This window comes from Cucumis sativus, chromosome 6, assembly GCF_000004075.3.
Source record: "Cucumis sativus cultivar 9930 chromosome 6, Cucumber_9930_V3, whole genome shotgun sequence".
Taxonomy (NCBI): Eukaryota; Viridiplantae; Streptophyta; class Magnoliopsida; order Cucurbitales; family Cucurbitaceae; genus Cucumis; species Cucumis sativus.
Genome location: NC_026660.2, coordinates 1,509,390 through 1,580,852, shown reverse-complemented (window position 1 = coordinate 1,580,852; position 71,463 = coordinate 1,509,390). Strand labels below are relative to the sequence as shown.

The window sequence follows — 71,463 nt, the reverse complement described above, 5'->3', positions numbered from 1 at the left end:
GTTTGGGTTTCTCCTTTGGTTAAGAGAAAGAGAAAGAAGTATGGTTGGAATTGCCTTTCTCAATTAAACTTCATCATTCAATTCCCCCATCCCATTTATGTTTTGTGGACCCTTTTTTTTCCATTTTGTTTTAATCAATGCTTATACTTAAATTATTTACCTCTTATAAATGACACATTTCTACTCACCTAACCACATTAAATTCATATTAATTCTACAAAGCCTATTCTACATCATCTACTCTAACTATGTCTACTAATATTGTTTATTCTTTATAAGGATCTGTCACATCTTATATCAACTCAAAAATTCTCTCCACACCCTTTCATTCCCACGAAGTCTTTCTTTCTTTTTCAATATCACAACAATTCAATTATTATCGAGTTTTCATTAGTAGAGCAATCAATTGGATTGTTAATTTTTAGTCACATTTAGTTAACACAATTTGCAAGTATAATTTGATGAGGTTGTTTACTCTTGTATTATTGTTTTGTTATCCTTATTAGTCTTGACTAAGGTTAATTAGAATGATTTTTGACATTTGAAGACAAAAATTGAAAGTGTATAAAAGTACATGAAAAAAGTGAGTGAGTTGAGGTAATTTTTAAACACAATTGATTCAATTATTTTCAGCTACACATTTAAAGATTTCGTTTATTGATTATGGATTTGAGTAGATCTCATATACAATATATTGATAAACAACACACTTTTTAAATTATCTCTGTTAAAAAAAAAAAAAACAAATATATGATCAACATAATTCAATTACTTAAAACATCACATAGTGCTTGGTTTTCATTTTATGGTAAATATATAAATTAATCAACTCTAGAGGGCAAAAAACTCTTTTATTGCCCAAACTAACTTTCTTCAAAATTGTAAAAATAAATTAAGGTTACTTTTGTTGAGTACAATAATGGGGAGAGAGATATGAATGTGTGCCATAATTAAAACTGTAACATAACAAATATACATCTCTCTCTCTATATATATATACATATACACACACTTTAAACTTAATAAATATATACCTAAGCCTAGCCTATGTTTGAAGTAGTCTATGGAAAAAAATGTATTTAATTCTTAGATTTGGCAGCAATTTAAATAAGATTAACATAATTTTTAATTACAAATGCACGTGGTTACTAACAACCTTAATTAGCCATTATAATGTCATCTTTTTCTTTAAGAAACTAATAAAATCAAATTAATTTAACTAATAAATATTAGTGAGTAAGATATAATATTGTTGGTTCACTTGATCTCAATTTGTTAGTTTATTTAATATGAAATGTTACTCAAATTAAATTGAAACAAGGATGAACCAGGACAATTATTAAATATTTGTACAAGTAGGAATTATGCCTTGTTGGTGAAGTAATTTGAGGATAATCATCAATGCCAACTTCTCAATCCCTTAAAAACACAACATTTATCTATAACGGTAAGACATATAAAGTGACTATAGGATAAAAATGTAGTAATCATATATTTAATTTAACGAGAAAAATGAGATAAAATATATCAAATGAAGTGGAGGTTAAAATCCTCACTCAAACATGTGTGGTAAAAGAAAAAAGTTTAACCTAAATTTTTCAAAAAAAAAAAAAAAAAAGTTGCAATTTATGCGGTTATTTATTATACATAACTCATAATTAAGCACTAATTGTATTAATTAGTGTATAATCCAGATTATTATTACTTAAAAAACGCTAAGAAAAAAACTGAAAACAATTAAAGAATATTTATGTGCAAATGGAAACAAAATGCAAAGCCTTGAAATCAGGTAATTCCATCTACGGTTATCGAGATCTCACCTTGCCCGCTAGCCGATGAATTTCCGGCGCCTCGATTACCCGCCTCGGTTACCGCCGATTCCGAAACGGATTGTTGTTCCAGCAGTGATTGACGACATGTCGGACATGATGAGTGGGAAGCTAACCAGGTATCGATACATCGAACGTGAAATCCGTGGTTACATTTCGGGAGTATTTTTATTTTCTCGCCGGCCATGAAATCTCCTAGGCAGATAGGGCAATCCGTTTCTCGGATCTCTAGGCCTGTTTCCGACCCATACACGGCGACCGGGATTTGGCGTAATGCGCTTTTCTTTAGCCCTGTAGCGGTGAGACGCGAGGCTGTGCCGCCGCCTGTTTCGAAGGCGAACCGTCGGCTGCAGCGGAGGGCGCACCGGACGATTGAGTTCAATCCTAGAGCGCAAATCAGTGCGCAGAGTAACGCGGCAAGAATTATCACCATGTTTGTATCGAAATTGGCTTCATTGTTATATGAATTTCGCGTTCTGCTTCCATTTGACGGTGGTGCCGTCGTGTCGGGGTCGAGGAGGAGGCGAGGGGGACGCGGACGGTGGTGATTGGACTCCATCCTCATAGGAGCTGCTAATTACTCCAAAGCAACAACAGGATTGGTTCTGTCAGGTAATTCACTTTTAGATCTTGAACCTGGTTGATGAAATTCTACAGTGAAACTTGATAATTCAGAACCCTATAATTCTTTGATGGCTGAATCGCTTCATAATAGAGACTTAAAGTAGGAAATTCATATCCACTCATGTACCAATAAAACCCTTGTGTTCTCTGTTCACACCTTCTAGCTCTCTCTTCTCAGGACCTCAATCAAAGCTCAATTGTAAAAAGGGGGGCTTTGTTTTGATTCTTCCTGATCTGCCTTCAACTAGAAAGGATGATGAATGATGATTCTTTGAGAGTTAAATCAAACAGCTTTTAGGATTCTAAGGAAGTTTCAAAGCATCTTACCAGTCACTCAAAAAACCAAAATACAAGAGCATGTCAAAGAACAGTATCCATGGCTGCAAAAGGCTTGGTTTCCCATGGAGAATCTTCTGAGAAGAACCAGGATAAAACATCAAAAGAACTGAAACTCTCTTAGCCTCACAAAACCCAAGTCTCCTCTTAGAAACCAAGAACTCCCAAGAAAGATTTTTCCTCTTGGCCAAACAAGAGAGGAAGAAGAAAATTATTGAGGGAAGGTGGGGGGGTATTTGAATAGAAGTAAAAGAGAGATTTGAGTAGAATTTAGAATATGGACAAGAAAATTAACATCAAAAGAATGGGTATATTATACATAAAGCCTAAAGAGGGAGGGATGGGGGTAGACAATAATTAGAAGGAAATTGGGGTTTTGCTTTATTAATTGAGATAAAAGGAACAGAGACAAAAACTACCCTGTAATGGTACCTGATCCCTGATTAATCTAAGATTAGACAACATAAATAAATGCTGATTCTGAGCACAAAATCTTTCTTACTCTTCCATTTTTTTCTTTTTTCATTTCCTTTCAACTTCAAAAGTTAAAGTAAGTTGTCACTTTGGTTTTGGACCAGCGGCAAATGTTCCAGCCAAAAGCTTTGTCTGTGTAAGATTTGATGTCCTAGGTTGATATGGTTTCAAGATTACAATGCCTTTCCTTCCCTCACATTAGTCACTAATGGGTTTCACTTACAAAGTAGATTCTATAATTTAATTTGGTTTCATTTCAAGTGTGTACTTTCAAATGGTCAAATTTAGTCATAGCTCTCCATAAATCTTAAATTTAGTTATGTGACTATGCCAACAAAACATGCTAATATAGACCAAATTTTTTATACTATGGTAGATTTGGCTTCACTTTCTTCAAATTAAAGGTTCTCAATAGGTAGAAGAATATTTGTTCTCAATAGATATGAGAATTCTAAAAGAAAAGAGGATGATGTAACTGATTTTTTTATAAGTTCATCATTACTTTATTAGAAAGTATATAACTTGTATATAATAGTTAAATTTGTGGTGCTAAGCAACTTTCTTTTGTGATGTGTTTATAATGAACAAAGTGGTATCAATTCTTGGGAGTGCTAATTTATGTGCGCATTATATATTTGACTTTGTTAGCTAGAGCTGTTAGAGCTGTACAAATTTGATTGTTATGTTATTTGTTCATGGACTTGTTAGAATTTTCCTAACGGAAACAAAAACAAACAAACAAATTGTATTGGTAGGACGAGCTTGGAGAGTCTTACACATTGATTCTCAACACTTATTTTATAACATTGTCTATCTTAATTCAACTGTTATACATTGGAGTGAAATTTTCCATAGAAGGGTAGTTTAGAATTTCCATAAATTTTAAGATTTTAAATCAATGGAAACACTTGTTCACTTTATTTTGCAGCAATTCTGTGAGATGCAATTTTAGATTGGAAGGATGAACTGAATCTCCTCTCTATATCTAAATTTGCATATAAAAACATGGTTTGAGATAATATCATTATAGGATAAAGTTTAGGATAAAAGGAATAATAATCACGTGTGTAATAACATTTTTTTAAATTACAAATATTGCGAAGTCTTATCCCTAATAAACTCTTATCTAAGATCAAAATTTTTAAAAAATGTTAATATTTTGAATCTAATCGCTATATTTTCTACCGTTTCTAAAACTACTATGCTAATGTATATAGTTGGAGTTTTATAATATAGAAGTATATAATATGATAATGATGACTTAATTGACAAAATTCAATTGATTGTTAATTGTCAAAGTGAGCTTAGTTAAGCAAGAATTGACATACCTTTCATTTCAAACGGTGAAAAGTTTGATTCTCCTTTTTCACAATTATTGTAAACTTATTTATGATTCGATTGGTTAAGATAATAATATTAAATATTGATTTTTCTAATGTAATTGAACTATAAAAGAATATTAAAATTTTGATTTTTTTTTTAAGAAAATAATTTCATTTAAAGTCGTTATCACTCCCCTCTAAACTTTATAAGAAATAAATGTAAAATAAAATAAATTTATTATGTGATAGTGACATACAAATTACTTTCTTAAAGTTGATTCCATAGCTTTTGAAACATTACAAATTGTCACAAGAGAGAGTTTAAAGAATGAGTAGCTTGTAAGGTTCATCAATTGCAAGGTTTTGGTAAACCTCTACTCCTTGAAATAAAAAATGAATAGATTTATGTAATTAATCAGATAAGGATAAAGAGGTCAAAAAGTTCAAACTTGCTTACTCAAAGTTACAAGTCTCAAATGTTCTAAAACTTAAAATTATTCGTTACAATTGAGTTTGATAATCTTTTCGGTTTTGAAATTTATGTTTACGAATATTTTATACTTTTAAAACTTAGATAATAATAATAATTTATTTATTTATTATTTAAAGTATTAAGAAATTTGATAATTAATTAGAGAGAAAAAAAAAAGTGTTGATAAGGAGAGATGTGAGAAAGGGAAGATGTTTGATGAAGGGGTGTGGGGCTTTGTTTGATGAAACTAAGCCAAATAGGCACATGGAGATCACGTGGCTGAGGGAAGCTCATTCTTTCTTTCTTTCTTTTCTTTTCATTTCATTTCATGGCTCCTTCCTAATTTCCCATTCATTATTTCAAAAGCACGATTTAAATCAATTCTCATTTAGCTTCTTAATATCTTGCTTCCATGTGAATATTTCAAAATTTTCCAATTTCCATCCATGTATTAAACTATAAAATTCAAATGATACTATTTGAATCCTCTTTTCTAATTTATCAAACTTACAATAATGTTTGAACCAATATTCACTTGGATTTTCCACCCACTTAAATCTCTAACTTGGTTTGACTAATTCCACTAAACTTCATCATTATGAATAAAATTATTTTTGCCAAACTTGAGTGGATTTGATTGGCTTTCTATGAGACTTGGATTTTACTTCGCTCATACTTCAATCCTTTGCTACCACTTGTCATCAACCTTATGTTCATTGCTACACATGGCTTATCTATAATCACACATACTCGTATTAGTATTTATATATAGAAACATTCATATTAGTATATAACCAATATTGTTCAATGTATTATATACTTTTTACTCTTTAATAACATAAGCTTTATTTTGGTAATTAAATGATATGTGGATTACGAATAATTTATTAGAGTATTATTTTTTGCAGTCCCATGCAATGACAGAGTATATGGAATTTTGGTTGGGGCCACAAATTTCACTCCTGAATTATATGCTTTATTCTACCTAGGACCATTTAGGATAAAAAATTACATTAAAAAAAAGAAAAAAAGAAGAAGAAGAAAAATTGAACACATTCAAACACAAAATAGTGTATTTTCATATTTTGTAGTAGGGAAAAAGAAAGTCAATTATCCTCATCTTTGAACATAATTGAGGGTAGGAATCTCTACGTTGCTTTAATTCTCTTTTTTACTTAACCCTATACTTATCCATAATTTTGATTCTCACTTCTCACTCAAAATTATACCTGACCCATTTTTTTTATCTTTTATGTATAATATTCTAACTAATTCTCTAAATTGAAAGAGCATCCATCTAATTAATCCTCACTTAGAAATAGCATGATTTTTTATAATTTTCAATTTATAATGGATTTTAAATGAGTTTTGTTGTTTGCTATCACATAAAAAGCAAATTCAAAATGATTTCAAATCTTGTTTTTTTTTTTAATTTAAAAGTTTAATTGGCTTAAATGGTTTGATTTCACGTCATTTCAAAAAGTAAATTACATAATTCATTTCATCATTTTCTAATTTTCAATTAACAAATTCTTACATAAAAGATAATATTAGTAAATTTTTAACTTTATTTTCCTTTTCAATTACCATCCCAACATCAAATTTTAAATACATCAATTCCAAATCTTTCTCATTTTAATTCAAACAAAGTAAATCATTTATGGGATTTCAAATCATAAGATTTAAAACTTTTTGGAATCCAAACTAACTGTAAGAAAAACATTCTACGATATTGTTCAATCATAAAGTTTTCAAGTGGAGAATTCTTCTAACTTCTTTTTTAAAATATTTAAATTCTTTATTCCTTATGTGTATAGTGGATGCAAGTGCTACATCAAAATAGGTGCATCTTTGATCTATTGATATGAGTACTTTAGTATGTTTTAATTTTAGTATGTTTTAATTTTAATAGATATGAATGTTAATAATTTTTTAAAAATTATAGAAATTATAAAATGTATATACAAGAATGTATGTAGAGATAAACAAGATCTAGGGAGATTAACAACCAAAGCAATTCAAATTATTGGTTTAGTTTAATATTTTAATATTAGAAAAATTATTTTAAAAAAGTCGACAAATTTTTGTAGTTTTATTAATATTACAACTAAAACTCAAAATTATCATAGATAATAAGAGTTATTTGAGCTAAATTGAGTTCATCCGCCAAATACCAAAGTTTGAAGCTATGATAAATCAACACGAATGTAAAGCGAACACGAATTTAAACTATTTTAAAAAAATGTGATTTTTTAAAAACATTTAAAGAGCCCTAAGGGATCTTCCTATTCAAATTAATATCATAAGTATTATTAATTGTTTTATCTAAAAAAACTATCGTTCATTACTACCTTTCATAGCTTTTTTTGTTTCAAACATTTCTACCCTAATTCAATATTCTCAAACTATCAATCTCATTAAAACATTTAATAGAGTCATTACTATTTAACATAACTTTATTCTATAAATTTTTAAGAGAATTCGAATATTTTAACTTTAAGAGTATGTAATAGTCGTACAAATATTATACCAATTGAATTAGTATAGTTACGACATTTTGTAAACTACCGGGGAGGTATTACATTTAAGGTGTGGATGTCACATCTTAAGCACATCTCTTTCATATAAAACGTTAGGCAAAAGAGATGAGTGAACCTAAATGTTGAGTGACATTTTGTCTTGTCGATTTTTTTTTTCTTTTTAAATTTTTGGTAATATATTTTCATATATATATAAATAATTGAAGAGAGAGAGAGATGGAGAGTTAGTAGTGAAAAGAGACAAAATAGATGAGGTGATAAAAAAAATAAAATGTTAAAAGAATAAAAAAGACCGAATAAGAATGAATTTGTTTAGGATAGAAAATAGAAAAGGGAGCATTAATTTGAGAAAGTGAATGGGAAAGAAAGGCATCTAAAATTGGTGAATTTTCTATTTTCGAAAAATTAAGACCAAATATTTACTATTTATTATTATATAATAAAGTTGGAATTGGTATGGATGTGGGTCCCTATAACCAACCTCTTACCTGCGGATCTGGGAAACTCTTTAACTCACAATAATTTCTATTCAATTTCATTTTACAAAAGCTTTCAAATCTAAAATTAAATCATAACTCTCAATTTCATGCATATAATCTTTTACAATTATACGTAAATAAAACTTAAAAAGGTTTATTAAAGGGGAGGAAAAATAAAACTTGTTTTGTTGGCTGTTCTGATGAGATGTCCCTAACAAACAAAGAGGGTTAAACGCTCATTTCCATCTTCATTCCCTTGATGAACTCTACATGGGCTGGGCTCTGTAGGCCCAGATTCACTTTTGAAATGTCTTGGGCTTCATATCCAAAAATGAGTTTATGAAAGAAAAGTAATTGCAAATGCTTGTAGCTGCTGCCATAGGCCCGCCCAACCAACCCTTCCTATTTTAAATTCTTTTATTTTTCATAAAAATAAATAAAGCTACCAATTTGGTTCTTCAACTTTCCACAATTTTTCTCACTAATTTGTTTTTGCTGTTGTAATTAACTTAGTTGACTTGATTAAAGATTTAAGTGACATAATGTCACAATTAAAATGTGCTAAGTGAACTACAATAGGGTTGTTGGAACTTTTTAGGGAATTACTCTCACTCATTCACCCCTAAACCCACCTTGTTAGCCTTTCCCCCTACAAACAAATTAATCACTATTACATTTATAAGTTAGTTTTGAAGTAATTTAAGTAGACAACAACATATTCCTTCTGTTTAAGAACTAAGAAGTAACCAAGGGGTAAAACAATAACTTAACACAATTTGTGTTACGAACATTCAACAACAAATTTAGTGATTTCTAGGATTTAGAGATGTCAATGACAAAAAGTTTCAAATCTTCTTTATTTTCTTTCATGTTTAGCTCTATTTAATCTTACAGTAGGTTTGTTTCTCTGTATTGTCAATGTAGAATTTTTTAATTAAATTTGAGTTTATAGTTATGTAATGTCTTCCACCGCTAAAGACTTTTATACCTTCACTAAGTTGTTACTTTCTTGAAAATTGAGAAACAAAAAGTGTTTTTAACGCTGAAATAATGTTGTTGTAAAGTAGAGTAATTACATTGTCACCAAAATTAGTATTGTAAACAAAAACTTAGATGCTAAAGTAAACTTAGCCCAATGGTACTTGATATGACGTTTTGATTGTTGAGATAAGAGGTTCTATCTGAATTGTACGATTGATATATTAAAAAAAAAAACCTAAAATTGATAGGGAAGGAGAAAGGTTTTGTAAGTAGGGGGAGGTTTTAGGGAAATTGGTCCTACAAATGTGAAGGCATAAATGCAAGCACATGGGATTGCCGTTGGCCTTCAACCGAGAGGGCTTTCCTTGTCTTTGTGGTTCCAATTTGAAGTGAATCAAATCTCACTCAACCCCTTCCTTCTTCCTCTTCCTCTTCCCAAATGGAATGGCCTCATATTCCTTTCATCCTAAGGCCACTTTCATCTCTCTCTTTTTTTCTCTCTTTCAAGTGGACTTTTCTTTTTGGATAAATGTTATTGTTTTTAGTTTTTAGTTTTCCTCACATGCCCTTTTTGTGGATATCTTTTTTCTTCCTACTTCCATCACTATGTTTTCCTCCATCCATCCACATTTAAGTTCCTATTCCTTTTTCTTTTCTTTTCTTTTGTGACAACATCATATATTTGGAACCTTTTTTAAAATAGTTCCAAATATTCATATATGGTTATGGAATCATCAAAGTTATGTAACAAACACTTTTTCCCAGGTTGTCAATCCAAAACTCATTATAAAAAAGTTAAAAGTTAAAAGTTAAAAGGTTTAGTTTACACACTACTCCCTTTATTTTCAAATCCAACACAAAGGGATTTCTCTTTATAGTTCTTTACTTTCTATATTCTTTTTAATTATGTCAAGAATTGTAGTAAGATCTAAAGTCCATGAACCAGCCTACATCCACAGGGCAATGAGAAAAGGATTAAGGGAGTAGACTTCTCAAAAGAACAAATTCAAAAAAAAATTATTGATGATTATATACTGATCAAAAAATAATTGAGTTAGTTCCAAATTGGCACATTATAAACTCAAGTGTCAAAAATGTCTTTCGCACCACGTCATCGTCACCTACAAACATAAACATACGTAGAGAACAGAACTATAAATAATTCATTTAACAATCCCAAAAAGGAGAGGATAAGATAATGTCTCAAATAAAAGACCCATAACCCTACTTATTTTGTGCTCTACCGAACTAGTAATTATTTGTACTAACTTAGGTATCAAATTGCAGTAGGCTTTAACATTATATGACACTAATATGAAAATCTCTTATACAAGTCAACTAAGAACATCTCACGACCTGAGAGTAAGGGCACATGAAATCAAGACCACCACCCACAACGAAGCCCAAAACTTGGACAAGATTTGATGCCTATGTATGCCCTTATAATAAGTTTTTAATTTGCTCATTTACCAATTAGCTATATATATATATAGTTGATATTTTTTTTGTTTTTTTTTTTTTGTCGTTTTGATATACTTTGTGTAAATGGGAAGAGTAGAAAAAAGAAATAATTCCAATTTAAAATAAAAGTAAATTGAAAGTTAGAGGTAGATAGATAGATGATTCAAAAGAAAAGGCTAATCATTTCTTAATAGCATCTCTAATTCCATACAGCTTTTGACAATGACAATAATGAATTTATGAGATAAGAAAAGCCAATATTTTTGACCCCATAAGCACATCACATGCAATATGTTTGCCCAAATCAAAGTATAATTTATCTAAGTTCATTTCACTTTAAAATATTATTATTTGATTTGTTTCTAATTTTTTGTTTTTTAATTGAAAAAAAGCAGTAAAAAAAAAAACTAAAACAAAAAGATACTTTGAAAAAAAGGTTGGTGTGTGTGTTTATCACATATATATTGTCTTCATGTCTCCCCCCACATTTATATTGCTATATACAATGATATGATATGATGAGTATTTATTTATTTATTTTTCATAAAAGAAATGATGAAAAATCATGCATGGCATGCATGCACCTTCTTCCATGCACAAACAGACACATTTTTAGAAGATTTTGCTCAATCAAATCATTTTCTTCTCACATGCATTTTGATTTCTTTCTTACACAAAATAAAAAACAATTCATTTCCCTTCTTCTCAAAATTAAATTTATTTATTCTCTTCATTCATGTATATATATTTATGCTACCTACCTTGGTTCTTTCTTTCTTTTATATGATCTATTCATTTCAATATGCCAAAATTGACTAACGTTATATAATTACATGTGAAGAATAAACACCGGACATATCCATCAAAAAATTAAATACTATGGTCTGAGAAAATGTTTTCAAACATATTGAAAAAGTAGTATATACTTACTTTACAAAAACAAAGTTTAATTAAATACAATTTTGATATTTTTGCTTGCTTCCTACACGTTTTAACCTTTAAGTTTCAAAATGTTGCGACGATTATATTGTTTAAATTTTGAGTTTAATTTATATGTTTGAAAACGTTACAATTAATTTACCTTTTTGGAATTTGAGACTTGATCAATTTTTTCTCTCGATTTCAAGGTTTTACGATTTTAACTTTGATTTTTCATTAAATGCTCACTTTTAATGTTTGGATGAAGTGAAAATTTTAAATTAGTTTTAATTTTGAAGAAAAATAATGAAACTTAATCTATTTTAATTATAACGTCTAATGAAATACATCAGGGACATTTTAATACGCAAATTTTAATGTAAATTAAAATAAAAATAAAAACTAGACCCAAACCTAACTTAGTTTAATTTTTTTTTTTTGTAGGAAGATGACAACGTTTAAATAATACTACCTTGACTAAATTTTATGAATGTTAATAGGTGTATAGTTGAAATCTAGGGACGTGTACCTTAAAAGAAGTTTACACAAATAAATTATGAACAAAAACCTATTTAAAGTCCAAACAATAGAATTGATGCAATAGAGAAATGAATTAAAAAAGAAAAGAAAACCAAATGAATAGATGATGATTCCGCCAAAATTGTGTGTTTAAACTAATTAATCTCAAATATTGTCGGTTAGAGCTTAATTTATATTTGAGCCATTATTTTAAACCAAAGATACTAAATGGCGGTTCAATTTCTTTCAACCCAAATAGATAAGAAAAAAAACCCTTTTCTTAAATTAATAATTTTTTTAAAAAAAAGTCTCTGAAATTAAAAAGGAAAGAGAAAAAAAAAAGATGTGGCAGGGGAAAACCTAGAAGAGAAAAAAGGTTTGGTGTTTTTATTTGTTTGTTCTTTTTTTTTTTAAATAAATAAAAAAGTGAATTGGTGATGACTGATGTTCATGGGGATATATATATATATATTATAAAAGAAAAAAGAAGTGAAAATAAAAGAAAAGTCGGTGTCTGACAAAAAATAAATAAATATTTGGATTTGTGTTAGAAATAGAGGCGCAAACATCGGCCCTTCCATGTGCTCCCTAACATGGTAGACCCCATTTTTCTTTTTTCTTTATTTTCATTTCAAAATCTCTCTTCATATTATAAATCCATACCAATCAAACTTCATTTTATATTTAATGCCATCTTTTGTTTCTATATCACTTTTTGAACTTCCCCTTCTAATATTTTGGATTGGATAATTGGATTATATATGGACGGTTTTGTTTTATAAATCAAACTCTCTCTCCATATATACATATAAATTAGTGTATTTCTTTTTGGTTTATTTATAAATTTATTGAGATTGAAATGGGTTGGAGTTATATGATAGAGAAATCAATTTATGAATATTAAGATTCCCATATCTTTTTCTTTTTTTTCCTTTTTGTTTGTTTGGATTTAATGGCTTCTTTTGAGACAATCTTGTTACTTACTTTTACTTCACAATCCCAACTTGTCTTCTCCCCCACCCTTTTATTTTCTTTTCCGACCTTCTCATTTTACTCTCCAAAATTTCTCTCTATTTCAAGGCCTCATAACTGATGCCGCTAGGCGCTAATCTATGCCTTATTTATTCATAACTCACTACTAACATAAATTAAACATTACCTTGGTTTTTACATATATATTTTTATAAAAGTAACAAATTAGTCTCTAAACTTTATGAAACAACAATTTAGTGATCATTCTATTTTCAAATTTTATAAAAATAAAAAGATAAATTTTATTAGATCTTAATATTCATTTCTAACAAATTTATTTGTGTTTTGAAATATGTGTAAATAAATTAATAAAATTGAGACTTGAGAGTAAGTACGGTTTTTTTAAAACTAGAAAGAAAGTCAAAAAAAATTATTTTGAAAATATGTGGCTAATCACCAAAAGTCAATTTATAAAATAGCGAACACTTTGAATGGGAGTCAAAATTGATGGATTTCATTAGGTTTTAGGTTCAATTGATTTGAGTGTTAGTGTAATTTTTGGGTTTAATTTTTCTTATTATGACCAAATATTTTAATTGTGAAAATTAAAATTAATATATGAAGTCAAAACATGATTAAACTCCATTATTCTTGAGAGTTGAACTAGTCTATTACAATATTAATTTCAACAATAAATAACATTTCAACTGATTTTTTGTCTTCTTAGTTATAATTAAGTTTTTCTTCTTAATTAACTAGTTCAACACTTTAATCGAGAGATACTCTTTTTCTCAATCTACCAAAATTTGTAAGAACGTTTAAATAATGAAAGGTAGATCCATCTTCAAATTTGGATCCAACAATAACAATTTTCTATTTCAACACTTTACTTTACAAATTAAATTAGTACTATTTGAATAATTTGTTTCTTACAAGTTGTGTGTTTCTTCATTTAATTAATTACTATTAATATAAATGTGTGCTTAAAAACTCATTTTTCATGTCTAAGTCTAACGTTACATATTAATCATAAACTACTAAATTTTAATTCATTGGCTTCCACGACAAACAAAACATGCAAAAATGTACAAATCTAGAGTTTCAATGTCTAAAATGGCTCAAACTTATTAGAATTATTAATTCAATATGCTATTTTAATGAGTACAAAAAAAGTCAAACAAAAAGGCTAAATGTAAAGAGAATATGAGAAAGTGAATACACATATGTCAATTGCATTGAACTCATGTTGACGAATTCTTCATTGGTTACTACTTAAAAGATGATATGATATTAAATTTTACTTTCATTCATAATCTGGCTTCAAATATTTTAGAGAAGTAAAAGTAATTATAAAATAATCGGTTAAATTTTTTTGTCAAAAGATTTATTTAGAATTCTTTTATATGAAAAGATGTTGTTGAAATTCAAATAATTGATTTGCCAATAATTTAGGAATATGGGTGTGTATGTAATGATGAATAATATGGGGAATATATATATACACACATATATGATTGTCCATTGTTTTTTAAAAATGATGAGACTACACTTTTATGAAGACATATTTTGACTCTGTTTTGATATATGAATTTGGATTGAAGATAGTGAAGGTATAGGATGAAAGATGAGTGATAAGAAATAAGGGTGTTGGACATACATTGACCTTGACTCACATCCAATGAAAAAGGGTGGTTAGAGAAAATTGAAGGGTAAAAATGAGATAATCAGGAGAGGGGAGGGATGAAAGAAAGAGGGTATGAAAATTGATTAATTAGATAAATTTGAGGGTTAAAAATGAAAGGTATGAAAGAGTAGTATATATTTAAGATAGAGGGAAAAGGAGAAGGGGATCAGGGCGGGAAAGGAGAGGAGAAGAGGGGTATAGGGTTACCCTTACCCCTAGAAATGTGAAAGTGAGGGGCGTTTGTTTGATATGGTAATATAGAAGAGAAGCGGAAATTCAGGTATATCCTAACGGCACAGATTCCTAACTACCGTTTACCAACGAACAAAATACCAGCCACGTGGAAATTACGTATTCCCTTTCCCCATCCAAATTTAAAGAAAAGAAAAAAGCATGTGCTGTATGGGCCCACCCGTGTTTAAAGAGTTGGTAGTCCATTTCATACGCCTCCCATGTGCCTTCTTCCCCCTTCTTCCCCCTTCTTCCCCCTCTCATTTTAATTCATCTATTGGGTTTTATTTTTATTGGATTTCTATGTTTTTAAATATTATATTTTTAGTCTTTTTAATACAAATTTCATTCAATATTTCACTTTTTTGTTCCTCACTTCTTGTTCATGTTTAGTATTTTAAATTAACCTCTAACTCACTCACTTAAATGATAACAACCCTGCTTTTTCAAATTAATTTCTATTGCCTTTCAATTTTAGGGACTAATTTTGTCAGTTTTTGCAATATATATTAACATTAGTGGTGAAACTGAGTATTTAATAAATAAAAAAATAGAGAGGTAATGAATTTTTGTGATTCTTAACAATTAAACTCTTTTACGTTTTTTTTTTTTTTTGAGAGAACGAAGTAAATTAAAAGATTCTCAAAACATATAACAAAACATATATTTTCTCCTTTTTATTTTATTTTACCCTTTGCTTTATTCTATTTTGCATTCCAATCTCCACCACAATTATAGCCAACTTGTACTTTTCTTCAACTGCTTTCTTTTCCCCTCTATTTAAATAACACCCTCTCTTCTATTTCTTCCCACTCCCCCACTACAAACCCTTCACTACAAAACTCTTAAACCTTCCTTCTCCCATGGCTCCTTCATCACTACTCTCTTCTCTTTCTGTTTTCTTCCTCATTTTCCTTCCTTCAATCTCTGCCGATTACGGCCACGCCACCTTCTACGGCGGTGGTGACGCTTCTGGCACAATGGGTAAACTAACTAATCAAACTATCCATCTTCCTTTCTTCACTTTCAACCATCAACTTCAGATTTTTAACCCTTCACTATTTTACGATTTCAATTCTTCCTTTCTCTTCCATTAACGTTTTACTCATTTGCTTTGGGTCATTTGTATTTTAAGATTACAAGAGATTGTAGATTCAAGTTGCTCCATTGTTACTTCCTCTCTAGTTAATATCCATTTTGTTTTTCTGGTCAATGGGTGATTTATGATCGTTTCTTTGGACTTCTGTCCTAATGACGAATTGGGTTTTTTCTTTTTATCAGGTGGAGCTTGTGGGTATGGGAATTTGTACAGTCAAGGATATGGAACGAACACGGCGGCGCTTAGTACTGCTCTCTTCAACAATGGTCTCAGCTGTGGCTCTTGCTATGAAATCACTTGCAACAGTGATCCTAAATGGTGTCTTCCCGGAAAAATCATCGTCACCGCCACTAATTTCTGTCCACCAAACTTTGCTCTGTCCAACGACAATGGCGGCTGGTGCAACCCTCCTCTTCAACACTTCGATTTGGCTGAGCCTGCCTTTCTCCAAATCGCTCAGTACCGTGCCGGAATCGTTCCCGTTTCTTTCCAAAGGTCAAATTAAAAACCAATTTCTTCGATTTATAACAGATAAAACCATCCACTTTTCTTTTCTTTTCTTTTTTTCTTGTCTCATCTCTGATTTTGATGAATTACAGAGTACCCTGTATGAAGAAGGGAGGAATAAGATTCACCATTAACGGACATTCATACTTCAACTTAGTTCTAATCACCAATGTGGGCGGCGCCGGAGACATCCATTCGGTGTCAATCAAAGGTTCGAAAACAGGGTGGCAAGCGATGTCAAGAAATTGGGGTCAGAATTGGCAGAGCAACAATTACTTGAATGGACAGAGCCTCTCTTTCCAAGTCACCACCAGCGACGGCCGTACCGTCACTAGCTACGACGCCGTTCCGGCGAACTGGCAGTTCGGTCAGACGTTCGAGGGAGGCCAATTCTAAAAAGAAGCTCAGAGAGGGTAAAACACAGGGTAGAGTAGGAAGATCTCCGGGCGCCCTCGTTTCGGTGGCCGGCTATGGCAGTGGTGGTTGACTCACACCCGCTAGGTCTTTGGGATTTAAAAAACCCAAAAAAAATATATATATATATAATAAATATATATTCATAAATATAAAATATATAGGAAAATATTGTGTGTAGAAGAAAAATGGTTACTGAAGAAGGAGTTTTCTATGTTTAGAAAGGAATTGTTGATTTAGTCCTCTCAATTTATTAGTATGAGGACGTTGCATTAATGTTTTCTGTTTTATATATATAATTTTTCCTTTTAATTGAAAAGCTTTATTTTTCTTAATATGTACATCTTATTTTTCTAGTACTTCTTTTAATTTTTTTGTTATGCCTATTATCTTTTTGGCACTCTTTTATCATTAGTGATACTTAATGAAAGTTTAATGTAATAAGTTATCTATAATCCATCTATTAACATAAAGCTTAAAACGAGACTTGTATTAAAAATAATAACACCCTTAGCTTCATTCCCTTTGTTCGTGAAAAAAAGTTTTAATGTTAAGAGTTATATAATCTTTTAACATAAGATGGCACTTTTGAATTTGTTTTATGAAAGGGTAATATTGTAAGTTCAAAAACAATTGAGTAATTTTAACATAAATAGCAAAGGTTTATGGATTTTTTTAGGTATGTTATTAATTGCAGTTTTTAAGTCAAGTATTAATTCTTTGGCTACTTTTTTTTTTCTTTCTTTCTTTCTTTCTGTAGAAATAAAATTTTAAAACGCAATCAATGCTAATTGTCATAGTTGCATGTCATCTACGTCGTGAAGTTCACTTGCTATACCCAAAAGTAAATTGTTACTATTTAATGACGATAAAGGCATTTGGATAGATAGATGGACCAACTTTGAAGGCAATTTATCATAAAAAACAGAAAAAAGAAATGGAGTTAGGAAGTTTGGTACTTCACGTTTAGAAGTAGAAGTTGTGATGGAAAGAATAGATGATGAAAAGGTAAAATAAAAAGAAATGCTTAGACTAACATACTCTAATAAATAAAACATAAATTACTTTTCTAAAAGTAAGTCGTCTGCATTGCATTTCTTGAATTAAGGGAAAAAATGGAAATTAAAAAGAAGAAGAAGAAGAAGAAGTGAGAAGTGGATGGACAATAGATAATGAGATGATATGGAAGAGTACAATGATTCAATAAACTATGTTTTGGTTGGATGTGAAAACTCATATGACCATCAAAATATAAAATGGGACACCCATTTGCTTTAATTTTAACTTTTTCCCACATTTGTAACTCTTATAATCATAGTTTGTTTGTCTATATGTGTGTGTAGCATTTTACACAAACAGTATACCAAATATAATTTTGCATATAGAACAACATACCAAATATAAATTATTTGTTCATGCCAGTATTTAGGTTGTTTTGATGTTATGGTTAATTGAATACTGCAAATAATGTGAATTTAGCTTTAAATACGTATTGCAGTTAATGTGAAGTTATCCCCTTTCATCAAATTTGACCCTTATAATTTCATGAAACAATTTAACCCTCTGGTTTCGCAAATTACAATTTAGGTCAAATTTACCAATCAATTATAATAGATTTCAATCAAAAATGATAATGGTAATGGTAAACATAATAATAAGTGATAAAAATTCATAATTTTTATACACAATTAGAGTATCTGGGTAAGGGTGAAATTTTCAAACACGAGCCAGACCAAAGTTCGACTATGCAACACATGGGTAAACAACAAAAAAACGTGATTACCATTGATTCCCGATAAAATTCATAAGAGACATGTAGGAATGACAAATTTAGAGGTTGCAGTTGGAAATATAGCAAAAACTAGCGAGAATAAGATTTTTAGCAAATGAGGGATGCACACATTTATGGATTTCTGTTAATGTAAAACTTGTAGTTAAGACTCGTAGTTAATATAAGAAGTAAAATTTGACTAAATGTCCTGAAAGAGACGTTTTGGATGGACTATGCGAGAAAAGGTTGGTTAGTCTGTGAGAAAGGTTATGCGACAAGATTTTTTTTTAAAGTTATGTTTTTATGCGATTAAGGTGTTTCACAAGATAAATGACTACTTGAAGAAGCAAGGAAACTTCAATTCACATAAATTTTCTAAGTATGCTTAATGGACCATATGTAGAGTTTAAGTACTTAAACATGATTAAGTTAAACTTTAAGCTTACACATGCATCACTAAGAGTAGGAGTTAGTAAGGTAATAAGAGACTAAAGATGACTAAGCTTGATAATGAAGTAGTATAAGTAGAGTATGAGATCATAATGTTAAGGATGATTATTCTGAGAATTCGAAGGAAAAAATTTAAGTGTTGAGGTGTTGTCAATTTGTCGACGAGAAAAGAAGAAGAGGAGAAGCCTTTGAAGTTTATTTTCCAACTGTAGTGAGTGCTTTATTTAAAAATTTGTGTTAAAAGTTTTCCTTATAAGTTTCTTATTGATTTGAGTTAATGATTATTCAAATAAAATGCTTTCTAAAAAGAGATTTTTATATATATATAAAACTTATGTTGTATTTCAAAGTATGTTTATTGAGATTGTGGATGTTTATGAATAAATGTTCAAATCATTAGTTATCTTTCTATTGATGAGTTAACTGTTATGTGCACATAGGGGTAAAGGCAGTCATGTAAAAAAGGACTGCATGGTGGAGTAAAGCGGACCAATGTAGAAAACGAAAATGAACGGCCTGAGCAACAAGAATGAATCAAGATATTTTTGGATGTTGATGATGAAAAAGTCATCTTAGTAGTCTAAATGCGGATGATGAGTCCTTGCGTAGAGAATGATTCAAGATTCTTGGCAGAAGGAATAACTTGACTAATGTGTGATATTGGAAATGTAAATTGATGTGATGTGCGAAATGATAAGTTTATGTGAAAAAATGAATTCATGTAATTGAATATGTTTAGCAAAATGATGTTTACAAACGGTATTTTGCGAAAAGGTATTTAATTATTTTAAACTCAAATCTATCCCTAGGTATAAGATAATCTATTTAATCAAAATATTTTGAGTAGATCCAAAAACGAGGTAAGATATCACAAATTGTATAGAGACAATGTATTTCTCAAACAACATTCAAATTTAATTAAATATGCTATTTTGTTGCTAGACAATATTTCATCAACCTCCCCTAAAACGATGTAAAATATATATACAAGATTTTCAGATTTATTATATTTTAAACAATTCATTAACAATTTATTGAATTATATGCAATATACATTTTTAATAAAAAATTGAATTTGAATTTTACAATTCTTCCCGTGAAATAATGTCAATTATATATACAAGAATTTCGTATGTTAGATTAGTTTCTTTCATTTCAACTAAAATTACGAATATCCATATCTTTCTGTTTTAAATAATTATATTCTTTGTGGCAATTATAAAGTTTTTTTAAAAATTAATAGAAAATACATATTTAAATGATTTTTTCTTAAAATAGTAAAATAAATTAAAATATTTACAAACTATAACAAAATTTTAGATTCTATCAATGATAGTTCTCTTGATAGTATATCAATGACTATCGGTGATAGAATTAACTATCAAGAAAACTATCATTGATAGAATTTGCTATAAGTTGTAAATATTTTGTCAAAATTTGCTATTTTTGAAAATTTCTCTGGAAAAATAGTAGGTAGATTTGCACTTTTTTACCTTAGTTTGAAATACCAATATTTATGTTATTTGCAAATTTTACATTAAACGTACTCATAATAAATTTTCCTAAAAGTGAGAGCTCAAACGAACGAAAGAAGAACTACGAAGAAGAAAATCCCTTGAAAAATCTCACTTTTGCACCGATCAAATCGATTTGAAGGGAAAGAAACTTGAAGCTCCAATCGTTTCTACAAGTGATGAAATGTTTAAAGGGGACGAAAGATTTTTTTTAAAAAAAAAAATTGGTGGAATCTACGTAAGCGGAAGATAGGGAACCTGGAATCTTTTCGACTTTGAAGAGTTTCAAGGATTTCAAAAATGTTGTTCGATGACCCTCTTTTCCTCAACGTTTGAATACCTTAAGTTTTTTAAAGGTTTGAAAGATGTGAAGAGATCGATAACCTTTGAATCCCTGAACGTTTGAATGCGATTTGAAGAAGATATGAAACGACTACTTGACCACGATTTAAAGAAGATGTGAAACGACGGTAGAAAGTAGGTGGAGCTTTGATAGTGATAGGTGTTAATTTTCAGGTTTTAGAAGAAAATTAAAATTTTGATAGGTATTAATTGTGTGTGAAAAGTTTGATTTAATTATAGGATATTTGTGGCTTATTGAATAATTTTATTTAGGATTCTAGTTTTTAACTTTGGTAGAGACATTTAAGACATTGTTTAATCAATTTAATTGTAAACGTATCCAACTTAATAGTTAATAGGGACCAAATTTGCAATGTCCCAAAGTTTATCCTTTTTTTAAGTCCAAACACACTATGAAATATGAACCAACTAACCTATTGTTGGGTAATCAATAATGAGGCCTTTTGTGGGCTGGTCCATACTTGACAAAAAGGAAATTCAATCTCAGTATTAGACCTTGACCAACCAGATTCAAAAGCTTTCCCCACTTACAAGTTTCAAAAGAAAATATTCATAAATATCATTAAATAACCTCTCCCAAACAAAAAAGAAAAAGAACATAACCCTGATCTTTTCTTCTAGCAATTAAAAACTAAAATATGTGATATCTGATCTATAATGGCTGACATCATTAAACCTTGGGGTATGAAATACACATGGCCAAGCAATAACCTTCAAGAATCCAGTTAAGGCATTCATTTGTGATAGAACATTGTTACAATCTTCCTGTGGTTTCAGTAAAACTATAGAAAATTAAAGGCAGAGTTTTTTCACTGATCTTTATCTTTGGATAAACCACCAGGGAGTCTGCTGAAAACACTCTCATCCATCACTCTATAATGCTTTCTAAATTGTTGGCGGATCATTCCGCAGTATCTGTCAACGTGTTTATCGTATTTGCTGTACAAAGCAGGGATGGTTATTGAGATGATTGTTCCTGTCATCCAGTTAAATGGCAAAAATCAACATCCTAGGTTAAGAAGACTCGATTACAAAGGGGCATTCATTAGACAGTATTCATTTCTTGAGAGCAAAAAACATTGAAAGGAAATGATGTATGGACAAAACAAACAAAATTCTCTGAATGTTTACTTGTCGTTGAGGATCGTAATTTACCAACAGATGAACATATACGAACTAAAGAAATGTGAATGCAAGTGTTTTAGGATGTTCGTGCATACCAACATATGCAAAGGTAAAGAAAGAAACGTAGCTACCAACGACGGATAAAAGCCACAATCCGATCACCATCTGCAAAAGGTGTTTGCAAGGTTAATCATATTATTGCAGCCAAAAACAAAGAAGTAGCAAGTCAACATTATGCTCTTGAAGTGAATATTAAGTTTATGCATTCTTGAAACTGTCCTGTAAAATATTAACTACCTCAGAACAACCCTGTAAAACATTCTTAAATCTATTATTTTCAGAGAAAAGTACTTAAACCCAGTAAATACTTATCAGTTTTGGCCATTTAATTCAAGTTCCAATAATATGGGATATTAGGACTAGGAATCACAGTATGCATCACACGTATGATAATTCAATGGTGCTTCAAAAATACCAACCCTGAAAAAGAGTTTGAAATCATTGCCAACCGTGATATCATGAGCCATAAGTAAGGTGTTGTTGATTTTTGCCCGAAGTGATGCTGCTACGTTGTTGACAAACTCCTCCGACAGTACCAGCTGCGGTAGTGTTTGAAGTTGCCTGCATAAAGAGAGAAAATGAAGAAAAGCTAACGAGGAAAACAAATTATCTGCTGGAAAGAACAAAGTAGTATAAGCAAAAAGTCATCTGTAAAAGACTATGATATGCAAGAACTTCAGAGTGAATCAAAACATAAGTAAGCTAAAACCGTACTTGTTTCGGAATGCAGCGAAGTTGGCACGAAGAAACAATAGGACAACCAAAATCAGCAAGACATCTGAACATGTTGTCAACAATGGCAATCCGGAGTGCTCAATTAGAAGCCAAAATACTGTAGAAACAACAAGAACGCCGATAGAGACATGCCACTGTTTCCACAGAAGAATATCAGCCGCTATGCAAAAGAACAAAGGGTCAAGATTATCAAACGAGAAAGGGGAATATCATCATTGGTTTTAATTTTTCCTTATAAGACACGAAGAAGAAAGATGAAAACCACGCAAGAAATTTGTAATAAAACTGGGAAAATAGCCAATGTAGAATCCGATTCCCAAAGCCAAAAGGTAACAAAAACTTCAAGTTTCAACCAGTCAAAGTCGTAATTGAAATGCGAAAAAGGGAAACAAACAGATAAAATGAAAAGAACATGGACGAATCAGGCAAACCCATTTCAGAAAACATTTAAATTAAAGCTTCATATCATCCAGTGTATCATAAAAAATCAAACCCCTCAAGAATCACCGATTGCACCCAACTGATTCAACATCAACTCTCGATAAGGGGTCGAAGGAATCTAATTCAGAAACGCGAAATTGATCGAGAGACAACGAAATTATGTAAGGAGAATTGAAATACCTTTGCCGCCGCCCATGGACTGGTGGAGTAAAGTTTGGCGGTCACATGAGGTGCAGGGTATGTCTTTGCCGTCGGCTTCAGCGCTGCCGGCAGCCGTTTCGGAAAGATCGACCATTGCAGTTATGAATTGGTCGGGTCCGGTGAGACAGAATTGTGGAGGTTTAGAGTAAAAATTGAAGGTGGAGAAGTGTTGGGGGTTTTGTTTTTGAATGATGGAGAAATGGGAAGGGAAAGATGGAAATGGATTTCACGGAATTGAAGAATTTTTTAACTTCCAAATTCAAAGCATTCCCTCTTTCTTCTTCTCTGGGAGGCTGAATGAATATGAAGAAAAAGTCGCTTTTCCTTTTTTAATTTAATTTCACGATAGTGTATTATTTTAATGGAAACCTTACAGTTGTTCTATGCCTATTTTATTGTTTTAGTTAATTTTCAAGTTAGACTTCCTATATATATATGTATATGTAGATGTATATATATGTTTAATGGATTCTCAATTATCCAAACAAAACATCAACTTTCCCATCCAATAATAATAATTGTATTAGATGTTTCTAATTTGAGACAAATTTATAAAAAATAACCAAACAAAAGAAGAAGAAGAAACATTCTAAGGCCCCAAACCATTCTTTTTTAAAGATTACTTCTTAAAAAAGAGTTTTAACAAATTTGATCCGGATCGTCATAATTACCTCTCATAAAACACTCTAATTTCATACTTCTCGCTATTTCTCTTTCACTATTTCTTCCTTGCTAAGTGATAAAGGAACAACTTCGATGTCGAATTCAACGAACGAAATGACTGTGATGCTCACTACGAACTCTAACGACTTTGATGGATTGTAAAACAAGAATAACTTTTTCGACGAACTATGGCCACATAATTTTGGCCTTCGTCGATGACCTCAACAAACAAACTAAGACAGTAATGGACAATAACTTCTTCCTCAAACTTCAACCATGGTAAGAAACTTTCATAAACTGACCTAAAAACTAAAACTTTTCTATCACTAACTCATTTCTAAAAACTTTATTACAACTAACCCTTTTTTTTATGTGAATTTACATTCTTACCCTTCTCTATTCAAATCTACACAATGTTATAATTCCTTTCTCCCTCCAACCAACTTTTTGAATGCACCAAAAATTTACATTTTATCATAGGTTAATTAGAAATTTGTAATTTTTTTTTTAAAAAAAGTCGTCAATTTACCCTACATGTTAAACATATGATTTTACACCATGGGCATTGATTTGGCATCAAATGCCAAGCCCACATGATGCCAATCGAAGAGGACAAACAACACCTAAATTTTTTTCTTTCTTATGCTTCACTAAGGAGTGCCCTAAAGTTGTAAAAGTTCCACATATTTATAAAATTGTCATCAAGCTTAATTACTTAATCGCCATTAAATTTAAACCCACTTAAATAATTTGTTATTTTCTACATCAATGTTTTGACATATTCTCCAAATTTAAAAATTTGATGAAATGCTTAGTTTTATATTTAAATTTGTACCCAATGTAATTGGGACACTTTTAAAAATAACAAAAGATTTTTTTTTATAATAACATAGTATCCCACTATATTTTCTAAATTGCAAAAACAGCAAATTTAAAAACTAGTAACTTCTAATAGTCCTACGATATTCTAATTGTAAGATCCGAATTTTAGGTATTGTAGATTTTTCAAAGATATTTAAGAGGTTTGAAAGAAATAAGTTTTTTGATTAAGTATAAAAAAAGAGCACTTTAGACATTTTGAGTGTTTAAGGTTGGCGAGAAAGAAGGATTGTAGAAGTTGGGTGTTTTAGCTAACTTCTAAAATGAGTTGGTCTTGAAAGTATAAAATTTGAGTCTAGTCTATTGAGGAAGGCTGTTGGGCATTTTGGATATGAGAAAGTTGGCATTTTGGATAAAAGAAGGCGAGAAGGTCAATTCATGAGTGAATTTGAGTAAAATGCACTCCTAGAAGACTACATAACGCATAGTTTGGCGTTTGGCTATGAAATTTAGAGAAAAGAAAGTTAACGCGTTTTAAAGTAACTTTGTAGAAATAAGTTTGATCAAAAGAGTTACGTATTTTAAGTTATAACCTTTCTAAGTCGGGTTATGTAGTCTGAGTGAGAAACTATGTGAGATGGTATTGGAAGCTAGTTATGCGTTTTAGACAACCACGTGGCAAGTTTAAGGCAAGCGATTTAAGGATTAAGTGAAGTGTCAAAGACTTGTTAGCTTGCGTTTTAAGGTGTAAAAATAAGCAGGATGTGTCTTAATAAGGTTTAAGGTGGATTTAAGTAAAGATGAGGTGTCAACGTAAATTCATACAATGGACTCTAAAAATAGGTCATTTTCAATATTGAATTTTTCATACTACACTCGTGTGTATTAAATAAAATTACTCTAGAAAGTTTCATTTTTTAGTTTATTTCCTACATTGGGGCTGTTGGTTTAATTTGAGAAAAGAAAAGCGGAGTTTGAGTTAAAAGAAGAGAGGAATGTCATTCTCGTATAAAAACTGATCAGTCTTTACTCCAAGAAGGTTACAAGACGCATTTGGTTGAATATTTTGCTAAAATTTTGATGTATTATTATTAAGAAATTTTTCAACGACTTTGTAGAATGAAACATTTTCATTTGAGTTCTGGATTTTATGTTATTAAGCTATAAAATTGGAAGAAAGGTTCTGACTGAAAATGAGTTTATGTGCAGTGAAGGTTTGGATCAAAGAGGTCTTGGACATTTCAGTTAAGGGTTGATTTACGATCTATGAGTGGCTTTCTTAGATGTTTTATGTTAAAAAATTTCTTATGATTTTCCTTTACTATTTTGAAAGATGACTTCAAATGAGAAAGTGTTTCAAAAAGAGATTTCTATGAAAAGTTTATATGTGTTCAAGCATGATTTATAATGTTAAAGTTTGATTTGATGAATACAATTTCAATGCTATAAAATGGTTTTCAAACCATGATTCCTTGAGATGATGCTAACTTTTATGTGCACATAAAGAGTTAAGACCACAATGGGTGTACGGACTACATTGTGATAAGAAACCGACTTATGCATTGAAAGGAGCGTATAAAGCTCAACGATATGAGCAATAATGACAAATTGATATGTTCCCGGATGTTGTTGTTACAGTAGTCAAACACTAGGTAATGATACCAAATGTAGAGAACGACTCGGGATCCTCGGTGAAAGGAATAATTATTAACTAATGTGTGTTTATATGAATTTTTTATGTTATAAATGTGTTTGTTAAGCATAAAGAAAAGTTTTATGCGAAACGAAATGATTTGATATTATTTATGAGAAATGATGTTTATAAAAATGTATTGCAAAAAGGATTTCATAAAACCTCATTAAGTATTTTAGACTTATGTTTTAAAATTTTACCTTCCAAGGTTTAGACGTTGAGGCAAAAAGGAAGAGGAAGTTTGGGTTTGCTAGGCAAGAAGTTGTAAGGTGTTTAAGTTTAAGGGTTGATTTTTATCTTTTGGTTAAGTGTTGTATCATTATGTTATTGTACTAAATGTCTTGTTAAGGAATAAAAGTTTAAAGTTGTTTTATTTTTTCGCTTTAAGTTTTTTATCGCCTAAAGAATATTCACGAAGTTAAGTGTTTTGGTGTTTAAGATAAAATAAGGAAGTTAAGACGAGTGTCTTTGGTGTTTAACGGCGTCAATGATGCTTAAGTCACACGGTGTCTCGCGAGACAAGCAAGCAGATATTCGGGACGAGGTGTGATACTAATTACTTGTTATATTTGTAATATGCAAAAAAAGATGTTTCATGAATTGTTTTCTCTAAATGTTTATGTCATCTAACACAAGTTTTTTTTTTTAAAAAGAAAAATATAAATGTTAATAACAATATTTAGAAGTGGTGTAAAAGAAATGTAATGGGCCAAGAAGATGAGTAATGAATCCATGTCGTAGGTAAAAAATGAAAAAGAGAAGAATAATGGGGGGTTATATGCAAATAAGCCAAATTAGGGATTTCATTCGCTAGGTCACCTTCTGTTTCCCCTTCATATAAAAGGATCACTACCACTCATTCATAAACCCTAATTCAGCCGACGAGCTCTCCGATTCTCTCCGATTCGCTCGTCCATCTCATACACTACAACCATGGTGACCTAATCTCTCACCCCTTTCTTTCGATCCTTCGTTCTCCTCTAGTATTCTGCTTAACAATTTCTCTTTTGGTTCAGACTTTCAAGCGCAGGAATGGTGGACGCAACAAGCATGGACGTGGCCACGTGAAATTCATCCGTTGTTCCAACTGCGGCAAATGCTGCCCTAAGGTACCTAGGGTTCTTTCCCCCCCTATTTTGATGTTCCGTCTATTTGCATCTCAATGTATAACCATCATCGAATTAAGACGCGAGTAATTCGCATCCTGGGTTTTACTTTTCCTGTTGTGTTGTTGGTATTCTGGGTTGATTTCGTCTCGTATTTGCAATTACCGGTTGAACTATCGTTTGGTATAGAATATCTAATTATGTGGTTTCTTCTTGGGGTGGATAGGATAAGGCAATCAAGAGGTTCCTTGTCAGGAACATTGTGGAGCAGGCAGCTGTTAGGGATGTTCAGGAAGCCTGTGTTTATGATCGTATGATCCTTTTCTTGAGTGTATTTTTCCTTTATGTTCCAATGTTGCAAGTTTTGAGTGATTTTTTGTATGATTGTTTTTTGATACAGAATACACTCTTCCTAAGCTTTATGCCAAGATGCAGTACTGTGTTTCTTGTGCTATTCACTCTCACGTTGTGAGGGTTCGATCACGCACTGACAGGAGGAAACGTGAGCCCCCACAGCGCTTCATTAGACGCAGGGTATATTTTGAATCTATTTACTTTTCTTTCTTGGTTCTTTCGTTTCATTAATTTTCCTAGATTGATATGACTATTTATATGAGCTCGTGTATGATTAGTCTTTCTAGCTTTTGCCAATGGATGATTAGCTTCTCATTAGCAATTTTTGTGTGATTTGGTTGCTAAGAATGGAGTCTTTATGTAAATATTGCCATTCCTCACTGTTGTATGGCCGTATCGTAAGCCTATTGATACGTGTTTAGTGCTGACCCTTTAACATATCTTCACAAAGCTTACTTTTTTCTATTTATCCATTTTTGTTAATGTTAATCATGATGTGTGTAATGACTGTTGTCATGTTGCTGGGTTAATGCACATTCTTTGCCCTTGTTTTTTAACAAGTCTCACAATTTCAAAATTGAAGGTTGCTAATTCTGTTTACTTTGGTGTTTAATGGAACATGAGGCAACGTTTTGCTGTTTTGTTAGTATTTACGTTGAAATTCATGGTTTTGTTGCTGCTCACTCAATTTTAAATCTACTTATATTGTTTTATTTTTTTATTTGCAAATACAAATACGCTTCTGTTGTTGGTGCTTGTTTAATTAGTTGAATTATGTCCATGTTTTTCCTCAGGACGATGCACCAAAGCCTGGACAGGCAGGACAGAACCCTCGTGTTGGAGCTGGTGGAGCTCCACCCCGTGCTTGAAAGAACGCTTTATATGCTATTTAATTTTCTCGTGGTTTCTCAGATTTTGTGGACTTCAATTTTATTTAGGATTCTTCACTATATTTTGAGGGCTTTGTTTTGAGTATCGAATTATGCTGTACTTGTGAAATCTGATCAATTTTTGATTTAATAGGTTCTCTACTTGAATATTTTATTGTTTTTTGTCATGAGATCTGTTCTATCGATCTTGTTTCATTTAATCTCCTTTACTTTTTAGTCAACAATTCAGGCCATTCTGAAGAGTTTGTTAGTTCTATTATTAGAAAGTAGAGGAAAAAACACGGTTGTCCTAGTAATGTACAATGTTTGTGGTGGTAGCTTTACTTTAAATATTCGCCCTAATTTTAAGCAAATGCAGCTGGCCATGTTGGGATTCTCGTGAGATGTTCTTGCGATTTGTAACTTTGTTCTTCTTCTTTTCGTAATAGTGCCGAAGGTTAGAAATATGAAGTGTTTTCGGGAGGAGCTTTACACTAATTATCAACGATAATAAGAGATTAATTGACAACAATTCCCCCATGCCATTGCCATCCAATTGAATTAGGGGAAAGTTGCCATTTCCTTATCTTAGTTTATTTGAAATTTATATCTAAGGTAGTTTATTGGTATAACCACTCGTCAATTTTGATTGCTCTCCTTTCAGAACACCATAGTCCATTGCATGTATGAGTCTATGGCTTATGAAGAATGTATGGAATGAAGGATAAAGGTTTCTTTCCTCAACACTGATATTGGTACCACAAATCATGGTGAACAAGTTCTTACTTATCTACTTGTTCATTGGATGGAACAATTTTTGTTTTACTTCCCACGTCTGAAATGGTTTAGGGGGAAGTGAGCTTTAGTTCTTCACTCATTACGTTGAGATAGACAACATGACATAATGGTGTGTGACAAAGAAGCTTCTCAATAGTTAGTATACGACACATCATCAAATTAATAAATTTGACACTTTATCAAATTCTTTAAATGCTGCGTATGCATTTCATTTGGCTAACCAATAATAGGGTTCAAAAATCATTTTAATACGTTGGGAATCAAAAGCTTCATTAACTATTACCCTTTCTTTTTCTTTTTGGTTATTTTAGAAATATTGTTAAAAATTGATCATCTAAGTTATGAAATTCATTATATCGATGGAATCTCCTTGTCACAAACTCATATACTTTGCAAGATTTATTTAGTATAGTATTTTTCTAGGAGTCAAAAAAAAAAAAAAAAAAAAAGAGAAGATCAAAATAGTAATTTTTAATATTTTGTAAATCGACACAAGGGTAGAAAATAAGATGGTGTGCAAAATTATTTCTTTTTAAGAGACAAGGTGTATTGATTAAATCATTTAAATAGCTAGACATTTGACATTTGTTAGCAATAGCATCACATCTTTCTATTGAATTGTTAATAGAATTTGGATCAAGCAAGGCGTTGAAATTTGTACCTTCAACTTAAATTGGGTTATCGTGGACCCAACCATTGAAAATGTTGTTGCTTAAATACTACTTTTATATTCTACAATTATAAGACAGAAATATTTTTAATTTTAGGATATTTCAATTCTCTCTTATCCCCCACCTCCCACTTGCATTGGGACAATGTTTCTATTCTTGATTTCTAGCTTACCTTTAACTAAACTAAATTGTTAAACATTTCTAATGCCATTTTCATTTAACCAATGAAAGAAAATCAAAGCTGGGTTTATGAGTCTACCTGAATTTAAACCTATTTCATAGTTATTTTGCAGTGATTGAGCTTCTCAAGGATAATTTTCTACATTCACAAGAATTTTGAGTTGCAATAAAGAGAGATAAACAAAACCCAACCAGGAGAATTAAGAAAAAAATGGCAAATAAAACAACCAAACCAAAAAGTCCACACAACTTATGAAAATATGCTTTAAGTAGAAGAATCAAGAATGATAATTCCCTCAATAGAATGTGAAATCACTTAGAACAACCCAAAAACTCATCACATTATCCTGACTACTCACATAAAAAGGTTTTAGGGTAGTTCCACGGACACCACGATTATACTTTTTTCATATCTTACATTCATCGATATAGCCTACACTAATATGAACAATTACAATCAAACTCTCTCCCAATAAGAGATTTGAATAACACCTTCCTCGAAGTACATTTTTCGAATAGTACAACTAAAAGTAGAATAAAAGAAGAATAAATGATCTCAAAATACAACTTAAGACGTATATAAATACCACCGGCAACTACGATCATTCCATAAAAAAGAAATTATACATTTTCTACATTAAAATGAATCTTTTCATTAAATTTACACAATATTTTCTCAAACTTCCATGAGAAATTAAGCTTGTCATGGAGGCAGAGTTTTGGCGTCAAGACACACAATAATCCAATGATTAACAAAAGAAAAGTTAATCAGTATACATCAGTTAATGAATTAATAGTACAAATAATTGCATAATAATGAAATAATGAATGAAATATCTCTGACCTCTCCTCTCCTCTTAAGTCTACATCACTTTTGAACCAATATTTACCCTAAACGAAACACATAGATTTAAAAATTAGAAAAGAAAAAACCCAAGAAAAGAATTCTTTAAGTGTTGAAGTTGTTGGTGCCTTTGCTGGGTCCGGACGGCGGGATTGATCCTCCCTTTGGAAGAAACCCAAGAAGCAGAGACTCATATTCGGTCATTGTGGGTGCGGCGGGATCGGCCGGAATATCAAGTTTAAGGGCGGGGGAAAGAGATTGTTGGCGCAGCAATCTGGCTGAAGAAGAAGAAACGGAGATGAGAAGAATGAGGGTAAAAAGAAAGAAGAAAAGTGGGAGTTTTTTGAAGAGGTTTGCCATTGAAGAAAGGAAACAAAATGAAAAGTTAGAAGAGATGGAGGAGGAAAAATTAGGGAGATGTGAAGCGAATGTGGAGTTGGTTTGATTTGATATGGAGGGGAGATTTATAAAGTGTAATGAAATGAAAAGAGAGGCGAATTTGGTTGAAAAGGTCAAAGCTTTGATTTTCTTTCTTTTCTTTTTTGTATGTTTGTACCACACTCGCAAAACACGCGCCCCAATTTTCACGCTCTTTTGTTGGCGGGTGAGGACACGTGGCTTGCTCTTTTTTAAAATTTTATTTTCATTTTGTTAAGTAGCATTCATGTAGGAATTCACTTTCATTTTTCCAACTATTCTAATCATATTACTATATCTATATATTCTTATATTTAAGATTAGTGCATCATCATCAAAACTATTTTTCTTGACATAATAATAAAGTTTCATATATATAATAATATCATAGGAGGTCTTATAGTCATAACTTTCCATTAACATTCATTCATCTCCCAATTTTCATTTCAAGTCACTACTTAACAATTTTATTGACTCCTTTTTTCTTTCTTTTTGGTTTAATTTCTAATCAATTTCTAGATAACTATCAAATCATTTAAACTAATTTCAATCATTACAATCATTTAACTATAAATTATCCAACATTATACTCAAGTAAAAATTAAGATGTAGAATGATGAAGTAACAAAATATAATTATTTAAATATTTACTATTATCTTCATAACAATTTTTTTAAGGAATATTTAAAATGTTAGTAGTAATATTGCAACTTTTGAAGTAAATGGAAAGATTCCAAATGTATTAGTCACCCAAAAATAGCCAAAAATATAAAATAAAACAAAGATTTCTACCTAAAGAGCCTATGACGTATTGTATTTGTTAAGTTTTCATTTTCTTTCATAGAAAGAGCTTATTGAGTTTGATTAGTAGTCAATTACAATTTTGAGCTTGACTCGTTAATATATTAATGTTGTTTTCCTGAAGTTTCTAGTGTTGGGCACGTGATGAAGCTTTCAATATTGTTCTTTCATTGATCATTCATCTTATTGACACAACATGAATTCTAGACAAGATGAAGATGAAGAGGGTTGTTAGACACACAACCCAAAGAATAAATGTATATTTCTCTCTCAACATGAAAAATGAATGAAAATTTTCAAAATTTAAAATTGAAGGACATATTTAGGTGGGAAAGTGAATTTTAGTTGATGCAAAAATGTGATAAAAAGAAAGGGTTGAAAAGGGGGAAGTTAGATGGAGTGGAAATTTGGGAGTGACGCGTGAGAGCGTGGAAAGTTAAAGAGAGTAGGAAAGTTAGTTTGATTTATTTGGAATAGGAAGCACACGTCATGTTGACTGTGCAAACACGTGGGCCCAAAATTTGACCATTTCTGTCCACGTAGGATTTCCAGCGACGGTGGTACGCGTTTTCAGCGTTGCACAATGCACAAGCAGAAGCACAATGCTTGGGCGGCAAGTCTGAAGTCACTCCCACTTTCCACCCACCTCTCTCTCTCTTACTCCAACTATTTTTCCACTAATCCCACCTTTGTTTACTTACTACTAATATGTTTTTTCTTAGAAACACACACTCACAAAAATGTTTCTAAAGTTTTCAAATAAATAATAATAATAACCACACTCTTAACTCACTTCTTTACGTCTGCTTCATCATTACCAAATTTTATTTTTTCATTCATCAATTTTAGGGAAGCTTACCAACTAAGTAGTATTTGAGGTTCGAGAATACATCAATTTCATGCACATGTTTCAAAATTTTGGAATCTTACTTCATAAGTTTTAACAAATACTTCATTTTCCTCTTTCAATTAACCTCCACCTTCAATGCTTAATTATGGATCTTTCAAATGTTTTAATAAAATATCAAATTTGCCTCTGGGACTCTTGAAAATACTCAATTACCCATTCATTCGTGTAGTCAAATGTATTCACTTATATTTTTAAAATGTCTCAAACAACTCAATTGTATTCTTTTTAAGTTAAATCTATTTTGGTCTATGAACTTTTTAAGGTCTATTTTAGTTCTTAAACTTTAAAAATATGTCTATTTTATCCTACGTTGTTAATTCATTAATAGACTTGTGATGTGACACATAGTTTGAAATATAAAAACAAATGATATTTATTAAGGGTAAAAAGGAATTATAAATGACTTTTTCACTTTATTGAATGGTGATCCAATGTATATATACACATGTGAGAAGAGTAAATAAGTAGTTACATTTAGTTATACTTATCAACTAACTAACCGACTCTAGACCTCTTTAACTAATTGTTTAAACTCTCCTTCAATATTGGGCTAAGATGTCTTGAACACCTATCTTGCTCATCAAGGGAAAGAGAGAACTTGTTGGAAGAAGTTTAGTAAATGCATTTGCAAGTTGGTTCAAAGACTGAACTGGTAGTAGTTTGATGGACCCATCCATGACTCTATCTCGAACAAAATGACAGTCTAGCACTATGAGTTTGGTTCTTTCATGAAACATGAGATTTTTGGCAATATAGATGATGACTTGATTGTCATAAAACAAAAGAGTCAGCGATGGGACTTCAACTTTTAGTTCAGTAAGTAAGCTTCGAAACTAGATGATTTCACATGTGGTAACAACCAAGGTTCAATGTTTTGTCTCTATAAAGGATCCTGACACTGTTTGTTGTTTCTTGGATTTTCAAGATACTAAGGAGTTGTCAAGAAAAACATAGAATTCAGTGATGGAATGACAGGTATCAAGGTAGGACCCTCAATTTGCATCAACAAAGGCTTTAATGGAGAAGTATTGAACTTTCGAGAGCTTGATGCCTTTACCAGGGGTTCCTTTAAGATATTTATGTAGGTTACTGGCTGCATTCATGTGAGTTAAAGTTGGTTTGGCCATGTACTAGCTTAATGTGTGGACAACAAAGGTGATGTCAGATCGTGATATTGTTAGGTAAAGTAATCGACCAATGAGGCATTGATAAGTTGTAGCATCATGAAAAGTATTATTTTCAGAGGCATTCAATTTAAGTATATGGTCCATGGAACCATTGGTTGGTTTTGCACCAAGGAGGCCTACATTCTCGATGAGATGAAGAGTATAGTGTTTCAGTGATAGGAAAAGACCAGAGGAATTTCTTGTCAACTCAAGGTCAATAGAAAACTTGAGGTGCCTTTAGAGAAAACTTTCTCAAACATAGATTATAATAACTCAAACTATAATAATATGAACTACAAACACAAACTGTAATAACCCACAAACTATAATAATCACATATCATAATAACTCACTCCATGCCCCGAACGCCCTCTAAAGAATTCTAATATTAGAATGAATTTCATCTAAAATAGTCACATTGATATATTTATAGTGAAATCCTCACTTGGGGCATCCTTATTAGAGTTTTTGTGTCGTATTAAGTTATCTCTCAAGCTAAATGGGTATTGACATGCATTTTCCTAGCTCGTTCATCAGATTTGGACGTTCGACTTCTACTTTATCCTTGGTTGAGGACAAGGGGACGAAGAGGTAGGTTTGGGCTTTAAACCCAAACTAGCTATCTTGATCTCATGACAAAAATATGTCGTATTATGCTCCATTCACCGAACGAAAATGGTTGGTTTTGAATCCATCCTCGACCAAGATCAAGATCGATCAAGCTACTTTGGCTCAAAGTTAAATTAACTCTTTTCCTTAAGCCCATCTTCCTCCTATTCACTATTGTTTACTTAACAAAATTGCTTCATCTTCTTCCTTATGTCACTTTTACCTTTTAGCCCAACAATCACTCATGACAAGTACTATTAATATTTGAAGACTGACTTCTTATTTCAAATTTCTTAAAATTGGAGGTTGTGTTGGATCTTATAGAATATATGACACCACTACTAGAGAATAAATAGTGTTGTTTAACAACTTTAATTTTACTACATTATAACAAATCTAGATGTGACAATTAAACTTAAAAGCTCAAGTTAATAAAATGTTACCAACCAATCACTTCAAGTAGTTGATAGTTAAAAGTAGAATATGCAAAACAACATTTAAATCCCAACATAAAATAAACAAATTTATAGTGGTTCGGCAACGTGCTTACTTCCACTTTCCAAGGCTCTTCTTCGATATTTTTCTTAGACTTTTGTAGGTGCATGACTCTTTTTTCACCTATACTAAAAAGAAACTTGATCTTTTTCACCATCCAAGATGTTCCATCACCTTAATATAAAATTCAACGAGAAATTAAAATAAAAAGATAAACTCCAAACATGTAAAATATACAAGTTCTATGAAACTCTAATAATTTTCTCTCAACTAAAATTGTAATAGTTAAAGGAAAGGAGAGAAATATGGACTTTTTGAGTAATTGGAGGATGAACAATGTGTACTTTTCGAGCACTCAGAAGATGAACAGTGTTTGCTAAAATTTTCTTCTTATTTTTCTGAAAGAGGTGGCTAAGAAAATTATGGTTGCTTGATTATAAAAATGGAGGGATTAAATCTCAAACATTGGATCTATTGCAAAATAATGGATGGTTGAGATTAATTGAAGAGATTAAATGGTAGAGTTCAAATTTAGGAAGAAAAAGAAAATTGAAAATGAGAATTTGGAAGGAATGATATTATTGCTTCTTTTTCCATTCTTCTTATTTTTCTCAAATAATTTTTTTTGAAATGCCACATGCTGCAATTTCATTTGATTTTGAATGATCTCACATTTCTTACTTTCCTTTTTATTTTCATCTTTATTTTTAAAAAATTCGTGACACATCCACAAATACATCATCAATTCTATATATATGTATATATATATATATATATTTTTGAAATCTTGTTTTACTACAACTTCTTCATTTTGATGTTCAATTTGATGGTTCAAAGTGTGTTTGAGTCGTCTCTTCGAGGTCTATGACGTGGACACTTTAAAACCCTAAAATTGCTAAAATATGAAGTAAGATTGAAGCTCATAAAGCTAATAGATATTGCATGTCGGATGAATGTCGCTATTTTTGTTAAGTGTAACTGGTTTTGTAATTCTGCAGCTCACTATTTGGTGCTAGCTATTCTTGACACGCTTATTTTTCAACATCTTGCTAGTTTAGAAGCTTATGAAGCCAACTTTAGTTTTCAAGGTTGGGTGTCGTATGTTATTGCAAAATTCTTAGTAATTTGGTATGAGACAAATTCATAAATATTGAAAGTTTGGTAAATTTATAGGGAAGAAACATTCCAATTTTTCAAAATTATCTTTTAGATAATTATAATAAGTAGCAATTTTAGAAATACTTATTAAGTATATAACAATATTTTAAAAAATTTGCGAATATAGTGTATGAGTGATAAACTTTTATCGCTGATAGACTCTTATGGTTTATCAGAGATAGATCAATATTTGCTACATAATCTATTAGTGATAAACTCAACGTTAATGATAGAATTTGATAGAGTTTTCTATATTTGCAATTCTTTTAAAATATTGTTATATATTTATTTATTTTAAATATAATTGTTATATTTGGAACGACGCTTGCTCGATTTTGGGCTAAAAGTTGGGAGTTGGTGGCCCAATACGTGTTAAGGAAAGGGCGAAGGTAAACCCTATGCCCAAATTGGGATTTATAAGGACGACAAAAATGGCGGGAACCAGGAAGAACATGGTGCTTCATTTGGCGGGAAACATCTTTACCTTCTTCATTGTATTTAGTGCCCCAAATCAATACCATACACAAGACTGAGATTGAGATTCAGAGAGAAAACTCAGCCATGGTTGGACTACCCTACGATTTCCTCGTTAATCCTCTTGGCGCTGTCAGATCAACCTTCGAGAAGGCCATTTCATCGGGTTCAAACCCTGCGTCTTTCGATGGCAAAGACTGGGGCGCCCTCCAACCATTTCAACACTTCCTTTTCGACCAAAATGGTCTATCTAAGGTTCAATCACTTCCTAATTCAACTTATTTCTATTCTCTGTAAGGAATTTTCTTTACTACTTGAAGCAATTAAGTGCTTTTTCCCTAACTAATCGATGGGTAGTTGATTTCATTTTCTATTTGAGTATCTATTCACATAGAAGCCTTTTTGTGTGGGTGTTTCTCAGTTGGAACTAGTTAATAATCAACTTCCGTGTTTTGTAGTGAATGTCTTCGGAGTAATTTTGGTTAGAATGAAGGGTTCGGTTCTACTAGTTTTTCGAATCAGTCATTTGATGATAGCTTTCTGTAGGTTCCAATTCTTAACGCTTCTAGCGTTAAATGGCTTCAGCCGAACACTCTTGTTCGGTTCCGGGGAATGATTCAAGACATGCTGGGAAATGAGTTCTATGTTGGCGCTTACAAGGTAATTTCGTTTACCTGTTCAAGATGTTCCTTTTCTGTTTTCGTGTGTGTTAAGACTCTCTGGAATGATGAAGGATGGCTCTACATGGAAAACCACCAAGTTTATGAACTCCTCTCAATGTCCCACTGGATTTTCACCAGATATGCGCATTTGGGAACGCCGTGTGCTGTACTGTGTGCCTGTGAGTTTTCTGTAAAAGTCCCTATCTGGTTAGCTATTACTGCATAGTTTTCGACCTTTGAATTTGAGCGTTTATAGATCAAACTCGGTTATGATTGATGATTTATTCTTGAGTACTTTCTTTATCATTTAGGTTCCAGGTCAAAATTCTTGGACTGACTCCTCACGTTTAGGAGAGATTAATAATAGTGCTGAGGGGACATCTGAGAACAGACAAAAACGTTGCAGAATGGATGAAAATGCTGTTGATCATATGGATATTCTTGTAATTTTTCTCCTATGACATGATCTTGTTTTATTTTAGATTTATTCATGTGACATGATTGAGTCTGCATAAAAGTTTTGCCTCGTCCCTTTCTCTCCCAAAATTTGATTCTTGCCACTTTCCCTGCTTGGAGCTGTATGGAGTTAGCATACTAGAGATTTCTGACATTTGGCAGGATTGAAACATTCTAGTTACTTATTACGAGATGGAAAGGTCTCTAGTTGGTGTTTTCATCCTAGTTATTTAGCCTCAGAGGAGGTCTGCATGATCCCAAAAGATGAGGAAGAGATATTACTTCGCATTGGGTTTTCGTAGAGAATTTTTCATGGATTTTTGGTATTTAGTAGACTTTCGGTATCATCATCACTTGTTGCTCTTTTTTTCTTTTTATCTTTTTTGTTTGGGTCTGTTGGGTGAAAGTTATTCCTTGGTCTGGCTCTTACAATTTAATGCATGAACCAGTTGCTTTATTTCTCTATTATATATTAAAAGGAACAGTAGCCGCTGGTTTTCTGACATACCATTTAATCACAGGCTCCAAGTGATGAGTTTCTAAATTCTTCCAGCGGGAAAAAGCAGGTCAGCAATTTTTTTTTTCTGTTACTTGTTGGGTACGATCGTTTGGATTGTTTCATCTATGCAACTGTACCTCTCTCGTTTCATTCTAATTTGACGTAGTATTCTCTTTTTATCTCTTTCATTTCATAGAAAGACGAGCAACTTTCTCCATACTCTCAGAATATTTCAACAATGGCTACTTCTAGTCCAAGCACTGCTTGTAATACTGCAAGGGGTTTTCTTCCTTGTATAGTTAAGGTAAGTACCCAACCAATATCCTGAGTCAGGTTGTTTTATAATTTGTTATTTTAAATTGTGTAGCGTGAGAAGCGTTTCTTAATTTTCAGAATATCTATGTATATTAGAAGTGGGACTTGAAAGTGAAAGAATGATGTTATTAATTGATACTTTCCTATTTAGGGATATTTATACAGCCTTAGTAAAAGAAAAACTACCTAACTGATTAATAATAATAATATCTTAAACTAACTACTAGAATAATACCTTATTTTATCTAATAATGTATCTTGCAGATTTATGATGCCGCGGAGTCTGAGTTAAAGTTGAATGATGTTTTTGAGTTTATTGGTGTTATTACCCTGGGCACAGAGCAGGAAGTTGACAAGGACGACTATGATGAGTTTTCGAATGGTTTGAGTGAGGACTTATCAGATCAATTTCCTCCCGACATGGTATTGATGCATTTTGAACTCTTCATCATTTTCTTTTATCTAGTGGACTTCCACTAGAAGTTGCTATTAGCTGATATCATTCCGAATATAACTGGTACAGCGCTTGACATATAACACTGCTCTTTAAAATATAACGTTCATAATAGTTTTATATGTTCTAAAATTCATAGCATTAGTTTTCCAGAATTATATAAGACTCAAGTAAGCTGAAGGTAAAACAGCTTTTAAAGTCATTCTAGGTCAATTGATATAGCATCAATTTCCAATTTTGGTATAGGTACCGCGCCTCCATTGTGTGATTCACAGGAAACTTGGTGTTCATGACTTTCTCCACACTTGCCATGTGTTAGAGGTACTCTCTATAAGACTACTATAACAACAAGTGATGTTTGATTTTATTCTCTTGATTTCGTTTATTTTGTCAATATTGTAGCTTTTTTCTGCTTTTTCATTGTGTGCCGTATATAACTTTATTTTCTTATGTAACAGCCCATACCCCATCGAATTAAAGAGATACGCACAGCTCTACTAAATCACCTGACCATTGCTCTTGGCAATGATGGAGTTGCAGCCCAATTTTTGTTGTTGCATCTTCTGTCCAAGGTTAGGGTTGTTTCCACGGACATAGCTTTTGGTGTTTAATTTATTATTTATCATTATTTTTATTTTTAGTAAGGGCATTTTCTTTTAATTCTTCGTTACTATCATCTAATTCTATCATCTGTTATTCTTGATGCTATAATTTGAGCATTGTTATCATGTATGGCTTCAAGTTTCAATTGACAATTTTCTTGAATAGGTGCATGCTAGGGTGGATTCCATGGCAGTGGGTAAACTTTCACTGAACCTTACAGGTTTTAACAGAGAAAGTTTGTCAATTTTTGGCAATCAGCTGAGGCTTACTGTCAAGAACCTTCTTCCATTTACGGAATATATACCTCTCACAGTGGAATATTTAAATACTGCTTCACTGGCACCAAAGAAGGATTATGAGATAAACAGGTAACTTAACGGTGAATGACTTTTACTATATCACAACAATAATGTGTTGGGATATCTTACAAGAACACACAGAAAACTCAACAACACTGAAATATGGAAATATATGAAAATATCCTGTAATATAATTGTAAAAAGTAACAAGATAACCTAATTTTTGAGGGTGCTAGACTCTTCAAAGTTCTTTACATCTCTAACCATACTCTCTCCTACTATTTATAACCCAAAAGACCTAACAAACTTAATGCCTCATTACTAGAATACTCACTACTAATCTTACCACTTATCCTAGTATTTTTCGAACTTATAGTCTTACATAATGATGTGAGTTGTTGGTTAACGCTTATCTGATTTCATCCAAATTGAAATAATTTATGTGATATCTTGACGAACTACAGACTGGTTCCTGGTGTCCTTCAGCTGGCAGAAGGGTCACATTTGATGATCGATGAAACTCAACTAGAAGTAGGAACACTAAGTTCGCTTGGGGTTGAAAATGCAAGGTTGCTGAAAAATCTAATGGAGTTGCAGAAGGTATCTCGTTGATGAAATATCTTCTATATTTTTGGTTGAATTACTGGTTCTTCGTCCTTGTATTGATTAAATAAAGACTATTCTCCCCCAGGTCGAATATGATTTCAAATACTACAAAATGGATATGACAACCGATGTCCAATTGCTAATTTTGTCCGAGGGTAAATCAAACATTTTGCCAGCTGATTTGGTTGTGCCTTTCCAACCTTCAGCCGTAGGTTCAACCGCAATTACTGATATGGATGCACTAGAAGCGTGGAGGTGGTACTTATCTAATGTTAGGTTATTGCCACATTCCATTGAGTCAGAAATGCAGCAGGTACCTATTAGATTTACTTGATTCTTGAAATCGAGCATGTAAAACTGGCATTTATTTCTCTTGCGCTTAAAATTGACTATTCCGGGTTCTATTATGTGCCAGGTTGTAGAAAATGACTTGGTGGCAGCAAAGCAGGCCGATAGGAACTTAGGCAGTCAGGACTTAAGCAGGCAAGTAAAGTAGTACACGTTTACTTGCAGTGTTAATTTCTGATTTTACCTCGTATTGTTATTCTTAACCACTGTAAATTTTTTTCAGATTGCTAACTATAGGTCGCCTGATATGTGCGAGTTATGGAGAAACCTCCCTGTCATTGGAACATTGGCAGATGGTTAAGGAACTAGAAAGGCTGAGAAGGGAGAGGCTCAGATGAGGTATCCTGTACAACGCACTTGGCACTTCATTCTATGTACTCCAGCTGATGGGAGGCTTAGATTTTGTTGTATGGTATTGCAGTATTGCGTGTCTGTAAATCCTATGGTCAGGAATGCACCAAACCATACGAAACAATTAGACAGCGTCTAATGTTTTGTAAACAAGTGGACTTGAGCGGAGTCCCAACTTCCAAGCAGAAGAAAACCAATTCCCACATTAGTTCAAGATTTAAACTTTTGTCACTAGTATATGTTTGAACTTACCCTACCAAATTCAACAACAGAAAAGCCTGCCACTGCCATACTTTAGCGGGTACTGCCCAAAATGACTTGTAATCGATAATTTTCCTTTTGGGAGTTTAATTTATAGAAAATCGTGTTTATAGAACAGTTGCCCTGGATACTGAAAGAACCATTAGATTTTCTATGGTGCTGAAGTAACTTCAAGACTTGATCTGTATAGTTTTGTGATTGTACACAAGAAGTGTCCTAAAGTATCTTGCAACTTGTGGCATAGTTTGGATAAAGTTTGCCTTAACAAGTAGTTGGTTGAGAGGTGAAGGTGTGGATAACATCAGTCAACCGATTGACTAAAATTGCTGAGATTTGTATTAAAGAGTGAGAGTGTGGTGTAGGTAGGTAGCTTCATGTTTACACCTCTAGGTTGTGTGCTGTGACAATATGCTAGAAAAGAAGAAAGAGAACAAATGGAAAAGCAAAGGCAAAGGTGATGGATAGCATCAACAATAATAGGAGGGGGAGGGTAGGATCTTTAGAATGAGTGTTAGGAAGTATGGAACCACACACTAATGCATTGTAATGGTGTCATTTCATGAGACAAAGAACCTGAAGACGTGTCCCAGTTATTACAAAGAGCCTTTGAGTTTGTGTTGTGGACCATGTCTTGTCTTGTCTCCGATGCCTCAATAACCTCCAAAATTGGTCTTTTTTTTTCTTTTTTTCTTTTTTCCTTTTTTCTTATTTGGTTGTGGTTACAAAATTGGAATAGAAAGATGCATACATGCCTCATCATTTCGTGTCAGTCCAAAAACCTTGATCAGATGCAAGAATATGTGCTGCTAATCTCCCTCCCTTTGATTGATTCTCTTTTACTGGGGTTCTTAAGTCAAACTTATGGGTTCCTAACTACCCATGACATTTGTTTATGTGTGTATATATATATAAATATATGTTTAGAACATTTTCAAATATAGCAAAATGATTTAGTTACAAAAAGATATAAAAATATTAGTTTATTAAAGATGAACTGTGATAGACCAAGATAATCTGTACTTGTTTGTATCATGATAGACACAAATAGTAATCTATCGTGATCGATTAAGATGGATATAGATTGTGATATTTTGCTATATCTTTTAAGTTTTTAGTAGTTTTGTGGTTTAAAATAATAACCTCTTTGTATATATACATGTATATGTTTGATGTTCTTAAATAATCTTAGGGGAAAAAGAAATAGTAATGAAAAGATGAAACATTCTATTAGATAACATGAGGTAAATCATTTTACAATGAGTTGAGTAGTTCGTATATCTTTAGACAATCATGAGAACTCTTGATTTTATAACGTAGAATCTTCAACTTGTCCCTTCAACATCTTCAACTATGGTTCCATTTTCTTTTGGATTTGATTGGTTTTGATACAATGTTAAACACTGATTGACCTAAAAGTTTTAAAAAAACAAGTGAAAAAATACAGAATATTATATCGTTTTCTTCTCCATTTACGAGCTTGAAATATATATATATAAAACTTAATAAAAGAATATCAACATTAATCGAAAAGATAATACAGTTTAGAGGAGTTTGAGTGTTGATGTCCAAACTATAATGGACAATAAGAGAAGTATCATATTATAAAACAGTATGAAACATGGCGTAGCTTGTGGGTACTGGGGTCACATGAAAGTGAAGAGGGGGAAGCATCAGGCTCATGGCTTTGGTGGCAATCCCTCCATCTTGTTCCTTCCAGAATCTCCACTCCACACAACAACATCACAAGTATCATCCTTTTCTTTTAATTTTTTTTCTTTATTCTCTCCCCTAAGTAGAGTATTTTATTTTGATTCATACTATTTGGTAGATGATAATTTTGAAAAACCGAAAGATGTTTTCTTGAAAATAAAAAAGTAAAAAAAGTAAAAGAAGTATAGAGAAGGGAGTAAGTAAGAAGAAATGTGAATTGAATAGAAGAAGTAGGAATGGTTGGTAAGGTAAGGTAAGGTGAGATATGTAGTTACATGAATTGATTTAAATGAAGTAAAAGAAAGTATTATAAGGATGAAATAACAAGAGTGTAAGAGTAAGTAACTAAACTTGGTCATGTAGGGATTTGGGGGAAGGATGGTGATGAAGGACGAGCTGACCGTTAGATCCGCTGACCTCACAATCCTTCAACTTCGACTTCAAAAGTCCACATTTTTGTAAAGCAGCTAAGGTCCAATCCCATACATGCAACACCACGTAAGTCCCAATCCCACCAATCAAACCGTACGCTATTGAATACGTCAACGGCATTAAGATCAACGTTATGAACGCTGGAATCGCCTGCCTCATATCATTCCATTCGACCTCCACCACCGCCTTCATCATCAGTACTCCCACCAGTATCAACGGCGGCCCCACCGCCCACGCCGGTATCGACGCCAACAACGGCGTAAAGAAAAACGCTAACAAGAAATAAGCCCCCACCGTCAAAGCCGTCAACCCCGTCCTCCCTCCTTCCCTTATCCCCGTTGACGACTCGATAAACGCCGTCACCGGCGAAGTCCCCAGCAAAGAACCCACCACAATGGCGGTTGCATCTGACATAAATGCAAAATATTGACCCTCGAAATTCCCATTTTCATCGATAAAACCAGCAAATCTTGCCATTGAATAAAGGGTTCCCGTAGTATCCAAAATATCCACGTATAAGAAAGTGATCATAGCTTCCCAAAAGTACGGTTTCCCTAAATCTTTAAAGCTAAGTGCTCCTGCTGTGCTTTTAATTGTGTGTATATCCACAACTTTCTTAAAGTACTTGTACGCTGCTTCCCCTGACGCCGTTTCTGGAAACGCCGTAACCCTCGTTCTCGGAATCCATGAAACCGCCGTCACGAATATAATCCCGTAAATCATAGCCCCTTTTACGTTTTTCACCAAACAATAAGCAATTATGACGAATCCAACTATTCCCAGCCACATCCTTGGACTTTCCATTCGTCCATTCAAACAGAGGATCCCGTCTGAAGCTGTTCCTCCGGTCATTACACTCATCGTTCCGTTCAGGTAACTCACCACCGGCGCTACAGACACTCGGGAGGATTCTGGGCACCCTCCAATTGTTACTAATGTTGATGGGTTGAAGGCGATTAGACCAATTCCTTGACTGTTCTGTAATCCGATGAACGCTAAAAACAGACCAATTCCGGCCGAGGAACTGATTCGGACTGGCTTTGGAATTAATTTCGCTAATTTTGCACGAAACCCAATTGCGGAAATTAGTAAAAAGATTAACCCCTCCATGAAAACGGCGGTTAAGGCGCTCTGGTAAGATATACTACCGGAGCCATGGAATCCGACGACTGTGTAAGCGAAATAAGCGTTAGTCCCCATTCCCGGCGCTAGAGCGAGAGGAAGGTTTGCGAAAACACCCATTATAACGCAGCCGATTAAGGACGAAGCAATCGTCGCTACAATCAAGTCTCGACGGACTTGATCGAGGCAATCGACATAGCCAGGATTGACCGGGTCAAACATGCAGGATCCGTCGGGTTGGATGATGCGGAGATCCGACCCGGTACAGCTGGAGAGTGGAATTGAAGGGTCGGAACAGAGTGGGACACAATCGGATTGGGAACAGGTGGCGCCGGAGTCGGCGAGAATGGAGGCGTTGACGGCTAAGATATAGGCCATGGTTAAGAAAGTGGCGGTGCCGGCGCGGAGCTCAGTGGTGAAGTTGGAGTTTCTTTCGGTTAATTTGAACCGCTTTCCGATCCAGGTTTGAGCAACGGCGGAGTTCAGGCGGTTCAGACGACCCGGTTGGGATGTGGTTTCGATCTCCATGATTAGGAAAAGGGAAATTGAGAAATTGGAGAAGAGGGAATTTGTATCTAAGAACACATAATTGGTTTAGATATAAATAAATTTGAATGAAGAAGAAGAAGAAGAAGAAGAGGAAGAAGAGGAAGAGGAAGAAGAGGAGGAAGAGGAAGAAGAGGATTAGATTCTGGAACCGGATCTCTCTTAGTTTAGTTTCATTCAGTCAAGCCTCATTATTGTTATTGTTATTATTATTATTTTTTTTTTTACAAAATATTTATTTTAATTATCCTTGTATGTATAATATATTAAATTAAAATTTTGGGTTTCATATTTTCTTAGGACAGGATTATTATTATTATTATTGATATGTTTATTAAAAAAGAAAAAAAAAAGAAAAAAAGAAAATGAAAATGACAAAGTATTAGATAGTTCCCACTTCCCAGCTAAGAAAAGAGTGGATATTAGTTTAGATGAGAATGACTTTTGGTTTTCTTCCTTCGATTTATTTTATTTAAATTTAATTTGTTTGAATTTTAAATATTGAAAATGTTTATGTAGAAGAAATGAGTATGTCACACACACATTCTCACTCTTCTTACTTAGTTTTTCTTTTCCAAACATGTCCCACTCCCAATCAAACTATTTATTGTTCTTCTTGTTATTTCCATCTTCCCCCCTTTTCATTTAATCCTTTTTTTTTTCTTATGCAAATTCACATGCTTCATCACTCTTCCTAATCTATATTAAAATACATATACTTTTACTCATTTTAAAATCAATTACATTACTTTTATCATCTACTCTAAAAAGGTACAGAATCTACGTTTAAATCAAAGAAAGGAAAAGAAAGAAGAGTAGAGTAGAGAGACTTCTATCTTCCATATACAAGTGATATTGTTGATAAATATGTGGGGTGGAGAATGCATTCTTCATCCATGTTTCCACCTTTCTCCTCTTATTTTTCTTACCATTTATTGCATTCCATCAATCTTATATCATTATTATTATTATTATATAAATTTCAACTTTATTCTTTATTGTTCAAGATAACGAAATAGAACACGTTTATGTTAAAATTTTAATTTATATCATGCATCTCAATCATTTGATTGCTAAACGTTGTATACTTCTATTAAAAAATTTGAGTAGTTTTTTTTTAAATTTAAATTTTCGAAAAGAAAAAAATTTTACGGAAAGAATCCGATCCCACATTTTTCATATAGTTCTCCATCTTTATTCTCGTGGAGAATGTCGCAAAAAATGAGAATGAAGTGAAAAACTATCAAACTGGGATGGAAACCAAGAAACTATCTTCACTCTCACTCTACTAATATATATCTTTAACTAAACTATACTCATTTTCATTTTCGTATATGGTTTCTAATATATAATATTTTATAGAAATAATTTGAAAAACAAAAATTCCTTTTATTAAATACCAAATGTGAAACAAACTTCCATTTCTTTACAAAAATAAACAAACTTCCAATTAAAGTCGCTTACACACATATCTCATTTTTCTTTAAATAACACATATGAAACAAAACAAATTCAAATTAGAATAATTTAAAACAATTTCGGCCAATCAGCTTTCACATTACTTAATTCGTAAAAATCAAATTTTAAGATTATAAATAAGTGTAAATGCAAAAAAGGAAAAAGAAATCAAATCCAAAGATATGATATTTAATTGGAATTTTATGAACAATTGTAAAAAAAAAAAAAAAAAAACATTTACCTTTACCACAAAAACTCAATCTATCAATTTTACCCAATATCCTATTTATTTATAGGTTAATTTTCATAAATATAATAAAATATTAAAATATTTACGACCCACCGGCTTAGCAAAATCAAAAAGTTACTATTTTTCTCAAATATTTCACTTTTATCCTTCATTTTCATGTTTTGCAATTTTTCTTTTCTTTTCCATCGTTTTTTAAGATCTGTTTTTAATTCTTTTTTTCAAACGGTTATTTGATTGATCGATATGGTGAAAAAAAATTATTGGAATATTGGGTAGCGAAAAAATCGTGTAAAAAAAGTAGTCAAATCTAAACAATTGTGTACTAAAATATCTTGAAAGAATCTTTAAAAAATAAAATCTAAATAATTGGATAGAAAAAAAAAACAGTAAAATCTAAACGATCGTTTACCAAATATATTGACAGTTTTGCTATTTTTCATTGTAAGCCTTTGTCTAGAATAAATATTTTCGAGCTTTGCTATATTTATTTTTTTTAAAAAATAATTTAATTTAATAGAAATAGAGTGTAAGAAAGATTAAATAAATAAAAAATATTTTAAAATATAAAAAATAAACTAAAATATTTATACATACAAACAAATATTAGATAGTTGATAATAGAGGTTAAAAAGCATTTTTAGGTTGAAAAGAATTTTGAATGAACAGAAAGAGGAAATTATTTATGAATTAAGAGAATGAAAGAAGAGATGCAAATTAGTTGTGGGAGTTGGCCTCAATCACTTTCACTTTTCACTATTCTTTGTGGGGAATTCAGAGTGGGTGGTTGAGTGAAGAAACCAAACAACACTTCTTTTTTCTATCTCCCTTTTCGCCTCTATCACTTTCTATTTCATTTTCCCCCCTTTTTTTTATTCTTCTATTTTCAACTTAATTACACAAACTATATATTAAACAAATCTTTACCATAACTACAACACACTAATAATTTAATAACTCACTCTACCAACTCCAACTTCACACGTAATTATAGTCAAACATATATGTTACATAAATCTATCTCTATTAACCATTTAATTAGTTTATGAAAATTGAGTATAGGTTTTCTTATATATGTAAATTTATTTTGCATTATCATATATTTGATAATACTTTAATTGATATATACTTTATAACAACTAATAATTATTAAAATAAAAGTCTCAAAATTTTCTCAAAAAAATATTGAATGAAAATAGTTCCTTTCTTCAAAAGTTGGCAACTTGAAAACAATATTTTCTTTTTGTTTCACACTATATGTTTTGACCCTAAATAATTAGGAGATTGATATGATATATTCCAAACCAATTATTTTCATGGATGGTTTTTCTTTTTAAAAAGAAAAACATGTAAATGGATTTTATGATATGATATATTCCAAACCAATTATTATCATTTCTTTGTTCGTCATCTACTCTTGGTGAATAGTAAGAATATGATTTTTTATTTCCGATTAAATTGACTCATCTTCTCACTAAAAACACACTATCTTTTTATGATAAAAGTTAGAAAGCAACCATACATCATACTATCATAGGTAGGATAACTATTTCAAACCACTCTTTACCACACTGCTTATCAATTCTCTCTATCAAACAATTTTTTCTTTCTTTTTGCGATGATTCCCTTTTTAAAATTGCCATTAAGAGCATGTGAAGTACATCAATCAATTTAGTAATTATGGTTAACTATAATGAAGTAGATTTACAATTTTGGTTTTGTTTGTGTTTAATCATTCTTACTATGAAAAATCCATTCACAATTCTATTTTATAAGATAATGGTGAATTTATACACAATTATAGTTCACATCCAAATATGGTTAATAAGTTTGATCATTTATCCTAATTATTCTCTTTTATGAGTAAATATTTAGATTATAAAATTTAAGAAAAGAAAAGAGAAATCAGTTTAAATAGAGAATTATATATTATGTTGAGAGATTAATACTCAAATCTATTTTCATTCAAGATATTTATTTAGTTTAATTTTAAAATGAACAAATGAACAAATAAACAAAAACAAAAATCCTTAGGCTCACCTCCCTCTCCTTTCAATTCTTCAATCTTCATCCTATTAGTTGTTGCAGTAAAAAAGTTATAGAAGGAATTTTCTAAGGATGCTTAGGTGTTTTTTGTTTGCTTCTTTGTTTTTGTATTTTTCTTAATACATATGTGTATGTATATATTTTCCTTGTTTTTAAACGCAATTTCTTACAACCTTTTGAAAAATGAGTTTTGTTTTTCGGATTTTCTTAAAACCATTTATGGATATTTTTTCAACACATTAAATTCAAAACCCATTATTTTCGTAAACATTTCATTTCTTACAAAATTAAAAACTAGAAAGGAGTAAATAGTTGTTGGTTTTGGGTCTTTTTCAAAATATAACAAACCATTCAAATATTTACACTATATACAACAATTTCAAAAATAGAAAAAGTCTATTGACTCACAATGGTAAATATAAAAAATGCTTCGTGATTAATTGAACATCTCACGCGTAATCTATTTGGAAAAAAATAGTTTAGGTTTTATTCAAATCTCAACGATTTTTTTTTAAGAATTTTTTGTACACAATTGTTTATATTTGGAACACGATTGATTAGATTTGATTATTTAAATTTGACTATCCAAATCTATATGAGTTTTTAAACATTCTTTATACACGATCATTTAGATTTGACTATTTTGATATACGATCGTTTAGATTTAGCTATCTAATATTTCAACAATTCTTTTTTCATGATCTTTTATATTTGTAACAATCAAATAACAGTTTGAAAAAATAAAAGAAAAACTATAGAAGAAGATGGAAAGAAAAAAATTTGCAGAAGAGGAAGAGAAGAAAGACAATGAAAAGGAATGACAAACCTGAAATATTTAAAAAAATGATCAGTTTCATAAACTTTTTCATTTTTTTACAGTAAATATTTTGTCATTTTGTTATATTTATGAAAATTAATAATTTGTTCTTCTTAATTTTATTTTCACATTTACAAAAAATTCAATGAACCTATTTTTTTATATGCCAAATTATATTTAAATACAAATAGTTTGAATATTTGTTGCTTCTTATTTACTTTAATTATAACAACGTTACATTTACAAATAAAAAAAATATTTTATTTTACAAATGTCTTTCGGTAAAAGTTAACATTTATGAACAATGCTAACAAGAGGACTTCGTGAACCTACAAATTGAGCTCCAATGATATGAGATTAATTTGTTAAACTCTCTGATTAAATTAATTTCCATTCATTAACTATTAGTCATTCTATTAAAGATTAATAGTTGCACTTGTAAATATATTTATGTGTCCATTAGATATAACTAATCGACACTGCAATCAACCTTCATAAATTATTCGTAAGTATAACTAGGTCGAAAATTATTATTTTGTCCTTGTAGTTACATCTAACTCCTTAAGTACTTCTAATCCCTCTAATGAACAATAAGTTATAGCATCACTATAACTAAACTTCTTTCGGGCCAAGAGACGGTGTGACTCTACATTTGTTTATCTCTACATTTATGGATATTGTGAATCTATTTTCATTCTCTTCAAAATGAAATTAATCCATTCCACATCTCAACATTTGAGCGCTATTAATTAAAGGTGAGAAGATACAAAATTGATTGCATTCAACGTAAAGACACCAATTTTGAAAGTTGAATATATATATTAATGTCTTTGTCATAAAATTCAATTGGTTAGTTTATTACCTATGATGTTTCTTTTTTAGCATTTATTCATTTATTTGAATTTATACAAGGAAATAGTAAAAACTATAGAAGATGGTACTTAGCTGTCCCTTCATTTATATATGAATATATAATTTTGAAATTGTTATTCAGCTGGACAGCATCATTTCAGCACAATGTCTGCTAAGATTACATGTTGGGTTTAGTGACATCAATTTCTTTTTTCTCTATATCATATTTTTGATAATGACCTCCACCATCGAATATATCCCTTCCATCATATGTGGCACAAATTAAGTTTTGCATCATATTTTTCAATATTCAACACCCATTCTATACTATATTTATCCTTATCTTATCCATCCCTTTAAATTTTAAGTTCATCCATCTAAAATACTTACTGTCATACTAAATTTCTCTTCATTCATTAACTTCAAACTTTGAATATCAATCCACCACATACCAACCATAATAATCATTTTGGTTTAATTTTAATCTCCATCCGTATATTAATTATCAAGATGGGAATCAATATATAAAACTAGTAATTAAGTTTGTAAACTACTTTTATTTAATTCTTAAATTTTGCATATAAAAATAAATATAGAATTGTTTAAGAACACAACACTTGTCCCACTAACAAGATATGGTTTCAAGTATTTGTGTGTATAGCTGTCTCTTTTATCTTATAACCTACCATTAATGAACACAATTAAGTAAGCTTTGGTTTCTTAAAAATGAAAACCATACATATATATATATATATATTCCCACTAGTGTCCTATTAATTTTGATATTACAAATTAATTAAGTTGAAAGCTTACTACCAAAATGGGCCACATGGGGGATCTAGTCCCATCCCATGAGATTAATTTTAAATAATCACCTATTATTTAAAACCAAAATACTGCCATTATTTTCAATTAATTAATACATGGGTTTTTAATGTAAAAAATACGTAATCAAACAAAAATTAACAACGTAAGAATACTAAAATCGCAAGTCATAACAAAAGGTTAAAGACACCCGTTTTTCGAGCATGACAAATTAGATCGTAAGCAACTTAATTATATAAGTTTGAGGACAAATAGAAAAATGTTAAAATAATGATCTCCATTCCAAAATAGATAAATAAATAAAACTCATCAACAAAGGTTAAGGTTGTATATGTTTTGATATATTTTCAAATAGTAAATATAACAATAAATCTAAAATTTAGTAAATATAGTAAAAAAAAAAATTGTAATTATAACGAAACTTAGATTCAAACTATAGTTTGTGTGAATCATATCGTTAATCAAAATCTATTAACAATAAAATATTTGGTTAGAAGTGTAGGTTAAAAATGATTCAATTCAATATAATTTGAAAAAAGAAAAAAGAAAAACAAGCAGTTGCTGTGTTAGAATCAAAAGTGTTACTTGAACTCATTGTTGATCATAATAACCACACACCCATGTATATTGGATTATAGATATAGTTAAAAAGTTGACAGCAACAAAAACCCAACTACCAATAATTTAATTAATTTAATTGTGAAAAGCTGTTCTTTTTTTTTTCTTTGAACTTTTAGATTGATGTTACCTTGAGGACTGTCACGCTTTAACTTAGAAAATTTCTTTTGGTTGGGATATATACTAATTAATTATAATTAGGTTTCTTTCAAAAAGCCTTTTCTCTTCCATTTTTCCTATATACAAAGAAAAAACCACATATATTTTATTTTCTATGAATCCCCCCTTTGCATGCTTTTGAACCAAAAGCAAAAGCATTAAATTAAAAGTTAGGTTAAAAAAAAAAAGAATTATTAAACAAAAAATTATAGGGAAATGATAGTCTAATTAATCCCATTTAGCTTTTGGGACCCAACTTGAAACCCTACTGCCCAATCTGTTTATGAAAGCTAATGAGTTTTTTTGTGTTTAATTCAGTGAAAGATAATTTAATTAAAAAGATGAAAGTACAAAATTAGGGTTCCAAGATATTCTTCTAATTGTTGATAATTGGGATTGGAGCATCCAAATAGATTCATATACTTTCTTTTTTCTTTTTCTTTTTTTTGGGATCTTTTTATTACCCACTAACAACAGCTGCAAAATGTTTAATCGACACATAATCTAATGCCTATTTTTATTTTAATAAATTAAACTAATATCAATTTATAACTATATATTATATATATATATATAGAGCAAAACCTAATATCCATTTGTGAGAGATGGTAACACCTATATAAATGAGACAATTAATAATTATATACAAGAAAAAAAAAGGGGTAATTAATTAAAAAGTTTCCTAAATATCAAAATCAATTAAAAGGTTCTAACTGATATACAATTCTCCACTACTTATAAAGCTTCAAGTTAATACTTCTAAAAGATGTTTGTATCAAGAATGATAAATAATTAAAAAAAAAAAAACATATCCTAATTAATAATACAAAAGTAACAAAAATATCTCCGTTTTATTAAAAGAAAATGCATGATGTTATCTAAGTAATACACACTTTCATCTAATTAATTTCCATTTGGTTATGCTAACTTTTTAGTTGTTTGTTTACTTTTAAAAATTTGTATATTAATTAATTATGATATAAAATGTGTTTGGATCATTTTTGTTGTCACTATTAAAATTGAATTAAAAATTCTACCATCATTTTAAAATATTTAATTACAACTAAAATAAAAAAACTAGAGATATTTCCATTTAATAAGTCATACCTCATTATTAACGATTTTAAATTAGTATAGTCTTGAGAAATAGATTTTACCAAAAATATTAATCTTTTCCTCCATCTTCCAATATACAATCAAATACAAATTCCGAATTATAATCAAACATATTTCAAATAGAGTAACAACCATAATTTGATTTTAATTATTTTCTACCAAATTCATCATGTTTTCTTTAAAAAAAAAGATTAAACGGATTTTATTTTACATATATAACCTAAATAGATAGATCAAGAATACAGAGATGGCAACCCATCCAAGTATATTCTATTATTTTTTTGAGAATTACATGAAAAGAGTTAATTTAAAGATCGATTCGAGTTGATTAATGACTTACGTTAGAGGTGATAATTTGAATTATTAATCTCTAACAAAATGTCATAGGAATATTTTAAGATAGTAATTAGGATCTTTATTTATTGGAATCTATTTAGAAAGCTCGATAAATAAATGTCGTTTATGTATTTATTGATTAGATTTCATTTAATTTGTAAGCTCCATCAGGGTGATTCTATTCATGATTTTCTTTTGATCAACTACCAGTGTAAGTTTATCGTTCATGACAAAGTTTCAATTCAAATATCCAATATTATAGCTTGAGGACCGGACCACACCATAGGCAAATTATGTTATTCTTTATGATTTGATTATTATTACTTTTTCATAACCATTGAGTAATGTTTGGATATATAAACTACATTATTACAAAAAAATTCTTATCATAGAATATTTACAAAAGTTAAATCATTGAATTGTTCTTTTTCTTATTATTACTGTTTCTACAGAACATTTAATTTGTCCATGTATAATCACATATACAAAACTACAATACTTTTTTTAAGTGTTAAATAACTTTAAAACTTCATTTTAATACAATAAGAGAGGACAATTAAAGTAAGATTGTGTGTTTGTGATTGATTTTGAGATTGTACTCGATCAAACAAATTATTAAGATTATTTTCTACAATCACTCCTAGTTATTTATTAGTTCTTTGATTCTTCTTAAATATGTATAGTTAAATAATATTTAATATCCATTATTTAATGATGAAAAATATATTGAGTCTATTTTAGTTATTATATCCCTAAAATGATAGTTTAGTATTGTTCATCAAAATCCAACTTAACTTGTTTAAGAATAAAGCTAAAATTGATGGAAAACAACTACTCTACTTCATATTACAATTAAGTTTACAAAAATGAAAAATACAATTGTTAACAATATTTTAAAAAGCTGCAGAAAACCAAAGTTAAAGTAAGCTTATTATATATCCATGAATAAATTTTATGGTTTGTTAAATGATAATGAATCATGTGATAAACACAAAAATTATAAGATAATTAAGGAAGAATAATATTAAATGCTTTAAGCCAAGTGGCAACCTTAGGAAGCCCCCATTCCTTTTCATTCTAAGATTAAAAAAACACTTTATGGATAAATATTATCATCTTCTTCTTTTTTTCTTTCCTTTTTTATTTTCTACAATAATAATAAAAATAACTTTTCCTTTTCTTTTTTAGTTTTTCATATGGATATCTATCTTCAAATATAGGGGCTGATTGATGTGTACATGTGAGAGCATATTATAACTTTTAATTAAGCTAAGAATTTTAATTTATTCCTTTGCAAAAGAAAAAAAAAAAGAGAGATATATTCCGTGGGCATTTCTAAAACACAATTTTGACATGTGTGGGTTCAATCTTCAATCAACACTCAAAATCCCTAATTTCCATAAATACTACATTACCCTAAACACACTATATATAGTCCTTATTTAAACAACACTTCAGTTTAATCTCTTCTATTTTTTGACATTTTTTTTTTTATATATCATATCCCATAATTATTTCTCATTTATTTTGTTTTGAGATTAAACTTTACCTTACTTGGATTCTTCAAACTATCATGAGAAGAGATTAGCTAACAATTCATATTCTCTTTTTTTCTTCCAAATAGAATGTTAAGAGAATATCAATTTATTTTTCAAAACTTTAAAATTGTATCAATTATTTAAACATTTTTTTTTTTTATGTTTTATTGGTTTAGATACAATTACCAAAATTTAGAATTTAAATTGATATATGGAAATATAATTTCTAAAGTTTATAGGTATAAATTAATATTTGTTCTATATGTAAATACACTTAATAGGAAGCTAACTTGGTATTTAATGAGTTGACGTATACAAATTTAAAAAAGAAATTAATTAAGCCATAAAATTCTAATTTATCTTTTTAAATTCTTAAAAAAATAGATAAAAAGATTCTTTTACATTATTGGTTAAGACATTATATCTTTTCACTAGCTATGTGAGATAAATGAAAATATTATATAATGACAAAGAGAATTTTTTCACAATAATTATTTAAAGTATCTAATTCTCTAGTCTCATCAAGATTCCAAGAAAGCAATTAAATTATATAGAAATATGTGGAGTTAGTTAGTTTTTTTTTTTTTTTTCATTTATATAAAACCTTACTTTTGCTTATTATTATTGAAACTTATTTGCTTTGAGAAGGAAAATAATGAAAAAGAATAAATTAAATATATATGTAGAGAAAGAGAGGTTAATAAGCACAAATGAAGAAATAAATATATAAAGATGGTCGATGGCATAATCCAACCAAAGGTGACCTCCATGTTTCATTTAAATTTTTATTTTGGAAAGAAAAAAATAATGAACGGTTGTGATGTTTATCACAAATACTTTCATGATTTTTGTAACGAAATATTCTTCTTTTTTTTCTACTTTTGAGAAAACCCCAAAAATTAAACATTTTTATAAAGTTATTAAGGATGTAATTAAAGGGGTTTGTCCAATCACATTCCCAAATTTGGTCGAAATTGGGCTACTTCCCTTGGTTTGGTTGGCTTCCTGTATGGGCCTTAAGGTCCATATTTTTGTCTGTTTCAAAACTAAAATAGTATTGGGCTTTTCATATCTCAATTTTCCTGGAAAGATTTATGGAAAGAGGAGGGAGGGAGGCATTGATGCTTCCTCTAATGGTGTCTACATTTCCAATACTCATACTTCTTCCCATCCTTGCAAAGGTAGGACAAAAAAGAGAGCATAGTATTGAAAATGGCAATGTTATTACATAGTTTTCTTTGTGCTTTGCAAAAGTAGTATCAACTAATCATAATTGTACCAATTTTTGCATAAAAATGCCTTTTTTTTAAAAAGTCCTGTCCTTTGTAAACCAAGTGGTGGCAGATCATTAACAGAGGATATGTCATATCAAAAGCTAAATTTAAGGGCAAAATACACTTCCAACATTAATTGCCTAGCACACATTATACTCATCAACAATGAAATTTCAGCATCAACAAATCCCCCTAAGAAATCTCAAACCGAAACATTTAACAACCAATGAAAAAGATAACTGAAAAATTATTGAATATCACAACTGTGGTATTATAGCACATCACTCAAAACAGATAGCAACTAATGAATAAATAAAATATATGTTAGAACCTCACACTTCCTTCCTTCAACAATTGGATGATACTGTACTTTGTTTATGATTGTGGCTTTTTCTTACTTTGCTTCTTCATGGGGAGAGCTATGTGGATGAAGCCAAATCTCTTTCTTTCTGTTGAAAGATTCTTTTGTTCATTTCTGTCATTCTCTATTTTTGAAGGAAATGTTAGATCCTCTCTTAATGCATGGAGATGGAGCATTTGACTCAAAGCAACTTTCTGTTTTTCACACTGGCTTTCCCTTCTTCCTATGCTGTCTCCTGATAAACCTTGCTTCCTGCTTAGCACGTCTCGCATCGAAATGGTAGATCTTAGAACAGGCTTTGAATCCTTTTTCATTACAAGTTCTGGCCTACTCATGTTGTGTAACGGAGAGCCTTGATGAATGGATGGATGAAAGTTCGCGAGAGCGGAATGGTGGAAATTGTTGAGGCTACTTGGGTAGTAAATGGCAGGTCCCTTGTGTTCTGGTGCCCATTTTCTTAGAGTTTCTTCAGCTACTAGTTGCTTTCTATTTGCAAGTTCAACTCTATTTAAAGCCTCCTCCAAAGCTTTCTTGCCAAGATTAAGCTCCTCTTTTGCTTCCTTCAACTTCTTTGCTATGGACAATTTGGAGGAATTTGTCTCATCAAACTGATATTCCTCAGGTTTCTGAGTGTTGGGGTTTAAGAGAGATTGCTCTTTGAAGTTAAATGCCACAGTTTCAGGCTCTTGCAAAGAAAATCCAGCTGAATTATCAATGCAACTTAAAGCTTCAACTTCAGCTAAAGCCACTGCCTCTGCTGCTCTTGCAGCCTCTTCCATTTTCCTCGCTGCTACCAACCTTAGCTCTGCAGTTCTCAAACTAGCCATCTTCTGCTCATTTGCTGCCAAATAATCAGATTTCACTCCATTTGTTTGTCCACCCATTGGGTTCAGCTGAGGAGGCTCCCTCAACGTATGGAATGAATTCTCAGATACATCTTTAAATTCAATATCATCAGTCACTTGGGACTTTATCTGAATTGGTTTGAGCTCCTCATCCAATGTCAATGGACAAGAAAGCTTCGGCTTTGGCACAACCCCATCTCGTCTCTTGGCCAGCAAACTCTTTTCTCTCTTCATTTTCCTATTGAGCGATTCCACAGAAGTTTGAATGACACCCAGATCATTTATAGTCTTTCCAAGGTTCATTTTTGCTTGCTTCAACTCCATTAAGATCATGTCAGGTGATGGACATGAATCTCCTAACACATGCTGCTCATGATTGTTAGTGAAATCACCAAAACTTTCCTCAATTTCTTTAACAGTAGTAGGAGTTGGAGTCTGTTCCCCTGAATGAAAATTTGGCGGTGGAAAGCATTTCAATGCTTCTGTCCTCAGCTGCCTTTTTAACTCTTCCACCATTCTTTTTGTTGCACCTAATTCTTCCAATACATCAAGTGTTTCTAATTCTTTAACGATCAAATCTTTCTCCAACTCAGCTGTTTGCTCCTCCATTCTCTTAATATCAAACTCCTCAATCCCCTGAGTTTCATCATGATGATGAATCAGAAATCACCTTAGAAATAAACAAAAACAATGCATAACACAAATAGAAAATGAAAAACTGAAACAAACACAGGAAGTAGAACTTTGTTGAGATCATTATTTAAACAATGGTTTCTTCTTCTAGAAACATATTTTGAATTCTTCAACCATTACAAGCATCAAATGTATCCGTGAATTGACAGTGACATCAAACTCACATGGTCAAAAAAATAAACAATAATATTATAATGAACCTCATCCATCTTAATCGGGAGACCCCTGTTTCCACTACTATTCAATTTCAACAAGAAATTAAAAACTACAAAATTGTCAGTTCTGAAGCTCCAAGACAGAAAAAAACGGAGAAAGAGAAGGCATTGTGTGGTTTACCTTGGAAAAGGGTATCCATGGGCCGCTGCCGCCGAACCGGGTGACGGCCTCTTTGACGGACCCAAAAGGGGGGTTGGTGTCGATCACAGCCCTGAAATTGACCCGTCGAATCCCAGGTGGGGGAGTGGAAGAGCCACTTCCGGTGGGTCCGAGGCCAAATGGGTCAGAGTGTGAAACCATTTGGGGTCTGGTTTCAGCTATACATGGGGTTCGTGGAACTGCCTCAGAAGCTGGGTCCGGTGCCTCCGCCATTGAAGAAGAGAAATGGGTTCAGTTCAGATTGAAACTGTGGTTATGGGAATTTAAAGAGAATGTGGGTTGGAGTTTTAGAGGAGGAGTTCATGATGTGAAACCGATTCTCGAAACTATAATGCTTCATGGAGGATTTTAATGGAGGTAGTGATGATGGTGTTTTGAGGGGACCGATTCTGCAACTCGCTCGCAGAGCAAAAAGAGGAAAAAGAAAAGGCTTCACTGAGTTGTAATTTCGAGTTAGCTCAATTATTCTTCTTTTGCATACGAGCTTTAGGGGGAAGTTCCTCTGCTTCTAATTCGACGCATGGGAAGAAACGTGGAAGTTGGTGATTGGTTGAAGCTAAAAAGTCAAAGTATTTGGTACTTTGACAGTTGAAATTTGGACTTGAGTGAAATCTGATTGGTTGGTTTAGGGAGTTATGATGTGGGCTTGGAGTTGACCGGAACTTTGATTCTGAGCGTGGATTGCGGTTAAAAGCGCCAATTAGTATTTGGCGGTTACAATGCCCCATCATCTTCATATTGAATCTTGCCGACATGTCGTTCTTTCTTTTTTAAATTATCATTTCTATTTTATTACTTTTTTTATATAACAAAGAAAAAACTTCAATAATTCACTATCATTGCCAGAATAAAACTAGCTTAATATTACTAGCTAGTATAGTGCGTACCTATTTTCAACTTATTCAATTTTAGTTTAAATCATTTTAAATATAGAAAGCTATAAATCATAAAATTGACAAAATATTCATCTTCTTCCAAAATAAAAAAGAAAAAAACTCACTAACAATATTTGGGATTTGTTTTACTTCTTAATTTGAATATATGTGTTAAATAGAATATGAATGCTTAAGGTGGATATTAACGATTTGAATTTATTTTAAACTTTAGAAATGATTGTGTGTGTGTAATGTGTATTATTTTGTGAATGAGTGCTTTAGTTTTTCTTTTGTAGTGTTGTGTTTTGGTTCTACTTTATGATACTTTTGTAATTTTCAAATTTGGAAAAGCATAAAGTAAAAGATTTAATCCAAAAAAGAAGTTTCGAAGAGAGTGAGAACCTCTCCTACGTACAAAACTTTATAGCCCACACAATAATTACTTCATTTGGCAATATTTGGATACCTTCATTATATCACTATTCATAAGAATTACTTTCTTTTTTTTATTTCCACAATAAATTTTCTAAATTAATTCTACTTTTCACACCCTTTCATTTTCATTCTTAAATTTAAATTTTGTTCCACCAACCTCTTTTCCAATATTTTCTTTCATTAACTCAGTTTGAGAATGCTAAAAACGTGTTTGAGAATGTTAAAATTGAAACCTAAAAATTTCATAGCAAAGAAAATCTACTTAGAACATCAAAACTTTTAGTATATTTTAATTATGCACAATGAAATTGTATAACACTTTTAATGCTTTTTCTCCACGGAATTCGAAAACTAAATATGTGGATAGAGAAATTGAACTTCTGACAAGACTATACTCATTTTAACAAATGTGTATTTGTTTTAATGAGAAAAAAATAATATACGACAATATCAATTTAATCCTAAAATTTAATTACATTCAATTTTACATCTTGTTTCACTAATATTATGGTAGAATTTGTATTAGTATAAACTTTGTCTCCTACCCTAATCTGTTGGACTTTTTTGTTTTTGTTTTTTTTTTCTATTTCTTTTAATTCTGTTTCAAATTTTCATTTAACAAAAACATAAAATGAAATGAACTAACTTAGAAACAAAACCTCTCTCTCTTTACTTTTTCTTCATAACAAATATCTTGTTTTGAAAAACAAAAAAGTGAATTAACTATCAAATCTATTTTTTTAAAAAAAAAAACTCAAAACACAAAATAGAGGATTAGGTTCCTAATTTTTCATAAGTTAATTAATTTAAATCTTTTATTTTATACTTACTTAACAAAAATATTATTCAAATAATTCTCACAAACTTGTGTAGACCTAGTATGATAGGAAAGTATTTAAATTGAAATTAATTAAAATTAAAATTGATTATTTTTTAGGATTTCTTTTTCAAACAAAACATAATAAAAGAATGTAAATTGAAGATTTAAATTTATACAATTATTTATTTATGATTTAAATGAATAGGATTTGTGAAATTTAGAGGGGTAAATGGATGTGTTTTCAATAGTTAACATTGGGTTACTTATTTTATAAGGAAACAATTATGAGGTTGATTTGAAAGTTGTAATGCAAAGACGAAGAAGAAGAAAAAGGGGAAAAGTGATATCTGACATTAATTTGCTTTTTGAAATTCATTAATTAATGAATTGATTATTCAACTTCCATAAGTGAATTTAATAATTTAAAATAAATGGGCAAAGTGAAACACCTTTGAAGAAATTAAACTAGAATCACTATGATTTCATCAAACTTGGATGGAGTTGGTATGAAAGTGTATTAAAATTTGTACTTACTCAATAAAATAATAGACTTTCAGGATTTTATCATTTACAAAATTACCTTAAAATAAAATAGAATTGAATTGGGAAAACAAAAATTATAAATTTAGAATGGTAGTTTATTGTTTAGTAATAAGTTTGGTTAGTTGATGATGGGTTGATAACATCTATTTTGTTTCTAAAAGGATGTAGAGAAATAAATGATTAGAGAGGAGAGGAGAGGGTAAATAATTTGAAAATGAGAATTGTTATTTAATTGAATTAAAAGTTGATAATGATTAGAGAATTAGGAAATTTAGGGAAGAAAAGAAAGAAAGATGTGGTGAGGGGGAGGAAGAAGAAAAGAAGAAAAGAAGAAAAGAAGAAAATGAAAATTGTATATTATTTTAGTTTTGATGGATTTAAAATGATGATATGAAGGGAAAGGGAATAAAAGCATGATTGCGGCGAGTGTTTTTCACTTTAACTTTTTCACAACCAACCAATTCATTTTCTTTTCTTTTTTCTTTTTTCCTTTTTCTTTTCTTTTTTTCTTTTTTTAATTCTCCAATCCCTATGTTACGACGTCGTCTTTACCAACCACATTTTTGTTAGTGCACAATTCATTTTACTTTTTTACCTTTTGATTTTTCACCTCTTACTTTGTAAAAACCCACAAATCACATTGACAACAATGAAGACATTTCTATTTCTCTACTTTGTTACTCCCAAATCTAACTTTTATTTATTTAAACCTTTACAAATGAACATCCTAACATACATTTAAATCAAATTCTCAACAAATATCTAATTAATTCCAATATCCACAAAATCAAATTATTCTCAAAATAAACGCCCCATAAATTTAAACATAATTAAACAAAACTAAGATAATTAACTCCAAAAATAATCTTAATTTTTGGGGCGTAACAATTCCCTTCCAATCATCCAAGAAGAATAACTTGATTAGTGATAGGGATGATCATCGGTTGGTTTAGATCAATTTTTTTTTTACAAAAACTACCACTGAAAAATGGACTCGATTGATTTAAAAGAGGAAAAATCGACCACCAACAGCCAACAGTTTGAACTGATTGGTCAAATCGTTGGTCGATTTCGGTTGATTCAATTTTTCCCAATCGAGATGAAGAAAGAAGTGAAATCTCGAGGCTAATCTCGATGTTTCTCAATTGAGATGAAGGACAAAAAGCTTTAAAGATTGAGTTCTCGGATTAATCCTATTGCTTGTCCGACCAAGATGGAAGACAGAGAAGTTAAGAAGCCTAGAACTCAAGCATCTCGGGATCGAGTTCGATCGAGATTGGAAATAGAGAAGTTACATTCTTTGGAAATTGCATGGATTTGGTTTTTGTTTACTTGAGTTTCAAGTTTCTTAACTTTATTTATTTGTTTAGCAGGGGTCATTTTGTTTTATGTTAGAGAAGACAATATCTTCAACAAAAATAGAAATTTAAAACAATTGTATATATTTATATTTGAACACAATACTAATGTAATACATTACAAAATTCTTCCATGAAACTTTGATATCTTCAAATGATCGAATCTTTTAGATGTACCTTTAAAATAACAAAAAATATTCAACTTGTACCTTTCGATGTTTCAATACAAAAATAACAAAACCTAGAAAAAGAAACATAATCGAATAAAATTCTATCATCTTGAGATAGCAATATATGTTCGAGATTGAATGAAATAAAGGCAAAATTATTTTATGCTAGGCCATTTCGGTGCAATTATGGCCCAAGATTCAATAACTAAAGGCAAAATTCTTTCATCCTAGGCCATCTCGGTGCAATTATGGCTCGAGATCCAATAACTAAAGGAAGAATTTTTTCATTTTAGGACATCTCGAGACAATGTATGTCTGAGATCAAATGATATAATAATAATAATATATATATAATATTTTAAAATATTAAAATTTTGGTTGGGTTTGGTCGGTGGGGATATAAATTTGATCGGTCTGGTTTGGTTTTTCGAAAAACTCTTCCTTAAACCAATCACCGACAATTTTTTTATAAAAATCGATCACTGAATATCGGTTCATTCGATTTTGGTCGTTCAGTTCTATTTTTTGAGTGTCAATGCTCACCCCTAGTCGGTGATACTTTAAAAATCAGTTTAAAGTGATTTTTTTATTTTTCAAAAATCAATTTATTTTATTTTCAAACGTGATTATTTTAGATAAAAGTGATTTCAACAATAGGAAAGTGATTTTAGCCATCTCAAAATCACTCCCGAACATACACGATTTAAAATTCTATTCAATAATGATTTTGGTTTTTGTTTTACATTTTTAAAGTTTATATTTGTTTTATCTCAACCATGGTTTTCACCTCTTGAAAATAGGTTGTTTTAAAAAATACTTTTATTAATTCTTAATTTTTTACTTTAATTATTAAGAGAATAACACAGCCATGAGTTTAAATTTTAAAAAACCAAACAATTATACAGGGAGAGCGTAGGTCTTCAATTTTATTTATAATAAATTAGTTGGTTTTAAAAAAATATATTTAAAAATATTTTTTAATACAAAAAATTTAAACTATAGACCTCATAGTTTCGAATACACTAAAATGTCGTATGTTTAGTAGCAGATGTTAGAATATATATGAATAGAATTTTTAAATATCAAATTGACATAGTTGAAATATGAAATTTAATTTCAAACTATTTTCTTAGATAAAACTTTTTGTTAATGTAAAAATCGTTAGTGAATAAAACTTAATTAATTATTGTAAACGTCAAAGTCACCCTCCTTTTTTTCTTCTAATAACATGCAAATGTCAGAACATTACTAAAACAATTACCCATTAGCATACTGTTTTTATCACTAATCTTTTAAGTCAAATGTTGATTTGTCCCACTGCTCTTTGAATTAAGTATACATTTCTCATTTCAACATCACAACTCTATTGTATTTTATTTCTTTTATTATTTGTAACCTATTTTTTTTGGATTTTCATTAACAAAAACCTTTTCTTAGCTACTTTTGAATCATAAATTAAAACAAACCCTTTGGGCTCACATTTATATAAACCCCAATTCCTCCACAACATCCACATCATGATGCCCAAATTCAATACCCTCACATTGCTTCCTAATCACAAAATAGACCATCTATCATCTCCAAAAATAATTGGGAGTTAACTTAAGAAAGAGAGTGTTTGGGATTACTTTTAATAGTTAAAACTAAAATTCTTTTACCAAGTTTAACGTTATATGAAACAATCAAATTAATGATTCAACACCTCTCATCTTTACATCTTTACTGTTGTTAAATAGAACATTAGTGTTGTTTTAAAATATTTTTAATAGAACAAAATCATTTTTGCCGTTCCAAAAGCATTTGAGGCTAAATAATTTTAAACATTCATTCACCAACCTTATATGATGTTTTTCAATTTTTCGTAAAAGTCGAAAAAATTAATGGTGTGTACAGAATAAGTTTTAATGGGAGCATTCCCTTATGCTTTGGATATAATAATTGTTACACATTAATGTTCCTATCTACCTATATGTGGACCACCCATTAATGTTCACCATTCTTTACCATTTCATTTTACATGGTTTGCTATCAATGCCCCAACCAATAAGCCATGTATATCATTTTCATAACTTTTTTTTTTTTTTTTTTTGCAAGCTTTATTCATCTATATTACGAAATGAAAAAGTTAAAACTACGTTTTGAAACAAATTGGATTTCACATTCATTTTCTCATAATGTATTCGAATTAACATTTGATTGATTCAATCATAGATAAAAAAAGATATATACTTTTGTTATATTTCACCTCTAAACTTAGCGACTAAACTCAACTTTAGAAGTTAAAACTTTGAAAGGGTTAGTCACACCCCTAACCTCATCTTTTATCGAGGGCAAGGGTAACTGTTAATGGGCATTGTCTTGTAGTTTGCACGGCTCAAAGTCTATTTGAACTTTGGTCAAGTACTCCAAATTTTCCTTTCGTCTCATTTGAGCTCAACTTTTTTTTTTAGTCCAAATCTATTTATAACATGTATTGTCAACCACTTAAATGAAATGTTTAATCATTTTAAATTATTTAAAATGATAGGTAGCTAAACATCAAGTTAAATTTAATGAATGAAAAAGAAATACAACAAATTATAAAAGATTTTTAGTAAGATACATATGAACTGAAATTATTTGATATATATGTAAACAATATTTGTTTCCTTGTCATATTCAGCATAAAAACTACCTAAAGTGACATGGAAGGACACATGTCTCATGCTCCATTATCATTTTTTATCTTCCTTTCCTCATAAGATATTTTTAAAATTAGATATGTGTTTAACAATCTCTTTTTAAGAGAAAATAAAAATATTATTGAAAGATAGCATACGATAGCACTGTTGAATAATCTCTTCACCGATTTAACATAGTATAAAAATTGTTAATGTCATTCAACTTTCACACAACAATAATAAATTTGTTTAAAGCCAGTAGAAGAATATGTGGGTTACAAAAGATAGCGTTACACAAGACTGTGATTCTTGGGGTCCAAACTCTAATAATACCTAAATTAGAAAGTAAAAGAAAACAAAATTTTACCTCATATAAAAATTATTGGATTTGAGCACAATGGAGGAGGGGGTTAGGCTTGAGCTTGAAAGGTCTGATTGGAGCAACTTATAGGCTCCTAGGCCTCAAGGCCGGAGGCAGACAAGGAGTTATTGGGCTCAAAGGTTGAACTCTCTTACCTTTCCTTGGACATGAATGATCATTGGATAGATTTATCTTTTTAATCCGAAATCATTGATAATAATTAAAGCTTTTATGCACATCAAAATATTAAAGAGAATTGACAAGTGATTATTAGTATGGAAGAAAAATATAAAACTGAAATTAATAAATAAATGTAATAAACTGGGAATGGACACGTAGGCATATGATATTATTATAAGGGCTTTAATGATCATCTCTCTCAATATCTCTCTCCAACCATCCTTCTCTTTATAAAAAAGAAAAATCACATTAAAGTAGCAAAGCTTTCAGGAAGAAATCATATGGACCACGGCTATCTCTCATTTATTACACCATCTTCACACTCCTAAACCCACAACTAATAATAATAGTAGTAGTAATAATAATATAACACTAATAGCATTTATATATTTTCCATCTTCGAATTTTTTTTATAGTGGAAGATATAATAATTAAATTTAAAATATTACCATATCTAGCATCAATTAAAAATTACAAAATTTATCAAACTCTATCTATAACTCTATCATTGATAAACTATAAGAGTTTGTCACTTATAGGCTATAAGAGTTTATCAACGATAAAAATATATTATTAATAAACTTTGCTATACTTGTAATTTCTTTAAAATGTTATAGTATATTTAATTGTTATTCTTAGATTTGATATTCATTATAATTATCCATTTAAATTTGTGTTTGTTTGATCTCTTTCACTTTAAAAAATATCCAAGAGTTTAATTGAATTGTAATTTTTGTGTTCTCCGTACAATTTTTGTTTAGATAAGAAAAAAAAGTCTAGAATCAACACAACCAAATACACTAGACACCTTTTGAAGAAAACTGTCAAAAAAAACTATATTTTATAGATCAAAGAACAAATTTAAAAGGAATCAAAAGGTGTAAAGCTGTGAACATATTTGTTTACTGTTCTCAATAGATGTGAGAAAATGAATAATATTAATAGTGTTCCCAATAAAAAAATAAAAGAAAGAAAAGAAAAACTCAACGAGAACTTCAAACCCAATGTTTAAAATGTAACACTCTAATTTTTAGAGGACGATATAAATAAATCAAAATTACATCTGAATGAAAAACTCTAAAGATATGAAAGTACATACATAGGAGAGAGAGTTAATAAATGCTTAAAAGAATTGAAAGTTATATTAGTAGTTTATGCCAACGAAGTTACATTTCTTTTAAGTGATTCAATAATAGGAACTTTAAAGTTAACATCTTAAGAAGACGACATTCATTGTTGGTTAACAACTCGATACAACTTTCAATCTTGAAGGTATTGACAAGATAAATGAAAAGGATGTTCAATCGCACGAGATTATCAAAACAACCGAGTTTGGATTTGTGAAGACTGTAATAACTTCATGAACTTTAAAATATTTATAATCTAAAAAAAAAAAAAAAAAAAAAGGAAAAGAAGCACTTCGTCTCAACTGTCTTTCCCATCATGGCCTTCTTTACTTTCTGCATTTGTTAATGGGTCCATCTTCTCTTCCCTTATTAAATTCCTACCCACATATTCAACCTAGAAACTCTAACTAATTTTTACCCCTTTAATTAATTTTCCAATAAAAACAACCTGATTAAGTCTAATATTTTAATGATTACCAAATTAATTAATCCACTCAATTGATTCCTCTCTAAAGACAAATTCTTGATATCAATATTTATATCTGTCAACTTCAATGTTACCACCCTTTTAATTTATTGTACACTGTTCAACAACTACAAAGACTAAGCATTTAGAAACCCAAATAGCTTCTCCTAGCTACTTCATATACCATCCAATTCCTTTTCCCTCCAATTGTCATTATTATATATCAATCAAATTCAGCTGCTTTGGATCTTGAAATCCGATTCTTAGATCTGTGGAAACAAAGAAAGAGAAGGTCTCATTTTCATATATCAATTTTTGGCTTCAAGATGAAAACTCAAAGCTACGACCAAATCTCTCAAAAATCTTTCCCAATTACCAAACATGAAGATAAATTCTTCACTAGAGCTCTATCCAAAGAGCTCAATTCCACCACCAACTCCTCTTTTCGAGTCTATTACGGCGGTGCCACCGGTGCAATTCCGTTCCGATGGGAGTCCCGACCGGGAACTCCAAAGCATACTTTTTCAGACACTTCAATCCCTCCTCTTACTCCTCCTCCTTCTTACTTTTCCTCTTCACATTCTACTTCCAAAGCTTCTTCCAAACCAACCCTTTTGAGCTCGATTTTTCCTCGGCTTACACCCAGGAAATCTCGAACTTCCCCGTCTTTCTCCTCCTCTTCTGGCTCCTCCTCCTCCTCCTCCTCATTAGCTTCGTGGTCATCCTCTTTCTCATCCTCCTCCTCATCTCCCTCGCCTTTCGTTAGACCTAAATTCTTCAAACGTCGTCGTCGATTCTCGGATATTCCTAGCTTACCATTTGAGTATAGCTTTGACGATAAAGACGGAGACGAGGTGGTGGCCGGGAGTGCTCCGAATTCTCCTACTTCAATTTTGTGCTTTGGTGGTGGTTCTTCAAGTAGAGCTTCATTGTTTGGAGGTTGTTACCAGTTAGTGAGTGTGAAGAATGCTTTGTTGTCCATTGTTGGCCATGGATCTGCAAGTAGAGGTACTCTTAATGATTAGTTGTGTGAATGAAATTAGTTAATTCCCATAAGTTTTTTTTTTCTTCTTTTTGGGTTCAATCTTTCTCTCATTGTGTATTTGTGTTTGTGGAGTGAAATGTTATATTATATGGAACAGAAGTTCTTGAATTGATGTTTATTTGAGCTATTAGGGCTCAAATTAAACATTAAATTTCTTGAATGTGGCATATCTCATGTCAAATTATAACAAAAAAATCAAAACATTTTTAGTTTTTGTTTACTTCTTTCTTCTTGTATATACCCACATTATTTCATATAGTCTCATGTTTTCTATTCTATTGCCATTAAGTAATAATATAATGATAAAAAAAAGAAGTAAATTTATTTTTAAAAATCATAAAGAGAACAATAATGAAAATTTTGAATCTCTCCCAAACCCTAAATCATATATGAACATGAAGACCAATAGTTGTAGTCAATAGATAATTACATATTTTTTAATGACATTTGATTCCAAGTTTTCATTTATTTTTTCTTTACTCTTTCAATATCTATGACTAAACACAATAATCAAGCTATTTAATGACTGTGAAATGCAACAATAAGTAAATTTTACCTTTAAACCCCCATAAACATTAACTATGTAATTAAAGTTACACAAACTACATAATTAATTAATGCATGTTGAATTAAATTTATAATATTTAGGTTATTAAAGTTCTACTTAAAGTCAAGTTTTGAAATGAATTTAACAATTTTAAGATCAAACTCAAACATGTACTGTTAAGTCTAATTAAAAAGCAACACCCTAGCTTATTCTCAGTGTATCTAATAGGGCTTGAGTCAGGAAGCTACCGTGTGGTTGCAGGAAGCTGAGAAATTAATATCAGGAACAAGAACTATTACTAAGTATGAAAAGATTGTACTGTCCAAAATACACTTTTATTAATTCACACATTAAATCCACTCTGCCTTGAAATAATTGTAAATTAAAGTTATTTTCTCCTTGCCCTCCGAAAAAAAAATTAATTTATATCTCAGAAGCTTTAGGGTTGCATGGAATTAAATTCTAAACTGTATCAATTAATTTACACTCAACTAAAAGTTTAAATGTGAGTGTACATTAAAAGTTTCACAAATTCATCCTTACAAATTTTATATATATATTTACTAATACAAATGTTAATTCGAATTGATTTCGGTCACCCAAATTCAAATATATATATATATTCACAACACATGACTCAACTTTATTCGAAAAGATAGAAAAAATTTAATCCAATGAACTAATTCCCTATAGTTTTGATTGGATAGTCAAGTTGTGACAGTTGTCGGATCATTTCAAAACTTTAAAAATTGTTCATACACCAATTCTCACTTACATGTATATTTCTTTTTTAAACAAAGATTTTACAAATGAACGACTAATATAGTATGGATTCATATATTATTTTTTTAAAATCTCTAACGTACTCTTTTAGAAATTTAATTGATACAATTACAATTCCCCCGCTTATTACTCTTACCAACAAAATATAACTAATTATAATAAATGATTACAACATTTCAAATTATAATTCATATAACTTTTATAAATTAAAAGTATAAATTAGTATTATATTAAAAAATTGCATTAGAGAATCAAAAATATTTAGAAAAAAAATAGTTCCATCATACTTCTTTTTTACATACGCCAAATATAACAAGCAT

At 30.8% G+C, this 71,463-nt stretch overlaps 8 protein-coding genes across 10 annotated transcripts; 4 read left to right on the top strand and 4 right to left on the bottom strand.

The window, feature by feature from the left end:
• Nucleotides 1–925: 925 nt before the first annotated feature.
• Nucleotides 926–3,464, bottom strand: LOC105435744 (RING-H2 finger protein ATL72). The gene is made up of 2 exons (XM_011658134.2): nt 1,821–3,464; nt 926–1,419 (listed from the first exon to the last, which is right to left on the bottom strand). The coding sequence occupies exons 1-2, from the start codon at nt 2,392–2,394 to the stop codon at nt 1,340–1,342; spliced, it is 654 nt and encodes a 217-aa protein (XP_011656436.1). The 5' UTR covers nt 2,395–3,464; the 3' UTR covers nt 926–1,339.
• Nucleotides 3,465–15,632: 12,168 nt separating this feature from the next.
• Nucleotides 15,633–17,197, top strand: LOC101217496 (expansin-A8). Its single transcript, XM_004138348.3, has 3 exons — nt 15,633–15,826; nt 16,124–16,436; nt 16,541–17,197. Exons 1-3 carry the CDS (start codon nt 15,706–15,708, stop codon nt 16,842–16,844), a joined length of 738 nt encoding a protein of 245 aa, XP_004138396.1. The 5' UTR covers nt 15,633–15,705; the 3' UTR covers nt 16,845–17,197.
• A 4,272-nt stretch (nt 17,198–21,469) lies between these two features.
• LOC101217266 (reticulon-like protein B16) lies at nt 21,470–23,867 on the bottom strand. Of its 2 annotated transcripts, none has more exons than XM_031886610.1 (5): nt 23,502–23,867; nt 22,860–23,040; nt 22,595–22,706; nt 22,181–22,250; nt 21,470–21,936 (listed from the first exon to the last, which is right to left on the bottom strand). In XM_031886610.1, the coding sequence occupies exons 1-5, from the start codon at nt 23,614–23,616 to the stop codon at nt 21,770–21,772; spliced, it is 645 nt and encodes a 214-aa protein (XP_031742470.1). In that variant the 5' UTR covers nt 23,617–23,867; the 3' UTR covers nt 21,470–21,769. The 2 variants fall into 2 exon arrangements, with proteins under 2 accessions (XP_031742470.1, XP_004138395.1); XM_004138347.3 differs by having other exon boundaries at nt 22,565–22,706; nt 23,502–23,866.
• A 3,607-nt stretch (nt 23,868–27,474) lies between these two features.
• Nucleotides 27,475–29,217, top strand: LOC101217730 (40S ribosomal protein S26-3). The gene is made up of 5 exons (XM_004138349.3): nt 27,475–27,633; nt 27,714–27,806; nt 28,030–28,114; nt 28,204–28,337; nt 28,952–29,217. Exons 1-5 carry the CDS (start codon nt 27,631–27,633, stop codon nt 29,024–29,026), a joined length of 390 nt encoding a protein of 129 aa, XP_004138397.1. The 5' UTR covers nt 27,475–27,630; the 3' UTR covers nt 29,027–29,217.
• An 8,325-nt stretch (nt 29,218–37,542) lies between these two features.
• Nucleotides 37,543–42,635, top strand: LOC101217970 (mini-chromosome maintenance complex-binding protein). Of its 2 annotated transcripts, XM_031887205.1 has the most exons (15): nt 37,543–37,804; nt 38,096–38,209; nt 38,283–38,390; nt 38,523–38,654; nt 39,189–39,233; nt 39,363–39,470; nt 39,746–39,904; nt 40,182–40,256; nt 40,394–40,507; nt 40,704–40,906; nt 41,302–41,437; nt 41,529–41,756; nt 41,859–41,926; nt 42,015–42,130; nt 42,213–42,635. In XM_031887205.1, the coding sequence occupies exons 1-14, from the start codon at nt 37,637–37,639 to the stop codon at nt 42,127–42,129; spliced, it is 1,773 nt and encodes a 590-aa protein (XP_031743065.1). In that variant the 5' UTR covers nt 37,543–37,636; the 3' UTR covers nt 42,130; nt 42,213–42,635. The 2 variants fall into 2 exon arrangements, with proteins under 2 accessions (XP_031743065.1, XP_031743066.1); XM_031887206.1 differs by lacking the exon at nt 38,523–38,654 and having other exon boundaries at nt 42,015–42,635.
• A 1,675-nt stretch (nt 42,636–44,310) lies between these two features.
• Nucleotides 44,311–46,376, bottom strand: LOC101213986 (adenine/guanine permease AZG1). The gene has a single exon (XM_004138504.3). It carries the CDS (start codon nt 46,193–46,195, stop codon nt 44,459–44,461), a length of 1,737 nt encoding a protein of 578 aa, XP_004138552.1. The 5' UTR covers nt 46,196–46,376; the 3' UTR covers nt 44,311–44,458.
• Nucleotides 46,377–57,568: 11,192 nt separating this feature from the next.
• Nucleotides 57,569–60,220, bottom strand: LOC101214229 (WEB family protein At2g40480). Its single transcript, XM_011658132.2, has 2 exons — nt 59,735–60,220; nt 57,569–59,341 (listed from the first exon to the last, which is right to left on the bottom strand). Exons 1-2 carry the CDS (start codon nt 59,984–59,986, stop codon nt 57,875–57,877), a joined length of 1,719 nt encoding a protein of 572 aa, XP_011656434.1. The 5' UTR covers nt 59,987–60,220; the 3' UTR covers nt 57,569–57,874.
• Nucleotides 60,221–69,094: 8,874 nt separating this feature from the next.
• LOC105435743 (putative protein TPRXL) lies at nt 69,095–69,793 on the top strand. The gene has a single exon (XM_011658130.2). It carries the CDS (start codon nt 69,095–69,097, stop codon nt 69,791–69,793), a length of 699 nt encoding a protein of 232 aa, XP_011656432.1.
• The last annotated feature ends 1,670 nt before the right edge of the window (nt 69,794–71,463 follow it).

Excerpts from the sequence above, each read along its gene's own strand:
- LOC105435744 (XM_011658134.2), bottom strand. The coding sequence starts at position 2,394 with ATGAGGATGGAGTCCAATCACCACCGTCCGCGTCCCCCTCGCCTCCTC. Across the intron at positions 1,420-1,820 it reads TTCATCGGCTAGCGGGCAAG|GGATTGAGAAGTTGGCATTG; the intron begins GTGAGATCTCGA and ends TGTGTTTTTAAG.
- LOC101217496 (XM_004138348.3), top strand. The coding sequence starts at position 15,706 with ATGGCTCCTTCATCACTACTCTCTTCTCTTTCTGTTTTCTTCCTCATT. Across the intron at positions 15,827-16,123 it reads TGACGCTTCTGGCACAATGG|GTGGAGCTTGTGGGTATGGG; the intron begins GTAAACTAACTA and ends TCTTTTTATCAG. Across the intron at positions 16,437-16,540 it reads GTTCCCGTTTCTTTCCAAAG|AGTACCCTGTATGAAGAAGG; the intron begins GTCAAATTAAAA and ends GATGAATTACAG.
- LOC101217266 (XM_004138347.3), bottom strand. The coding sequence starts at position 23,616 with ATGGTCGATCTTTCCGAAACGGCTGCCGGCAGCGCTGAAGCCGACGGC. Across the intron at positions 22,707-22,859 it reads TTCGCTGCATTCCGAAACAA|GCAACTTCAAACACTACCGC; the intron begins GTACGGTTTTAG and ends CTCTTTATGCAG. Across the intron at positions 21,937-22,180 it reads CTTTACCTTTGCATATGTTG|GAACAATCATCTCAATAACC; the intron begins GTATGCACGAAC and ends ACTGGATGACAG.
- LOC101217730 (XM_004138349.3), top strand. Across the intron at positions 27,807-28,029 it reads GCGGCAAATGCTGCCCTAAG|GATAAGGCAATCAAGAGGTT; the intron begins GTACCTAGGGTT and ends TGGGGTGGATAG. Across the intron at positions 28,115-28,203 it reads GGAAGCCTGTGTTTATGATC|AATACACTCTTCCTAAGCTT; the intron begins GTATGATCCTTT and ends TTTTTGATACAG.
- LOC101217970 (XM_031887205.1), top strand. The coding sequence starts at position 37,637 with ATGGTTGGACTACCCTACGATTTCCTCGTTAATCCTCTTGGCGCTGTC. Across the intron at positions 38,391-38,522 it reads GTGTGCTGTACTGTGTGCCT|GTTCCAGGTCAAAATTCTTG; the intron begins GTGAGTTTTCTG and ends TTTATCATTTAG. Across the intron at positions 40,257-40,393 it reads ACACTTGCCATGTGTTAGAG|CCCATACCCCATCGAATTAA; the intron begins GTACTCTCTATA and ends CTTATGTAACAG.
- LOC101213986 (XM_004138504.3), bottom strand. The coding sequence starts at position 46,195 with ATGGAGATCGAAACCACATCCCAACCGGGTCGTCTGAACCGCCTGAAC.
- LOC101214229 (XM_011658132.2), bottom strand. The coding sequence starts at position 59,986 with ATGGCGGAGGCACCGGACCCAGCTTCTGAGGCAGTTCCACGAACCCCA. Across the intron at positions 59,342-59,734 it reads CATGGATACCCTTTTCCAAG|GGGATTGAGGAGTTTGATAT; the intron begins GTAAACCACACA and ends GATGAAACTCAG.
- LOC105435743 (XM_011658130.2), top strand. The coding sequence starts at position 69,095 with ATGAAAACTCAAAGCTACGACCAAATCTCTCAAAAATCTTTCCCAATT.